Genomic DNA, 72089 nt, shown 5'->3' on the forward strand with positions numbered 1-72089 from the left:
CAGCTTGATTATGTAGTAATATGATGCATTTCTCATGTTGCTTTCATTAAAATAGCATCATATCCACATAACTTTTGAATAGACCATCTCTAGAGAGAGTACTTCAAAATTATCATCTTATTAAAATATAACTCCTGCTTTGGTTGCTTTTAGTTGTTTTCTTTAAAGTTTCAGACTATGGTATATGTGGCTAGAAGAAGAGAGATTATCCCTGAGACCTAACAGAGCAGGGCCTTAGTGTTAGGGGCCCAAGAGTCTACTTAGTATGCTGCTTCATCAAAGTGTATTCCCTTCACCCACCACCTGTCCATTCTATCCCCAGGGCATCAACCTCAGAGCTTGAGTTGAGATGAACACTCCAGCATCTATGTCTAGCCCAACCTCATTCACCTGAAGTCAGGGTGGGTTTGTTTGTTTGTTGGTTGTTTTTTTTTTGTTTGTTTGTTTGTTTCTTTTTCTTTTTAACTCCTTTCTGTCACAGAAACTCAGAGAGTTCTTCACCTGAATGTCATGACCTGTCATGACCTAAGTTTGTGTTCACTGTCAGGAACTTGGGAGAAAATGAGCTGGGAGAAATGGAGGGGACCCGGGGAAAGTCAGAAAAAAAAGCTATGAATTAAAAAAAAAAAAAAAAGGTGGGGGGGAATGTATAAGAAGAGGAGGATATTCAGTTTTTCTCGACCTCTCATTTCCCCATAATTACATCCACTGCCTGACAGCTATTCTTGATCTCCCTTCATTTAACATTCACTGATTGCAAGGATTTCAGGCAGAACTCAGGGGAAAGTTACGGCGGAGAGAGGCCATTCGTCTTCTCCACACGGGAAGAGAAGGAATGCATGGTCGTCCCTTCATTCTCAGTGACCTGTTGTAAATGATGATTTTTATGTCAAACTGAAATTTTCTTCATTCTTTCTTGTATTAACGTATAAGGTCTATTCTACACTGAGATGGGTCACCAGGGTAGCTTATAGATTTTCCTTCCCTCGAGATCTTTGAAGAAGATAAATATCAAACTGTCTTTGAAGGATGACATGGAGTCCTTACCACTGGTTGAAGAATGAATTAAAAAACCTTGGCTGTCCCTGGTGCCTATGAGTAAGGAAAGACAAAATGAAACAAAACATTAGCTATCTTCACAATATAAAGCAATTCCTTTAAACACTCTTTATTTCCAATGTAGTAATTTTTTTTAAGAGAAACTCTCTGCCACCCTGACATTAAATGTCAAAGGAGCACCAACTCTGTCCAGTTGAGCTACAAAATTAATTGACTACTATGAAAAATACCAATGTAGCATAATGAGTCACAGAAGACCCATATCAACACTAAATTAGAAGACATAACTGCCTTTTAGAACTCAGTTATACACAAGTCTGCAGTGTCCAGTAATTAATACAGGGTGACTGGAATGTCTATTAGAAGTATTAGCATACTTGACATCTTCTGAGTAGACATAGAATCTAAGAGAAAGATAAGCTTATCTCTTTAGAACTCCGAGGACTAAGAGCTGATCAGTCTTAAAACAGCAACCTGTTGACTGATGTCTGGCAAATGGTAGCTAAATGTTGACTACATGGACTATATTTATTTCTTTTGTCCTTTGTTCTTTTTGAGATGACTAGTTACTGCCCTTCATAATATGCTCAGACCTCTCTCTCCTTCGGGGATGAAATTTGGATTAATATATCTTTGCTTTCTTTTTCAAAGTATAATTACCTGGACAGCTACCTGTAAAAGAAGGGAACTGGACCACTATCTTAGACCATATACAAAAATAAACTCAAAATAGACTAAAGACTTGAAAGTAAGACTGATACAGGAGAGCTTGGTTCTTGTCTCACGGAGTTGAAGAACGAATTTCGCAGACAGGAGACTAAGTAAAGCGATAGAAGTTTATTAAGTGAGAATACAAACAGAAAGTTCTCAGAAGTGAGGGGGGTTCTGACTGGGTTGCCACTGAGGGCTCCTAGGGTTGGTCTTTTATTGAAAGCCAACCAGGGATCCTAAATCCTTTTAACATTATCTATTGACATGACCATTGAGTAAGGACTAGTGATAACATCTTTAATGGCTTACTTCTTCTTTGGGGTCTGATTATTCTTTGTTGGTCACAGATGACTGTCATAAAAAAGACACCCTCCCTGCCCACACCTAGGGCAGGGCCATCTGGCTGGTTCCCTTATCTCTGGTTTCCCTATACCTCAACATTTTAGGGATTTTTGTGAGCCTGCTTCCGTGGCTCCCTACCTAGCCTGTCTAGCCCCATTTGTCCCTAATTCAAGATCTGAAACCATAAAACTCTTAGAAGAAAACACAGGTAGTAAGCTCTTTGGCATTGGTCTTAGTGATAGTTTTTTAGACCAGTCCCCAGAAGCAAAGGCAACAAATGCTAAAATAAACAATTGGGATGACATTTAACTAAAAAATTTTGCACAGCAAAGGAAACTATCAACAAAACATAAATGCGGCTATTGAATGAGAAGATATTTGCAAAGCATACATCTGATAAGGAGTAATATCCAAAGTATATAAAAACATTCATAAGTTAATATCATAAAACAACTTGATTAAAAAATGGACACAGGGCTCAAACAGACATTTTTTCCAAAAACACACACACACACATGGCCAACATACAAATGTTCAACATCACTAATTATCAGAGAAATGCAAATCAAAACCACAAGTCATCACCTCACACCTGATTAGCTATTAACAAATAATAATAATAATAATAATAAGTGTTAGTGGGGATCCTAGGCACTAACCTAGGCCCAGGTTTAGTGCCTGCCTTTAGCTCAGGGCGTGATCCTGGAGACCCAAGATCGAGTCCCACATCGGGCTCCCTGCATGGAGCCTGCTTCTCCCTCTGCCTGTGTTACTGCCTCTCTCTCTCTCTCTCTCTCATGAATTAATAAATAATATCTTAAAAAAAAAAAACACAAGTGTTGGTGAGGATGTGGAGATAAGCTCGCCTTCAAACTTTGTTGGTGGGAATATAAATTGGTACAGCTACTACAGAAAACAATGTGGAAGTGCCTTTAAAAATTAAAAAGACAACTACTATACAATCCAACAATTCCACTTCTGTGTATTTACATGAAGAAAAAACACCAATGCAAAGACATATGCACCCCTATGTCCATTGCAGCATTATTTACAATAGCCACGATATGGAGGCAACTTAAGTGTCCATCAACAAATAAATGATAAAGATGTGGTATGTATGTAAAATTTAGTATTACTCAGCCATAAAAAAATTAAAATCTTATCATAAGTGACAACAAGGATGGACTTTAGTATAATGCCAAGTGAAATAAATTGGATATAATCCCACTTATGGATGGAATCTAAAAAAACAAAATAAACAAAACAGAAACAGACCCAGAGATACAGGAAACAAACTATTGGGTACCAGAAGTAGTAAGGGATGAGGGGACAAGTGAAGGCGTTTAAGAGATACAACCTTCCAGTTATAAAGTAAATAAGTAATGGGGATGTAATGGAGAGCATAGAGAATATAGTCAAGAACAATTGTAATAATTTTGTATGTAACAGGACTTACCATGGTGATCATCTCATAATATATAAAAATATCAAATCACTATGATGTACACCTGAAACTAACAGGATATTGTATGTCAATTATATTTTGATTTAAATAAGTTTAATTGCGGAGTACCTGAGTGGCTCAGTTGGTTAAGCTTCCGAATCCTGATTTTAGTTCAGGTCATGATCTCAGGGTCATGAGATGGACCCCTGCCTCTCAGGCAGGCTCCAAGCTCAGCAGAGAGTCTGCTTGAGATCCTCTCCTCTTCCGCTCCCTCTACCCTTCATCTCACTAACATGTTCTCTCTCTCTAAAGTAAAATAAATCTTTAAAAAAAAAAAAAAGTATAAGTGTTTATATCTATATTTTTATTGGCTTATTTTATGCAGCTGAGGTTTATGTTGCCTTTGTTAATTGTTAACATTTAGAAAACTATTTTAAATTTCTTTAATCTCTAAATGCCTCTTTGGCTAGTGTATGGAGGATCACTATTTAGTCCTACAGCTGATGCATTTTTCCACTTTCTGTTGCAAACCACCTAAAAGTCTTATCTCCTCTGTTGAACATTGCTTCTTTGACACATGACTAAAGCAGACCCTCTGTGCTGTAACCACACAGATAATAATGTTGGAAAGTAAGAACATCTAAATGATTTATAAAAGGTATTATTTTTTCCCTTCTGTTTTGAAACTATTTCTAACAGTTTCCAAAGACATGGTCACGGCTGCTTGAAGCATGTCTTCCTCACTCATAACATCTCCTGGATCACTGCCTAGAGCTTCTGAACTTGTGGTGGGCCTTTCACATGGATGTGAGAACTGTCCTGGTGGATCCTGCTGCTGCTATTGCTGCTGTTGCTGCTGCTGCTGCTGCTTTTCAAAGTAGGCTTTTCTTCTCTTCCATAGCTCTTCCAAAGTAAGATGTGTACCTGATGTCTGTGGAATATCTTGAGATATCCTTCTGGAACTACCTTGCATACTGAGCTGAATAGCCCTATGGAGATCTGCTTCTTCATCTTCCATGTCCATTTCTTGGCAACTTAGTGCCAGAGCCCTCTGCAAATCTTCCTCATCTTCATCTAACATGCCTGACCCATCGTTTGCTTCTAAGACTCATTCCAGATCTGTTCTCCAGACTCTCTGTTCTTTTAGTTGTGCTAATTCTTCTCCAATAAGTTTTGGTCTCTGCATCTGTTGGACCCTGATCATCTGTAGAAGTTGGTCAGCTTTACAATCTGGCAGGTCACCTTAACAACAAATATAGAATAACTTTGCTGTTGTAATTGAGCTAGGAAAAGCACAAGGTACATGCCTGATGTTAATTCTGGACCCATCAAGAGAGAATTCAAGTTGAACCACTGTTTCCCTAATTTTCTAACTGTAAACCAGTGTTCTTTGTAATTGCAAACAAATGATCTTTCATTTATGGGATCGATCCTGAGTCTCTGATACTCCGGACTGTTGAAGAGAATTAGTTCTAAACCCTAAACTTTCAAGGCATTGCTTATAACTTGAATAGAGAAAAAACCACTGTCATCCATATTTCCAAAAGGCTGCTGTAAAACTGTGTGATATTCTTCACTAGTAACTCTTCCTTCTGCTATTCTCATCCTCTCTTCTTCATCTATCTGGTGTGCAAATGAAGATAATTCCACAGGGCTAAAATATTCTCCTTGCAATAGATTATTCAAGCAATGTTGAGCACAAAGTGAGCCTTCTTGTTTCTCGTGGAAGATGGACTCCATGTTTATTTGTCTCACCTTTGTTAATTCTTGAGATCAGTGTGAATCTCAGATCTTTCAATCATCACTGAAATACATTTTTGAGAGCTCAGCAAGAACATTAATTTTCTTTTCTAAATTGACCACATTCATCCACATTATGCATCTCAACTTGAAACTGCATAACTGGAGTATGAGACAGATTAGCCCCAGTCCTCCCTCTTAATTCCTAACATAAGTCTAGAGTATTCAACAATTGTTATTTTATCAATCCAAGAATTTTTTATGATAATTTACCTTTAATAAAAATTGGCTGAGGTACAAGCAGAGAGATTCTTCTGCTAAATTTCTAGGGCTATAATCTGGATATCTACCTAGACAACCAAGTTCCAAGAATCTGATTCTTACCTACACAGCAACATGAAGAATCATGTTACCAGATCTTCCCTTAATTGGCTCATGTGAAGGAGGGTCACCTAAAAGATACAATGATGGTGATTTTTGGTTCTAAGTGGTTCTAAGATCCTGATGGTGAAAAAATGAGGAATGCTGTGAGGTGTGGGGCTTCTCTTAGTAGATGATATACTACAACCAAAAAATGCTTCCATTCACTTAACATCTATAAAATTCCACTTCAAAAGTTGATTTTATTTTGAAAACGTAACATGAAATTACCAGAGATTATTCTAAGGTAGTTCCTTCAAATTTGTCCTTAATACTGAATGCCCAACCATCATTTATTATATTTCCTCTTACTTAAAACTAATAGGAGAAAGAATTCTCAATTTTCTCTAAGGTTATCACAAAATAGGCAAAAGATATTATATTGGAAAATTTTTTTTGATCTCATCTATTTAACATCATGCAATGAAAATTTATGAAAACAATGCTCTGTAGGAGCATTGGTCCTTTTGTCAATATGCTAATATTTGAAGTTAATTTTAGGTTAGCTATTTTGTTTAAGTTGGTTTCCGTTTTTTTTTTTTTTAAGTGGGGTTTATTTCATAAAAAATTGCAAAGGATGAAATAATCTGTTAAAGTCAGCCTACAGATATGTTCCACAAAATTATATAATCTAAAGTAGAAAATAATTTTAGGGCCCAAATTAACAAATAGAAACTTTGTACTTTGAATTCAGAAGACATTTTATAGCATTTTTGTCTTCCTTTCTCAAATTTTCTCAAAGCCCCTTATTCTAAGAATTAATTTCCTCTCCCCTAAAGTTAAAAGTCCATCTTTTCACATAAGTATAAAACAGGATCTAGATTTCTCTAATATAGTAACTTATGACTTAAAAACCCCTCAATTCAGTTGTTTCAATAGCAACAGCTATAATTACATCCCCTTTTTGACACTGCTTTCCTGATTTGATCCTATTTAAGCTTTCCAAGAACAAAATAGTGACAACTTGTTTATTCAGAAGAAATCAAGAAAAGTAGGATTATAGTCAGATGAGCATACACTCATGTCATGTTCAACGAAATGCTCTGGAAGCTTTGAATGTTTTCTAAAATGTTAAATATTTCATGGCCACAAAGATATACTTCTCTGTGTCATTCTAGGAATTGGGTTTGTTTGTTTCTACAATGCCTGTGCACCCTCTTATGGACATTTTAGGATTTGCTTTGTTGAAAGATTCCATTTATTCAAGGCTATTCAAAGGTTTCATGTTGTAAATTTGAATTTTTATTAGGATAATGACATTTACACACTTCACACCTTTAAATCTGTGATTTCATAATCCCAAATATTAATTGAAGCTCACACCTCTTCACACTGTTGAGAAAACCAAAGTAGATAGAGTCGAGGTTACTAGGATAATAATTAGGAAACACTCCATACTTTCCAATTATGTCTGACATATTAACAAGCTAATAAGAATTTTAGATTCTGCTTCCTAGGCATAAAACAATTCAACAGTAAGGCCATGATTAGGTATCACAGTTCTTATTTCCTGATACTGATATGACAAAAATCAACTTAGAATTTGTTTGGGCCTGTTTATGCAAAGCATGAAAATGACTGAAGACAATAGCCTAAAAAGAACAGCAGAAACGTGGCTGTTTTCCATTAAAAAGTAGCAACAGCAAGATTAAACACACACACACACACACACACACACACACACTTTACAGTTTAATTGTCTCATGTGTTGTCTTGGAAACATTAAATTCCTTTAAACCTAGAGATCTTAAAAAAAAAAACTAACAATCAACTATTACCTTTCTATTATGTTTAATTTGACACCCATAATAAAAGGAAAGACTGCTTATTCTTTTCCTGACTTAAAATCTCCTTTCTATTACTCATGATCTCCTATTTAGAAAACGTTTAGGAAAAATGTGAGAAGTTTTAATGACAACCTTTATTTCTGAGTTCATGCTGCTGTTAGTGATAAGGATATCTGCTTTGTGGTGAAGAGAAGCAACTGTTCAAATTCTACATAAGGCAGGGGAACTACTGTTTAAAATGTTTGTGAGGAGAATTGTTGCATTTCCATATATTTTTTTCTTACTGGGGTGACTGCCTCACATTGTAAGACATTTTTAATTTGAAGTGTAACTTGAGCACCATATGGTCTTTAAACTCTTAACTTCTATTAATTTTGTAGGGTTTTTTTTCCCCTCAGTAAAGTACTTCAGGACCAATAGATACATCTATAAGTCAATAACTTTGGTTTCAAAATACAATTGTTTTTACTAAGGGCACAAAAGTGTACTAACCAAGAGTGCAAGAAATCCCATAACTGAATAACATTTAAGGAGATAGAAAACACAGTTTCATCAAGCTAAAGTCAGGTATTACATAGAATGATGCTCCAAATATATTAAGTTTCTGCTAACTCCCAAGTTACAAATTAAATTTAAAAATATAATTTGGGGTGGTTGAACTGAAAATGCAATTATTTTTCATCATAGATAATAGCACTTACAAAGATCACCAATGCCTGCAATCTATCGATTCACAGGTTTCCAATATGTCGTTATTCTGTGTGTCGGATGTTTTCACAGCAAATACATCTTCGGAACTTCAGGTTATTGCCAGTTCCAGAAATGCTCTTTATAACTATACTTTCAAAGAATCTAAAATCCTACAAGTCATCTCTCTTACAATACAACCCTGTCTATTGTCTAAAATACCTTGCTCATAGTTTCTAAACACTGAAAAATCTGTTAAGAAGTTGCCGAGTGAGCACTAACTAGTACCTTATTGACCACTGGAATCTACTTTACAAATAGTGTATCTTTTTAAAAAAGTGAGTATGTTTTGCTAACGAGCATTGCAAATACAGGCGTTCAAATGTTTTCTGTGCTACAAAAGTCTGATACGTCCTACAAAAGTCTGATAATTGTGCAAAGACAGAAAACAGTTAAAATCTACTGGCCCCAACACTCAGTTAGGAAGCCAGTAATGAGGGTTGTTTGAAAGCCCAGTTCAAGGGTCCTAAACCCACTTAGCATAAAATCCCAGGCCCTTAAAATCAGCTACAGGACACTACTTTTCATTTCTTCAGCACTATACCTTTGCACAACACAATGATTACACATTTAGCTCCCTCTATCAGAAACAATGCCCTCCCTCATTGTAGTACATCATTATATATTGGGACTCCTCACACGGTAATGCAATGATTTGTTGGAATGCCTATCTCTCCCAGTAGACCACCATATATAATTTCTTAAAGGCAGGAACTGAACTTATTTTTATATTTCTTGGTACCTGAATAAGCACTAGTTTGATGAAGCAACATGACAGTATTGGATTCCAAAACATCATTATGAAGACCTATGTTTTAATCCTACATGCACTGAGCTTTCCATTTTCAAAATATGTAAATAATTAGCTATTCTATTCTTTGAAGATTGCTGGGAAACTGAAAGATACCTATAAAGTGACTAACCCAGTACCTGGCACATAGAAGGTACTGTTACACAAGCTCAGTAAATGTTAGTTGAATTGATCTTTCCCTGTAGCTCCTTCCATTTATATATTAACTCAAAAATCTCTCCAGATTTTTCAAAATTTAAACAACTATGTTGTTCCTTCTTACACTTTGCCATATACCATAATTGAAACATAATCATATCTATACAAATAAAGAATTTCACTGTATACTCAGGCAATTTAGGCATTTGAAAACAGTAAGTTCAATTTTTTTCCAGGCATGAAATATCCTAAGAAATGGGAACTAAAGTTCAGGGCATCCAGCTTTATTTTCTCTTCTATTTCTCAACAAAAGAGAAAAAAAATGCTTCAATATTTATAAGACTAAGAATAATGGATGTGCATAATTTCGCTTTAACATACATTTCTGCCTTTTAAACCCAGTTTAAACTCAGTGAAAGGCCAAGAACATGGACTTAATTATGCAGAAAAAAAAAAAAGATGCCTTAACTGCAGTGCACATTCAATAGACAAAATCCAAAGAAAGCAATCCTGCCTGAAACGTTTACAAATCAATTCATTATATTGATTTGGAATGAGTTGTGCTGTAATTTAAAGCATAGATTACTGCAGGCCAAACTTGATAAAGTTCTTTTTTTAAGGTACTTCACTTGGCTATGGACTTGACCTGAGAATTTTCAAGACACAGTGATTTGCCAAACCAAAAGAAAAACAAAAAACAAAAAACCTACTCTATGTGTAAAGGCTACAATTTAAGACCTAACGACTAAGAATTAATCAGAACTGAATTTCAGAAGTACAAAAACCTTTGTCTGAGTTAACTAACAACTTTAATAAACCATTGATACTTTGAGAAAAGGGAATGTGTTTCTATTTCATGATGTATAGATATTTCCACCTCATTCCCTAGTTCTAATGCAGTTCTGGAAGAAAAATTTAAGATTTTATTCTATTTTGTTTCTTCTTCGTGGAAAAAGCTGTTCCTTGGGGAACTGGCGATTACACCTAAGAGTACTTTTGCCCCATTCAAATCTCCTGATGACTCAGTGTTTTATCTAATGCAACTTAAACATTTTGTCACTTTTTTTCACTTATCATTCTTATGAAGTAGAGATGATAATAGCTGTTGCTACATAGGGTATTTCTCAGAAAGCGCTAAAGCTAGGGTTCAGAAAAGCTCATCTAATTTTAATCACACATCAAGCATGAAGTCAACTATTCAGTTAATTAAGTGGCTAACAATGTGCTTCCTGGAGGAAAAAGATATTTGTTAAAATCACCTTCTTCATAATAAAATACAGGACCTAGTGAATGATAAGGCTTCCTCCATTCCCGTGTTCCCTGAGGGGGTGGGGGAGAGACACAGCAGGAGTCCAGGGAATATAAGTGAATAACATAATAAAGCTGAGTCCTTCCTGAGTCCCCAAAAATCAATGTAACAGGATCTTTCCATAACATTAAGCCTCCTTCAATGAGATCTCTCTTGGGCCTCAGTTTCTTTATCTGAGCAAGGACCCTGATTTCCCAATTGTCTTGAGTTTTAAGTGTTGTGAGTTCTTCATAAGCTAAACTGGGCTAATGACAGAAATCAACTACTCTGCTGTGAGCTAATGTCTAGATGACATATGGAAATACAAACATATAATAATGCTTAAATAAGCAACATGTAAGTTATTTAAACACATGTATAGATCTATTAAAACCTAACAAACAAGCTTTTGATATATCACCTTCAAAATCTATCATTTGTGGTAAAATGACACAAAAATTGTGAAAAACCAAGTAGAATATCTCAATGAAACAAATTATTTTATTTTCTAGGTTTCTCTCCTTTAAAATGAAAGCAGGGCAGCCTGGGTGGCTCAGCGGTTTGGTGCCTGCCTTTGGCCCAGGGTGTGAGTCCCGCATCGGGCTCCCTGCATAGAGCCTGCTTCTCCCTCTGCCTGGGTCTCTGTCTTTCTCTCTGTGTGTCTCTCATGAATAAATAAATAAAAATGTCTTAGAAAGAGAAAGAAAGAAAAGAAAAAAAGAAAGAAAGAAAGAAAGAAAGAAAGAAAGAAAGAAAGAAAGAAAGAAAGAAAGAAAGAAAGAAGCAAAATTATGATCTATGCAACAAATTATAACTTACTATAAATTTTAAATTATTTCCACAAATACCTAGAGAAGTTTAAGCTTTCTACAATTTGTTACCCTGTTGAACTAGAGTATCTTAGCTTTATAAAACCTTTCTTGAAGTTTGCCACAAGATTTCAAAATAACCACTTTTTATCAATAGAAGAATAAATGATCCTGCTGTGACATTTTTCCTGCAAATTTTAACAGGATCCAAACTACCTAATCTTTCTAATTGTAAGTATTTAGTGGGAGTTTTCTTCCTTGTTGTAAAATAAGCAAAAAACAAGGAAAAAATAAGCTGGCTTTTCTCAAGTTATTGGTCCCACAATTAAGACAACATTTTTAATACGTTTATCTCATCATATTCAATTGATTGCAAAAATAATTCTTGAAATAAAATTAATTAGTGATAAATGCAGGTCTCTATTTAAAGATTCCTTGCTAAGTATATTACTCGTGTAGATTGAAAAGATACCTTCATTTCCAAGCTGACAACAGAAGTCACAACCTTTACTAGCACTGCCACCTGCTGTTGATTCTAAATCATGTTCCAGTATAAATCAATAAAAAACCAAAATAGAATCATATGGGCAAATTGGTCTAAAAAACAAATATCAACACAGATTTTAGGGATAAAGTTTTTCCTGACAACAGATTAAGTTATATCTATATTGTAATGAGCCTCTTACTATGCAAAAGGAGCAAAATAGGTCATTGTAAAGGCCCTGAGCCTTTTCAGTTATTCTTATTTGCTTGGGGTATAGTTTTAAAAGAGCATTATTCATTTGACAAAAAAGAGAGGGTTGCACTATCCAGAAAAATGAAAGTAATAAAGTTCTTCCAGGAGGAATTACATGATTTCCTTATAATTGAGTAAACCATGTCTGATAAATAAAGGAAGACACAAGCATACATGTAGAGAAATACAAGCAAATGTGGCAAAACTAGTGAATCTACCTGAAAGATACATGGAAAAGCATTTTTTTTATCCTTTCAACTTTGCTTAAGTTCACAAACTCTCTAAATAAAATATTGGAGAAAAATTATAATAAGCTGTTATTTTTAATCTGCTTTACCAGTGCAGCGACTTTAGGGGAACAGTGATACTATAATAGACAAATTTAATATGTATTGTTCAGCCTAAGAAAAATTGAAAGACTTTTTTTTAAGAATATTGAGGCTTTCTTTTTTTCTGTTCTAGAAAAACATGATTTACAGCAGCCGTGAGTCTTATGGGAGATGGCTACTCATGTAGCTGGAGCAGTGACCTAACACTGCCTCTTGGGGAAGGCAGGAACAAAGTGTATAAAAGAACATGAGTATACCCAATACTTTTTCTTTTTACAATTTAACAGCTTCAAAACTGAACTGTTAGCTGCCTTGAAAGCTTTACCAGAGTGCTTCTTTCTCCCTGTTCATCAAACAGTAAAAAACCATAACTGAGAACTTATTTAAGTCATATTCATGAGGATTTTATTCTTATTAAAAAGAAAGAAAATTCATTTTAAACCCATGTATTTATGCCAAACAATGTAACATTTACATAAAAGACAGCTTTTGGGTTATCAGTACAACTCCTTTTTCTGTGGATCTTCCCTCCCCACTCTGCTGTCATAGAAATCTAAATTCCCTGACTCTGGCCAGTCATAACCTACTGACCAGTGCCTCTCTCTTCTGGGAGTTTAGAATTGGGATTCCAAAAGGATAATTCTGTCTCTGATGTTTTTTGAAGTGGTGACAGGTAAAAAGAGCTATGGGATTGTCACCGAGTGCAAAATGCATGGAAAGCAGAGAGAAATGTCCATATGCACAGAGAAAATAAGGAAAGACATGTACAGAAATAAAGAAGAGAAGATGACACAGAGAGGAGTAATGTCTTAAAGCTTTCCAGTCCCACATGACCCCAGCAATACTTTCTGCTTATGGGCTCCGTGACATTCCCATGTATTCATATAATCCACTTCCCACTGCCCCCCCCCCCCAACTCCTTGTACTCACTCCAGTTTACAGTGGGATTTTGTTTCTGAAAGACAAAGCCTTGACTCCAGCAATTTGTTGACACAAGAAATGCAGGGAAATTGGTACAACAGCCAAAACATTAGAACCCCACCCAACAATTACAAAATGAAAGATGAAGATATTGAAATACAATTTTAGATATAAGCACTTTCCACATAAAACTGCAGTATTTATCTTAACAGTGCCCCTACCTAGGAATTACAGTGGTGATGGTGACAGATTATATTATTTCTTCAAAACATCCATTCCTCCTCCTTTAAACTCCCTCTCTAGTAATTCCTCCTATAAAAGAAATATATTTCCCACCACCACAATCTCAGGTTTGGCTACGTGACTTGCTCTGACCAATTCGAAGGAAGCTCAAGTGCCTGTGCCATTGCCAACTCGGAATGTGACTACCATCTTCTAGTTTCAGAGTCTGCTTTCCTTTCTCTCTGACCACATGAGAGAAAACATTGGTGAGCCCATGCTACAATAATGTGTGGATGTGTTACATACCAACCTGCAAGACGTGTGCAACATGAATAAGAAATAAACCTATACTGTTATAAGCCACTGAAATTTTGGAGTTGATTGGTACCATGGTATAACCGGGCAAAAGCAGACTGGCACAGGTCTCAGATACTCATTACAAATAAAGCCAATGGGTAAGAAAGTAAATACTTCACCCTGAAGTTTATTTAAGTATTGCTAATAAGCTTATATTTTGAATAAGCTCTTTTAGTTTTCAAGCTATAATACTTCTGATGATTTAAGGATCTTTATAGATAATGCTTACCAAAGGACAGATTTACTACTTCCTCCGTGTTTCTAAGAATTGTCAATGGACTTATCAAAAAGACATACTTCTTCTTAAAATATACTTTAGAGGCATTCTAATTTTAGCCTCTGTACTTTTCCAAAACCTGTGAGTACAAGAAGGTTTTTCAAAACAATGTATCAATTAAGAAAAAGTTCTTAATAAATTTTATATTTTCCTTCTATCTTCAGAAAACAACCTGAAACCAAGGGTTCTGATTCTTCCAAATAGTACAAACTAAATTTATTATTAATACCATTCTTATTTCCTTGGTCATTTTATAATATCAGTAGCCTTAAATCCTCTATAATCCAGATGTTAATTCTGCTTTTAAGTATCTCTTTCTGGAAACAATGTCATATTTAATACAGTTTTGATAACTGGAAATAGTTATCAAATAAATGTAAGATAAAATATGAGGCTAATTCTATACATTCCACTAGTAAGATTAGCTCTGTGACTTTAGGGAAGTCATTCAACCTCTAAGACTCAGTAGAGAAGCTCAGAAAAAAATGGGGATGCTAATCTATGCATACTACATATTATAGGAACCAAATAATGCTATAATCTCTTCCCTAATCTAAAAAACAAAAGACCATATGGTCACAATATAAGCAGAAGAGATGCACACAGGTTCCATAAACCTTACTACAAAAAACGAGATTGTTGAAGAATCAAATAATGTTGCAAACTGCTTCTACTTCTCCACTCACCCTACTATTCAAACCACAGTTTATCAACTGTATTAATAGAATTTTCACATGCAATTCACTTTTTTATTCTAGGTGGTCATTTGATCAACATTTCCATTTCAAGAACAAAAATATTTTAAAATCCTTAACAAAAGAGATTAATAAATAATCCCAACCTGTCTTTTTTTTTTTAAGATTTTATTTATTTATTCATGGGAGACCCAGAGAGAGAGAGAGGCAGAGACACAGGGAGAGGGAGAAGCAAGCTCCCTGCAGGAAGCCCAATGTGGGACTCGAATCCGGGACTCCAGGATCAAGCCCTGGGCCAAAGGCAGGCGCTAAACCATTGAGCCACCCAGGGATCCCTATCCCGACATGTCTTAAATTGCATATGTTAATAAAATTTTACTTATATTTACTCATTTAATCTTTATAACAATCCTATGAGGAAGTTACCATTGATTAATCCAGTCTTCATATAAGAAAACAGATTTAGTAACTGTCCAAAATTCACAGCTCATAAGTAGCAGAGTCAGGTTTTGAAACCAGGCAGGCAATATTAAAACTCCGTTTCAACCAAAAATAATCACACCAACATAAGTGAAGCGAAAAGAATTTAGGGAAAAATGCAATGTAGTTGTGCCAATAATAAACCTCTATTTCATTAGTACATATCAAGCCTGTCTTTTAAATAATCCCATTCACTTCAATTATTGAAATTTTATATTGATAGCAATCATGTAAATGCATCAACCAATATAAATGTTGTTCATCTTAATCCATTATTTCCTTTGCTACAGTTTCTTTCTTTGATGAATCAACTTCAAAAAGTCCATTTTAGTTTCACCAGTGGGGCCGAGAAATTTTCATGTCTGTGAGCTAGGTTGTGTTCTTGGTAATGAAAAAGAAAGGTTGAAAACGCTAAGATCCCTGGGTGGCTCAGTGGTTTAGCACCTACCTTTGGCCCAAGGCATGGTCCTGGAGTCCCAGGATTGGGTCCCACATCGGGCTCCCTGCATGGAGCCTGCTTCTCCCTCTGCCTGTGTCTCTGCCTCTCAATCTCTCTCTCTCTCTCTCTCTCTCTGTCTCTCATGAATAAATAAATAAAATCTTAAAAAAAATAATAATAAATAATAAATAAAATGCTAAGATCATGCACAAGTAAATGTAAGGTAACTGTAACAAAGTAAGTACCAGCTATAGCATCTAGAACAGCACAATATTCCACAAGAGTACATTCCAAATTGTATATCTAACATGTATCTATCATATCTTTTAAAGAATGGGTACATAAAGATGGCAATGTAAAAAAAAAAAAAGTCCCACAGAATGATGGACTTTTATATGCACGAAATGTGTAACTCTCTGCAAACAGTGAAAGAAACACATCTTCGATTGAGATTTAAATACTAATGACAAGTTTTTGTAACCTATTACTTTTCTAGAGAAGATATACCATTTAAACTGAGAAATTTCAACTCTGAAATTCCAACTGTGATTTGAGGAATCATTAGCCAGCTGAAAAAAATATATATTTTTCCAAGTTGGAATTATATTCAAAACCTTCAAGAAAGACTCGCAAGATTCAGTTTAATTTAAATAACTTAAATTTGACATATTCAAATAACTCAGAGCTTTTAAAATGTAAAGAAATGAAAAGGAAAATATCCAAGTCCCAATATGAGAAAGGTGACAAAAATCCATTACTTTCAGGAGAAAAGAGTCAAACATTTCCAAGGAGACTATTTGACTCCTGAGAAAAACTAATTTGCCTAAAATGAGCCAGGATTTTATTACCAGCCCATTATGAAAAAGCAGATCTTATGCATTTTATTCCAATTTTTCAAATGAGAAAATTCAGAGATTAAACATAAAAGAAGGGTCCCTGTATTTTTACATCTAAATTTGCTCAAAGACGAGTTATCAACAGAATAGAAATTAGGTTATACCAATGTGTCACAGAATAATGATTACTATAGTGAGTCAAATGGATAAATACCAGTTTCTATAAATTCTCAAAACAACTTTCTTTAGTACTGTAAACTGCATAGAATTGAAACAACAATTGGGAAATTACTACATTTTAATTTTTGAGAAACTGGGTGAGGGATCTTTTTTCCCTCCCAGAATATATATATTGCTTTCCTAACAATATCAATAAGCCCAAGAGGGCATCTACACACATTTCCAAGTTCCAATAATAGTCAAGGTATTAAATAACTAATCCAGTATAATGCACTATTCCAAAGTAGAGTGTTTGGCCAATATACCTCTTCAGAGAGATACCATAATTGCTTCACTCCACTTTCAATGAACGATCTATAATGAAAGTTGCTTTTTTAGGCTTAACCTAGAGCTGTACCCTGTGGGAAATGATGGGTCTTTGTAAAATGTGTTACAGTTTACTAATAAGGATGCAAAAGAAGCACAACTGATGAACCAGCAAATCTGCTCTGACTTATTTGGTCTTTGCTGCATGAATTTGAATATCATCAAAATACATTATCCTTATCCATAACCTGCTTCCTATGATTCACTCTATGCTCACACTCATTTCAAAAGGAACTTTAAGTACTTGAATATTTTACATACCTGTGCTGTTCCTACGGCATTACATAAAACAGTATTTTTTTTCTAAAGGATAAAAATGAAACTTTGAATAAAAAATATCCAAGTGAATATTTAGGACCTGGACAAAATCAGACAATATCTACATAGCAATATTTATATATATATATGTTTTTTTTTTTTTGAGAGGATGGGGTAGGGGAAAGAGGGGGAGAGAGAAAATCTTAAGCAGGCTCCCACTCAGCACAGAGCCCAAGGCAGGGCTCAATCTAACAACTCTTGATCAGGACCTGAGCCAAAACCAAGAGTCAAACACTTAACCAACTGAGCCACCCAGGTGCCCCAACAACATTTAAATTTGATAGTGATATGTAATCGGAATTTCTCACCTAAAAATAATGTCAAGTTACCTTCCCTGGATATTTACCAATTGACCATCAGGGAACCACGGAGATGTGGATTAAGATTCTCTATCCACCAGTAACACGTTGTTTCATCTTGCACACATATTTTAATTCTTCCCTCTCTCCCTCTGGCTGCCTTCCTACCTTCATTCTTAATTTATTTGTGAATTCATTTAACTTCTATTGAGGGTATCACATGTGCTGGGCATTATGGTTGCCTCTAAGGATAAAAAGATGAACAAAATAGTTTTTCCCCAGAGGAGACCCTAATCCTTTGAGTGAAAGAAAAAAAAGAAACCTATACTATAAAATGTTATAAGAAACATTCATTCAGAGTTCTCTTGAAACAGACTATGGGGTATATAACTCAGTCTCCTGGGGATGGTGCTACATGAACTGAGCTTTGAAAATCAAGTAGGCATTACTCTAGAAGAGGCTGTGTGGGTGGGGAGGTAGAGTGAGGTAGATATTTCTACCAGTAGAAATAGAATTGACATGTCACATCCTCTGTAATTACTTAGCTATGGGTCTAGGGTAGGTAGCAAATAAAGAAGTAATGGATTCTTCAAAGTTGGGTGCATACACTCAAGGGTGCATAAGACATAACAGTACAGGAATAAAACATTAAAACTTCTCTTACGATTATGCTTACCACCTTTTTTTTCAAAATTCTATTTTTGAACCTATTATGAATGGACATAATATTTTAATATTCTAAGCCTTGTACATGTATATGACTGGTAAAAAAGAAAATAAATATACAGTAGGTATATGTTCTCCTAAAATTTTAATTAGCGGTATAGCAGTAAAAGAAAAAGAATGAACCTCATATCCTGTATCATCCTCAAAGTGATGCACAGTAACACAGGATTTTAAGCAAATGAATAATCAGATTTTTTTTTAAGATTTTATTTATTTGAAAGATAGAGAGTGAGAGAGAGTGCGTGAGCTGGGGGAAGGGCACAGAGTAAGGGAGAAGAAGAGGGAGAGAATCTCAAGCAGACTGCACACTGAGCACTCCATCTCAAGACCCTGAGATCACAACTTGAGAGGAAACCAAGAGTTGGACACCCAACCAACTGAGCCACCCAGGTGGACTTTAAAAAGTCACTCTGATTGTATTCTAGAGGGTAAATTAAATCTTGTAAGATGAGCCCTGAGAGAAGTAAAACAGTTATGAAGCTACTGTAGTAATCCTAGTGAGAATATCTCAAACAATGATGGTGGCATAATAGGAACGCCAAAGAGGAAGCAGGGGTTGCTTGTAAGAAAAAAAAAGAGTATAAACCTATAAATCAGTTAGACTTACACCATTTATTACATTTTGGGCCTTACACAATACCACAAAGATAATTCACATATCTTTTCAAAAACTGGCTTACAAATCACGTTAAAATGTACCATTACCCTATTTGACATCATTAAAACTCAAAGATGAAATTATTTCATAACTAGGACCAATATTTAAAAAGCACTATAATCACTGTCCCAACCATATCATTCTAGTTTTTCTCATGGAAGTTCATTTAAACCTTAATCACATAAGATGGGAGAGAGGGAAAGAGGGAGGGAGAAGGCAAAGGTGACGGTGAAAGATACTGGATGATAGAAAGCTAAGATGCTCAGATCAGAATCTAATTATCCAATGCCATCATAGTAGTGATAAAACAAAGACAGTATTTGCTTCCGTTTTCTTTCTCCATTTTACCAGGAAAGTTCAAGAGGCCAGGGCCTTTTAAATAAATCTGCGCCCAAATATATCACAGATATCCTTTGCTAAGAACTGGAAACCAAACCAAAGAGAACAGATAATGAGATATAACTTAGGTAAGTTATGCTTTATCCATGGGAGTTTAAACAGGTGCATTTAACAAAATTAGATACGGTCTGCACAACAGATCTCCATTAAGTTTAAATTGTGGAAAAGGAAAAGATTTGATAATAGGATTTGATTAAGTTGCACCCTCCAGCAGTACTATTCTCCACCAACATTTTAAGAATGCCTTGCCTATTTCTGAATGAATATGTAAATTACTGTTTAAATTTTACTTCAGATCACAGTGCTTGGCCCCACATAAAAAGTATCACACTGGTGGCCCTGTTGCCAGAAAAGCTCCATGTGATTTAAATCGGAAATGTTTTCACCATAGCAGATAACTTTTTTAACTAGGATGAAATGGAATATTATATGAGATATCCCTAGTGGCATTTTGTAATGCTTCCTTATCCTGGCGTTCTAAAGGGTAAAGCATTTTCTAAGTATTTCACGTGGCCTTCAGTGGCACAGCTCCCCTCCTAAATTACTCTGGCTTTCCCACAGTTTTGCCAATCAGATTTATATTGAAACTGACTAAACTGCATAGTGACAAGAAATGGATTCTCAAGGATCTTTCGCAAGAACCTAAAAATACATCAAGCATTTTTGGGGGGCACCTGGCTGGTTCAGGTGGTAGGAGCATGCGACTCCTGATCTCAAGGTTGGGAGTCCGAGCCTCACAGTCAGCACAGAGATTACTTTAAAAGATAAATAAATTTACAGAGTGTTTTAACATTGTTGTTAAAATTCATCACAGAATATTAAACATGAGGTTTTTTAAAAAATCTCACGCGTGCATAGGTACTTTTGGAATAAAAAGAGGGAGAGAAGGAATATTCCTGTAATTTTTCAGAACTCTCAAAATTCACTGGATACAGACTGACAGCTCAGAGAATAAAAACAAAATGCCATCCCACGGACTCAAAAAGTGTTTATTAATCATTCTAAATTTCATTCCTCTTCTTAATGTATTCTGAGAACATCGTGGCAATCAGCATTATATTATTGTTGTAATGATAGCTTAGGAGGCAACAAAGATCCTCTCCAGGATACTGAACTCATCCGAGTTAGAGACAGCTGACAGAGCACTGTCGGGGCACTTGGTTTAGAAATAACAGGTAAGGTGCCCTCTAGAATAGTCAAGTCATCTCAGTTTTTCATTCCAAAATTCCAGATTTACTTCTGCACTAACCCTATCCGGGGCTCAAAAACAAAACCTATTCGCCGCCAACAATAAATTAACTGATATGTGAGCACATAACATGTGGCTTTAAATATAGCACTAAATTACTCGTCCTCCATAGAGAGAGAATGGACTCTGATTCATAGAGCAGGTAACAAACCTGAGGCTCTCCATCACGGCTGAAGGAATTTACGTGCACTGCAGACATTCACTCTCCGTAGAAGGTCATCGCTTCCCAGCCTGGGAAATAATCCCTGCCAGCGGACTTGCAAAGTGCCTGAGGCATCGCTCCTGAGAGGCATAACTCCTCTTCTTTCAAGGCTAGAGGTCAGAGCCATGATCACAGCTCAGTCAAATTTAAAGGAAAATGTATCTAGGGTCAAAAATATCCTCAGGAAAAATAGAAGACTAAAACTAAAAGACTATACTGCGCTCCTCTGGGCTTTGGGATGGTGATAGAAGAACCTGTTGCAGAATATTAAATGCAGATTTTTTTTTTCATCTGATGGCTTCAAAACAACTAAACTAAAACTGAATACGGAATCTGACGCGTGTCATGCTGCAATCAATTTTGACGACATTTTTAAATGCTACAAATCCATTTAAATCCTCATCAGCCTAGACATTCCGAAAAATAAAAAAAATTTAAAAAATCAAGCTTAAGTGACTTCAACATGAAATGTGAGCATTGGCTCAATGATTAAATTACTGCATCAATTAACTGGAGTACACAGAAAGAATGCTGCTCTTTCAAAGCAATGTTAATTCTGCCTCTGATGAGACAGGCTCCCCCTCATATCACGGTTGTTGCTTCATAAAACACAAACTCATACAGCAAAAGGGGAGAGATGATTTATAAATAAGAATAAAGTGCTGTTTGGGAATTCTTTATAAAATACATAAGCTAAATTGATGTTTATGTGAAAAATACAGTCATTTCCATATACTTCCAAGAGTGAAAAACTCTGAAAATTGTTTTTGAAAATCATAAGACAGATGAAATTACCATTAAACTCGACAAAAGTGGCTTGCTACCCATAAAAATCATAAATGAGTGTATTTAAAGATTAAATGCATTTCTGGATGTACGCATCGCAAAGGGGAAAGTATTTTATTTTGGTCATCTCTGCCAACTGCTATTACATGCTGTCATTTTCAGTAAGGGGAAATGTATTTGCAAAAGCAGAGTGAGCACAACAGGCCTTAAATCAGACAAGTTGGGGACTGCTGACAAAGCGCTGTCTGCACTCTGCCTACCAGGGCCCTTGGATATCAGAATTTTATGGCGCATTTTCCTGACATATCTGATACTTAGTAAACTCTACTATCTCCTTAGAATCTGGAGTACTAACCTACTTTTATTTCTAAATTTGCTCCTACTCTTTTAAGGGACTAGGTTCCATCCCGACAAGAAGGAGAGTCCCTGAGGAAGTGATTTTGTCCTTTCATTTTCCTTGGCCTTTCAAATCTCAGTTCAGAGATTACCCCCATCACTGTGTTCTAACTGTTGTCTATACTGTGTTCTCACTGTTTTCTGTATTGCTTAGAACAGACTATGTTATGGTGAGGTAGTGACTAAACCCTGAAATCTCTTTGGCTCATACCAAAAAGTTTTGTCACTCATACAGTTTGTTGGAGTCTGGCAGCTATCCATAGCAGCTCCCTCCGGAGGGTGAGTCCCGGCGCTATCTCCCTGTGACTTGGTTATCTTAACATGCCAGACCCATACTCCCATGACGAGGTAATAAAGAAAGACCTGGACTGTCTTATAACTACTTTGGCACATAAGAGCACCACTTCCATCCACAGTGTGTTGGCTAAAATTATTCACAAAGCCATGCCTAGCTGTAATAAAAGCTGGGCCATATCCTCTTCCTAGTAGATCTGGAAAGAGAGAAGAGTAGCACATGGGTAAGCACTTTAAGTCTCCACTGTACCTTTTCTAATCCTGTCCAGTAAGTGTCGATTGGGTACCCACGATGTGCTTTCCACGTTGTCTACACTCCATCATAGAACATGTCATCGTTTATTACCCATTTTATTTCATTAGTCAATAGCTCTTTGAAGGAAACAACCAGATGGTTATCTTCCTGACTAAACTCCATAAACACAAAAATAAACATAACCATGGAAAGTCTGAGGCATACCTGCCTAATGTTATGAGAGAAGTTCTAATTACTAAGTTATGATACCAACATCAAAATATACTTAATATGAAAACAACCATTTATTCAACATCAACAAATATTCACTGAAGGCTTCCTATATGCCACTCAAAATTCCAGGTCTGGAGAAAACAGAAGAAAATGAGATAAACGAGGACCCTCCCATGTAGTAGTTTACATTCTAGTGAAGCTAGGAAATAAATAAATATAGAAACAAGAAATATAAAAAAACAAGAATGGTAGAAATAAGAAAATATCAGTAGGAGAGCCACACTGAACTAGCTGATCAGAGAAACCCACTGGAAAGGTAACATTTGAGAGACACATGAAAGACAATAAGGAGTCAGTAATTAGAAAATCCATGGGAGGGGCATTTGGGTGGTTGCAGTAGGTTAAGCATCCACTCTTGGTTTCTGCTCAGGGCATGATCCTAGGGTCCTGAGATAAAGCCCCACGTGGGGCTCCACTATTAGCATGGAGACTGCTTAAGACTCTACTCTCGGGGATCCCTGGGTGGTGCAGCGGTTTGGTGCCTGCCTTTGGCCCAGGGCGCGATCCTGGAGACCGGGGATCGAATCCCACATCGGGCTCCCGGTGCGTGGAGCCTGCTTCTCCCTCTGCCTGTGTCTCTGCCTCTCTCTCTCTCTGTGACTATCATAAATAAATAAAAATTAAAAAAAAAAAAAAAAAAAAAAGAACCTAGTTTAAAAAAAAAAAAAAAAGACTCTACTCTCTCTCCCTCCCTCCCCCTCTGCCCCTTTGCACTCTCTCAAACAAATAAATAAATCATTTAGACGAAGAAGAAGAAGAAGAAGAAGAAGAAGAAGAAGAAGAAGAAGAAAGGAAAATCTAAGGGAAGAGTATTTTAAAAGGAGGGAAAAGCTTGTCCAAAGTCCAAAGCAAACTATGTAAACTAGAAAAGTCCCTAACTATAGCTACACATGAAATTATCTTATATCAATAGCCTATGTAAAGTTAAACATACTCTTACTTTTAAAGAATTCAGCTCTAATTTATCAAGTTAAACCATGGCTCCCAGGATAACTCATCACTATCAACCATCAACTTTACTGAGTGCCTCACATGTGAAAGAAAAGCAACTATTATCATACTTGATTTTTTTAAAAAAATCACTCTTTTCATTTAAAAAGAATACAATCTATTAGAAATTAAGGCAAAAATACATAAAGTGTTAATACAAAAATTTTAAAGCAATGTGTGAATAAGACCTATCTCCAGAGAATATAAGGCTAATTACCAAATAAAATAATCTACATAAACTTGTATTTCTATATTATCTATAAAATCAAGTTTCTATCTGGTTGAGAGAAAAAAAAATGACTGGATGGATTTTCACTAAATTTTCAGGATACAGCTGGCATATAACGGTCTTAAGAAATAGTCTAGGGATGCCTGGGTGGCTCAGAGGTTGAGCATCAGCCTTTGGCTCAGGGTGTGGTCCCAGAGTCCTGGGATCGAGTCCCACATTGGGCTCTCTCCATGGAGCCTGCTTCTCCCTCTGCCTGTGCCTCTGTCTCTGTCTGTCTGTCTCTCTCTGTGTTTCTCATGAATAAATAAAATCTTAAGAAAAAATAATCTATGTGTTACACACACCATTCTTTTGCAGAGCACACAAAAAAAAGTAGAAACTAACTTTCCAGAGCAGCTAAAACTAAAAAGTATAACAAAAGATCCATGAAATATTAAAGGGCTGGTAATAGTGAAGGATAGGCCATTTTGTAAAAAAAAAAAAAAAAAAAAAAAAAAAAACAATGCTATGGATGGACCAGGAGAAATCTGTGGTTTCAAATTTAAACTCCAAATCATTCAACTCAAAGGCAATCAATCCACAAATTTCATGCATTGGTTTGCAATGACATTAATTCTCATAGACACAACAGAATACAATGTGTCCCAGAATAAGTGGTAATAGGGATTTATTTACATAATGATAGTTAATGATTCTCCCAAACTATGGGGAGGAGGCTAACTACTATATAATAGAGGTTCTGAACTGAAAAGAGGAAAAAATGTTTGTCTCAGTTTAGGTTTGCCCCAGAAGCAAGTCCTGAGACAAAGATTCACATGCAATGCTTAAAGAAGAGAAAACAACAGTGGGGGAAGAAGATAGCCTAGGAAAGAAAAGCAAGTTATTAATCAAGTATTCAAGGTGGATTTAAAAACCAAACCAAAACAAAACCAACAAACAAAAACAACAAAAAACTAATTCTACTGGGGATATCTGGCAACCAGACTATAGCAGTCTAGCCAGGGTGTGAAAGATACATTTATTTTATATATTTTATATGATTCATGTCAATCATTAGCTAGGGCTACTCCCAGGCAGTATTAATTACATAGCATTGCTGATCTACTGAGCAGGAAGGCAAAGTATACTCTGGTGACAGAGCCCTCAGGCAAAGAAATACAGGTGCTGGCAATTGGGATAAGAGCCATATACACTGAAGTAGCAAGAACAAGAGGATACTGGTGATAAACTAACAATTGTGTGGACAAAAATAATCTAGAAGACCCAATACAAGAGGGGCTTGAGCTGGACTTTGAGAAATGGGTTGGATTTGGTTAAGGGTAAGTATATAAGTTAGGAAAAGTGGCCTGAGAGCAAGTACTGATGTAAGAAATCATAAGTCAGTTATAAACGAGTTTGGATGGATCGTGGAAATAGTTTAAATAAGAGATTCTTGGGAACACATGGCAAAAAAATATATGTTGGGTCCATATCAAGGAAGGTAGAAACGCTAGGTTATAGAGTTTTAACTTTTTCTCCTAGGTATTAAGGAGAAACCTTTAAGTTTCCAAGCAGATTAATAAAATGGAAACATTACTTTATGGCATTAATATCCATATTAATGACCATTCTTGTCCTTGGAATGTAAACTCCTATTGGATAGGATCTGTATCTATTTAATTTCCCTTGGGGAGGATTACATGTAGAGAAATATTCAGTAACCTATTAGCAATAAGCACCGTAAGTACCAAAAGAACTGTGGTATCTAAATACCTTTTTTTTTTTCCCTTTTTTTCCTAAAAGGAATCAGTGTTCCTTAAAGAGAGGGCTGATTCCAGATCTGTGCAGAATATTTACAAGATGAGTTTTACACATTTTGTTATGCCAGAAAGGAAGTAAGCTGTCACTCATTACAGAAGCCAGGTTAAAAGAACCCAGGAGTCCACTTAGGGTTCCCACTGGCCAAAGAAACAATTTGCACATGAAAATAACAAATACTATAGAAATATGTTTTAGATGATATCTTCAATGACTTGATGTATATCAAAAATTTTAACATCCATAGGTTCATAAAAATATTTAAAAACCTGAAGGATACTAGGGAACTCATTTCTCTTAAAACTAGGAAATGAGAGAAAATTGCACATTCATCCAATTTTCCTGTATAAATTGTACTTACTGAGGTAAAGTTCTTTACTATAAAGAATAATTTCTGTTAATAAACGTAGCACGATCAAATTAGAACATGACCATTTTGCAACTTCTAAAGAAATAATGGACCTATGCAATAATCATTAATGGCTGCTAAAACTATTAGCTTGAAATGTTAATGAGAAAATTCATTTTATCATAAATTTTATCAGGTTAATATTTACACTGAATGAGCAATTGTAACACGACATAGACAACCATACAGTGTAAGCCCCTTAATGTAAAATAATAGGAAGCAAATAATACCTATGAACTCTTTCTGCCCAATGAAAAAAAATTTTGTTTTACTCTAAATAACCTGGAGACTTAACTTCCAGTTTGTAAAAAATACATGCTAAAAGACATTGTAGGGAAACAATTTACAAAATTCAGAATATGGGAAACTCTACAGGGCAGGTAATCGTAATTCTTAAATAAATCACAAGAAAAAAATTATAGGGGAATCTATAGATCAAAGACCATCAAATGAAATGGGGAGACTTTGTTTAGGTCCTACTTTAAGCAACTCAATTATAAAATACATGAAACAATATTTGAGACAATCATATTTGATATTGAATGAGTCTTCTATGATATTACAGAATTATTATTAAAATTTTAGTTGTGCTACTGATATCATGGTTATGTTCTTCTTAAGAGCCACTTTACATTTCAGATATATGTTCATAATTCCAAAAAGCTAAACCTTAAATATTTATCAATAAAACAATATGGTGCCTGGTATTTATGTCACAAGAATCCAAAGGACTGGGATAACTATACACTTGTAATTGTTTATTCTAGATGATTAATAAGGAAGCGCTCCTTATATTAATCTAATACGTGTTTGAATATAAAGATTGGGTATTTCAAGTGAGTCTAGAAAAGCAGTAATGATGGGGTGCCCGGATGACTCCAAGAGCATGCAACTCTTGACCTTGGGGTAGCGAGTTCAAGACCCACACTGGGTGTAGAGATCACTAAAAAATAAACTTAAAAAAATAAAAAATAAAAGCAAAAAAGCAGTAATGAAATGCTGACCAGCATACATAACTTCACCATGAGAAGAAAACGCTTCCGAGGTCTCCAATTCAGTCAGGAGCAAGGGTCCACCTTGGCAGGTTCAACTCGCTGATGGCCAAGGTGACAGTTTAGGAAAGAAAAACAGCCCTGGCCTAGCCGACTACCAACACCCAGCTTTGCCATCTTGGAATCACCTAACTTCTTTAGGGTGTTGGAACTTGAGGGTACAGGAAGTGAAATAATAAGCAAAAAGCACACACACACAAAAGTAAGCAAAAAGCATGGGGCAGCCCAGGGGGCTCAGCGGTTGTGCACCTGCCTTAAGCCCAGGGCGTGACCCCGGGGACCCGGGATCGAGTCCCGCATGGGCTCCCTGCAGGCAGCCTGCATCTCCCTCTGCCTGTGTCTCTGCCTCTCTCTGTGTGTCTCTATGAATAAATAAGTAAAATATTCAAAAAAGAATAAGCAACAGCACGAATAGTAATGGTGTTGTGGGCACTAAATGCTGACCTTCCTAAGAGATCTGGACGCATGACCGTAGCCCCAGTAGCCCCAGGAGCTGCTGTGGGCACTTGCCATCCACTTTTTAAAGAACGATTAAACCAAGGAGGCATCCCTACAAGGTACCATTCTGCACACGACGAGTTTAGGTTCAGAGGCGCAGCGCCTGTTCCAGGCCACGCCCCGCAGGGCGGCGTGCAGCCAATCCTGCGGGAAAGAGCGCGGGGCAGCAGACCACACCTGGGGGGAGGTGAGGGCCCTGGGTGTGAAACGCTGAGCAACTTACAACCGCTTCCACACACCTACAGTTCCCCGTCGTCTGCACCACGCCTCCCGCGCCTCGGTACGACCGACCGCCGAGATGCGGGACCTCAGCGCCCGCACCTGCCTCCCCGGCCCCTCACGCGTGCTTCCCCCGCCCCGAGGCCCCGCCCCGAGGCCCCGCCCCCTCAGGAGGGCGCACGGTTAGCGACCGCCGAACTACATTTCCCAGAAAACCGTTGGAAAGACGGCGGCCCTCCGCCGGAAGTCGGGAGGCTGCATCCGGCGCCGGGAAGAGCGAGAGCGGGGGTTTTCCGGGTCTTGCGGCTATTTCCTGCTCTGCTCCGGTCTGGTGACCTCTGGGTTAGTAGCGGCGGCGGCGAGTGCGTCGGCGCCCGAGCCCGCCTTGCGGTGGGTGACGGGCTCCCAGCGCCTGTGGGTGTCGCGCCGCCGGCCTCGGGGTGGGGCGCAGCCTGGGGGGGCGGGGCGGGGCGCGGGCGGGAGCTGGGGGCGCGCAGCGCTGGGCTCCCCTCCCCCCACCCTGCCTCCACTTCCGTCCCCCAACACGCCTCCTTCCTCCCCGCCCTCCCCCTCCCTCACTTCACCCCCTCCCCCGCCTCCATCTCCCCCACCCCTTCCCCACCTCCACCCCTTCCCCATCCCCTCCCCCGCCTCCATCTCCTCCACCCTCCCCCATCTTCACCTCCACCCCTCGCCCCCTCCCCCTCCTCCCACCCCTCCCCCACCTCCACCACCCTTCCACTTTCACCCCCGCCCCCATCTGCACCCCCGCTCCCACCCCCACCTCTCCACATCTCCATTCCCCATCTCCACCTCTCCCCCTACCTCCACCACCCTTCCACTTCCACCCCCATCTCGCCGTCCCCCCATCTCTACCTCCACCCCGCTCCCACCCCCACTCCCCCCATCTCCACCTCCCCCCATCTCCACCTCCCACTTCTCCACCCCCGCTCCCACCCCCACTCCCCCCTATCTCCACCTCCCCACCCCCGCTCCCACCCCCACTCCACCTCCCCACCCCCACTCCCCCATCTCCACCTCCCCCCATCTCCACCTCCCACTTCTCCACCCCCACTCCCACCCCCACTCCCCCCTATCTCCACCTCCCACCCCCGCTCCCACCCCCACTCCCCCCTATCTCCACCTCCCCACCTCCACCTCCCCTTCTCCATCCCCACCCCCCCCCCATCTCTACCTCCACCCCCGGGAGGGGGCAGGGGCGCGGCCCGGCCCTGGAGGTGGGGGAGGCCGAGGGCCGCCGCACCTGCAGGTTCACGTTTGAAGGACGGAATCCCCCAGCAGCGACCAGAGAGTAAAGGACGCGAGGAGGAGGGAGAGCCCGGCGTGGCCGCCAAGGACGCGGAGCGCACTGAGCAGGGCCCGTGACCTCCGGGGCCCCGGGCTCCCCAGCGGGGGGAAAGGACGTTTCGGGGCGGCGGGTGTTGCCTTGGGAAAGCCCCTGGCTCCCCCGGGCCACCCCGTCCCACCTTCAGGGCCTTGACCCCGCGGGGACCTGCCCGTGAGAAACGAGGTCAATCCAGGGCGGCGCTGGAGTTCGGGGAGGTGTGACTGCAGAGGACGCCTGTTTCTATCTAGACGGCTTCGCGGCCAAAACAAGGGGGGAAAAAAAGCTACCGGGGACCAGTATTCATTTCCCCCGCCTCCCTCCTGAGAGCCCCGCATGCCTCAGGACCGCCCTGCGGGGCGTGAATCGTCCTCTGGGGGGGACCCTTGCGGCCCGAGGCCTGGGGGAGGGCGAGGAAACCGCTGCGAACCCGGAGCACCCGAGGCCGCAAGACCCTGCCCGAGGCCCGCCTCCCCGAGGAACCGGGGACGTGTGTGGGCAGCTCGGAAGGGAAGGGAGGCCGCCCCCGTGGGCCCGCCGACAGCAGGGGGCCAGGTGCGGTCCCGGGCATCGTGTTTGTACACGAGTCCTCTAGACACCTCGCTGGAAGGCAGTAGGTGCATTGTAGATCGGTAGATCGAAGAACATAAAGTGGTTTTCTAATAGAGAAGTCGCTCCCCTCCCCCAGCTGAAGTTGTGAACGTATTTTCACCATTCCTAGGAGGTTTTGTTTTGGGTTTTTTTTTTTTAAGCCTTTATTTTAATTGCAGTAATGATGGCATACACGTGGTATTAGTTCCAGGTGTACAGAACTGCGGTTCAACAGTCGTATACACTCGAGGGCTCATCCCACCCCCTCCCCTTTGGTGAGTGGTCACATATGACCCTTTTTAGAAGCACTGGAAAGATACAAACTGGAAAGGTGTACACTTCCATCTTTTCAGCCCGTTTTTTTTCCCCTAAATTTTGTTCATACTCCCTCTTCTGTACACTTGATCAGCCAAATTGCAGCGTGAGAACACTCACCTGCTTCTCCCTCTGCCTGTGTCTCTGCCTCTCTCTCTGTCTCTATGAATAAATAAAATCTTTAAAAAAAAAAAAAAAACGTCAAGAAAACGGGAAACTGATTTTATAAAATTCAATATTTCCTTTGAATGTAAACCTGCCAAGGACTGTGAAGGTCTGAGATTTCCCCCTACTTGAAAGCTAGCAAACCAGCCTGCTACAGTTACATGGAGGGTGGCAAAAGATATGAGACTCCTGGGTCAGAGACAAAAAACTTTGTTGTCCATGGTGTAGCAAGCAGCATGAGCTTCATGGTCACGTCAGTTCCCTTACTCCCTAAATCCCACGGGGGAAGCAGAGCAGCCTCTAAAGGGGCCACTAAAGGTGTGGTACATCAATTCTGTTTTTTTTTTATTATTATTATTAGTGAAGTAAAACATCCTATTAGAAAACGTTCATTAGAAATCTGTTACCAAAGATTTAGTGAATTTCCTTCTAGTCATTTTCATATAGACAAAAAAAAAAAGAAAAAAAAAAAAAGACAAGAGACAACAGCAGTCACAGCGTATGGATTACGACCTTTCCTTTTTTTTTTTTTTTTTCTTTTTTTTTTTAAAGATTTCATTTACTCATGAGAGACACAGAGAGAGAGGCAGGCTCCATGTAGGGAGCCCAAAGTGGGACTCTGCCCCAGGATCACGCCCTGAGCCAAAGGCAGCACTAAACTGCTGAGCCAGCCAGGCTGCCCTGGATCTTTCCTTTTTAGCCTCAATATTGCGTAGAATGATGATAGCCTACTTAGAATCCCAAATCAATTTTTTTAATTTTTTTTAATTTTGTTTATTTATTCATGAGACACAGAGAGAGAGAAGCAGAGACACAGGCAGAGGGAGAAGCAGGCTCTGTGCAGGGAGGCCATGCAGGACTTGACCCCGGGTCTCCAGGATCACGCTCTGGACTGAAGGAGGCGCTAAACTATTGAGCCACTCGGGCTGCCCCCCAAATCAATTCTTTTTTTTTTTTTTTAAGATTCTATTTATTCATGAAAGAGAGAGAGAGACACCAGCAGAGAGAGAGAAGCAGGCCTCATGCAGGGAGCCTGATGTGGGACTGGATCCCTGGTCTCCACTGGTCTCCAGGATCACGCCCAGGGCCGAAGGCAGGCGCTGAATCACTGAGCCACTCAGGGATCCCCAAATCAATTCTTAATAGCATTTCACTAAACAAAAATCCATACCTTAAAAAAAAAAAAACAACACTTTGTTCTCCTAGAGAACTTAAGCATGAACCATTTCCGCAAAGAATGGCTCAGTTTGTGCTCTACTACTTTCAATCCATCTTGAGACAACATTCATTAAGAGGTATGAGATTTTCTATATATCTTTTTCCTTACTGAAACAAGCGAGTAATAAAGCAGACAAAGTTAATGGTTTAAAAAGTTTCTTGGATTCAAATTTTGACAAAGTGACCAAATGAACGATGTTCAATAACAGATCCAAAATAAATGGTCGTCTGATTTATGGCCAGGACAGTAACCGCAGTGGAGTGGGACGAACGTTAAGTTCAAGAATGGCGCCAAGTCATCTGGATTATCCACTGGCATAAAAATGTATCTTGCCCCCACTTCACGCTGTGAACAAAAATCAATCCCAGATGGATTGTAGAATTAGTTGTGCAGGGAAACCAATAAATCGCTTTCATGTGAAACTCTGAAGGATCAGCTGTAGGATCATAATTTTCCTAAGGGCAGGCACCTGTTTCTGGTATCGTCGACTCTAAGAGAATACTGGTTGTCATCTGCTAAAAAAAAAAAAAACAACAACAACAACCTGTGACTTGACTTCTGTCTGCTTTAACTCCCCTCATTCCCCTGCTCTATAATGAAATCCCTCTGGTCTAGTTCAGATACCCCCTCCTCTTTATAATGCTTGTTACATGACACTCCTTCTCAAGAGTATGCCCCTCCTTATCTTTATTACCAAAACTCTTTATACATTATATTATACACCCCCCCATGGCGAATTATATTTGAAATGTATATTTAAAACGACTTTGAAATACATGCTGTGATGACAGTTGAGCACTAATTACCTTTTGAAGAGTATATGGCTTTAGAAACCATAACTATCCTAATTACGTGCGCATTCAGGTAATGTTCCATCATTGAATAAACAGCAATTGAAAATGAGAGGGTTTTTTTTTTCTATTTCCCTCTTTTCAAGGAAGAAATGTCTTCTATAAAAAGCCCAAAGCAAGAAATAATTTCCCAGTTTCACTATTCAGCTGCTGAAGGAGACATTGCCAGGTTAACTGTAATCCTCAGTCATTCTCCATCTCTTCTCAATGAAACTTCTGAAAATGGCTGGACTGCTTTAATGTATGCTGCAAGGAATGGGCACCCAGATGTTGTCCAATTTCTACTTGACAAAGGGTAAACATTTTAGGCACTACTACTTGAAGGGCTCTGTGGTTTAACTTCTTATATTTTTCTTGTAGCCATATACCATTGGGCTTGTAATTATTATATAAAAACATAGCATAATATCTAACTAATAGCCTTTAACTTCTTTTTTTGAGGGATAAATATCCTTCATACTTATGGCAAGGAAAGTTTGAGTTAGTCTAATCTTTTTCTCCCAAATAGAAAACATAGATCTACCCACTATGACTGTCAAGAACCCCTTGTAAAAATTTTAATTTCTTCTTGAAACACATAAGATTTACTGCTTTTTTATTTTACAGTTCTCAAAAATGTTAACTATCTACTATCTCTAACTTTTCATCATTTACGATGATTTCTTTTAACTTTCCCACTAGCAAATCTTGTACTAAGAGAAAAAAAATATGCATAATCATTAAAGGAGCAATTGTGCAAAAAAAAAAAAAAAAAAAAAAGGAGCAATTGTGCATCTGGAAATATTTTATTGTGATAAATATGAAAGAAAGTGCTTATTTCCTATTTTATTTTTCTTTTCATCTGTAGGTGTGACAGATCCATTGTCAATAAATCAAGGCAGACTGCACTGGATATTGCTAAATTTTGGGGTTATAAGCATATAGCTAACTTACTAGCTAATGCTAAAAGTGGGATGAAGCCTTGGTTCCTAAGTAATGAAGTGGAAGAATGTGAAAATTATTTTAGCAGGACACTCTTAGACCGAAAAAGTGAAAAAAGAAATAATTCTGACTGGCTACTAGCTAAAGAAAGCCATCCAGCCACAGTTTATATCCTCTTCTCAGATTTAAATCCCTTGGTTACTCTAGGTGGCAATAAAGAAACTTTCCAACAGCCAGAAGTCAGGCTTTGTCAGCTGAACTACACAGATGTAAAAGATTATTTGTCTCAGCCTGAAAAGATCACCTTGATTTTCCTTGGAGTAGAACTTGAAATGAAAAAAGAGTCATTTAATTATGCTGGAGAAGTCCCAAGAGAAGAAGATGGGTTGGTTGCCTGGTTTGCTCTAGGTATAGATTCTGTTGCTGCCGAAGAATTTAAGCAAAGACATGAAAATTGTTATTTTCTTCATCCTCCAATGCCGGCTCTTCTGCAATTGAAAGAAAAAGAAGCTGGTAAGAAAAGAACATGGCTTACTTGTGTTGGAAAGAATACTGTTTTGGGAACCGGTTTGAAGTCACACATACCTTCATTTTATAGAAGGCAAACTTTTTTCAGTAAGCAATATTAGGCTATCTTCATTAGAACTTTGCTAAAGTTCTCACTCTAGGGGACTAGTTGCCAGAGCAGTTAAAACAGTTTTAATCAGCCAAGATTAGTTTCCCCAGAATTAATCCTAATGCAGGCTGGTTTTACTTGATTCTTCAGTTGAATCATTACTGAGCACCTGCTATACACTGAGCATAATGGCAAAGACCTTGACTATTTTGTTTTCTGTGGTTGGGTATGCTAGTTCACACAGGGCCTTATATGCCATGGTTTTTATTTTAAATTCCATTTAAATGTGACCAGACCCATAGTTTAAAAAGAAACAAAAACCCTCACTCTGCCTGCTTTGTAGATCATGAATTGTAGGTAATTGAGTGTGAAGTCAGAGGTCTTGTTAAGAGCGGATTAGAGAGTACAGTATCTCTCAGTTAAGATCTTGCAGTGGATTGGGTTAATGGAGAGAAAGGAAGAATTTGAGATGCTGTAGAGGTAAAACTAATAGGGCTTGATCAGTAGGTTGAGACTATTATAACAGAGAGTGATAGTAACCTGGACTACAGCCTGAATTAAGGTGACCATGGTAGAGATGGAGAAAAGGAAAACATTCAGGGTATATTTTAGAAAAATCATCAGCACCTGCTAATGAATTGGGTATGGGGTATATAATGATGAAGGAAAAGATCAAGTATGGTTGCTAAGTGTGAGACTTTAGTAATTTGGTAGATAGTGATACTGTTTCTTGATAAAACGGGGTGACAAGCAAGGGAAGCAGGACAGAGTTAAATATATCGAGATTTGAATCTTGGTCATGTTGAGTTTTAGAGAAAGATATTAGAATCTGGAACACAGAGGAGAGGTGTGATCTGGAATTACCCCTATGGGAGTCATCAACATGAAGGTGTTATTTAAATCTCAGAAAACTACTGAGATAGAGAGTTGAGAGCAAGCAAGAAGGAAAGCCTCAGAATCATACCCAAATCTTCCTAAATTTTGAGATCAAGTAGAAACAGAGATGCTATCAAAGTTATTGTCCACAGTGTGGCCTGACCACAGGTAAGGGGAAAGGTGCTCATGGAAACCAAGAGAGCAGAGTATTTCAAGGAGGAAGTGGTTAAATACATTGAATGCTGGTGAGAATTTGAGTAAGATAGACAAAGACTTTTTTTTTTTTTAAAGATCTTTCATTTTGGTAATATGAGGCTATTGATGAATTTGATAAGGGGTATCAACGAAGTGGAAGGAATGTAAGGTAAATTATGCTAAATTAAAGTTATTGGAAGGTTAGGAAGGAGTCACTTCTCAATATCCACCTTCCCGTAGGCGATGTGTGGTGGGCCCCTCCAGAGACTGCGTAGATATCTCCTCCCAAAATCTGGATTGGTATGTTTTATTTTCCACATCTATGGAGAAAACCCTGCACTTTTTAAAGAAAACATCTTTTCTTTGTAGCTATATAATTTTAAGATGAAAAGGATCGCTCTCTTTTTTTTTTTTAATTAGAAAACTGAGGTCCTTTTATTTTCTTGTTATATAAACTTACATGGTTAACCTGTTGGTGCCTCAGTTTCCTCCTCCAGAAAAAAAAGGATAATAGTAGTTAAAACCTACATCAAAGGTAGCAAACCTACATCATAGGATTGCCCTAAACATTAAATAAGGTGAGGTGACTCATTGAGCTATGTAAGTATTTTCATTTCACATAAAATAAATTTGTATTCTCTGTCATACATACTGTCCATTTCACACTATCCTCTGTATCAGGTAGTCTAATAGAAATATATTGTTTTTGGATACCTGGGTGGCTGAGTGGTTGAGCATCTGCCCTTGGCTCAGGTCCTGATCCAGGGTCCTGGGACTGAGTCCCACAGTGGGCTTCCCACAGGGAGCCTGCTTCTCCCTCAGCCTATGTCTCTGCCTCTCTCTCTGTGTCTCTCATGAATACATAATATCTTTAAAAATATATATATATATATACACACACACACCTGTTTTGTTCTTCACAAATAAAGATTGAAGGGATCCCTGGGTGGCGCAGCGGTTTGGCGCCTGCCTTTGGCCCAGGGCACGATCCTGGAGACCCGGGATCGAATCCCACATCAGGCTCCCGGTGCATGGAGCCTGCTTCTCCCTCTGCCTGTGTCTCTGCCTCTCTCTCTCTCTCTCTCTCTGTGACTATCATAAATAAATAAAAATTAAAAAAAAAAAAAAGATTGAAGATGATATATATTAAAGATCTTTGCATGATGCTTTGCACATTGTTGGTACTCAATAAATATTAGCTTCTTATTGAAGCAGTTTTGAAAAAGTGTAGATACTTTGCATAAGTTTCATATTGTAAGGTAACGTAGTAGGCAGATATTTAATGTTGCCTATGGTTTGTTGAATTTCGGTATTAAAATGTTTTTGTGTGTGGTTTATTGGTTTTGTTTTTGCAGTTTAAAACATTGTTACTGCTATTTATGGTTATTCTGATTTTTTTTCAAAAATCCTTAAACCAAATAATGTATTTTAGTGACAGCAAATTTGTCAGGCAAATGCCTATTCAGCATTTCTACTTCTCTTGCTTCAATTATAACACTTCTGGTCAGGCCATATTCCTTTTTGATGTAGCAGGCTAAAGGCCAAAGTATATATATTCTAAGATTTATTCTAGTAGGCATTTTTTATGAATAGGGCTAACCATGAATTATAACTTTAGTGTTTTTTTTTTTTTTTTTTTAATATTCTGTGCAGTTTCCAATTGTAAACAGGATGTGTTTCACATATCCTGGTGATACGGACTAGTTGTGGTTTAGTCACCTATGACAGGAGAAAGAAGTTCCTACAGTTTGCTCTGAATATTTTCTTAGGATCCAAGTCTAAATTAGGAAGTGGCTGCATAGTGTATTTTTGTAAAAGTCACTATTGTAAAGTCAGTATTTGTAAAATCACCATACGTTACAATCTTGTATATCCAAAATATAAAAATCATTCTGTAGTAAAAGGCTGAGCTAATATAGTGCATAAGATAGATGTACGAACATCTATCTGAAAGTTTTATTAGTTAAAATTAAAAGTTAAATTTTCATCTGTCATCTGTTGGATTAGATATTTTACTTCAAAAGAAACATTCCTCATAAAAATAAGAATACTAAAATACTTGATCACACAGCTATTCAGAGAATATAGTGTATGCCTTGACTTACAAACATTTTACTTGGATATTACTTATCACAGAACTAAAACTTTTTATACTTCTCTTAAAGGGGTTGTAGCTCAAGCAAGATCAGTTCTTGCCTGGCACAGTCGATATAAGTTCTGCCCAACCTGTGGAAGTGCAACTAAAATTGAAGAAGGTGGCTACAAAAGAGTATGCTTAAAAGAAGACTGCCCTAGCCTCCATGGTGTTCACAATACATCATATCCAAGAGTTGGTAAGCCTTTTCCTTGACAGTAAAATCTCAGCCATCTGGAACCTCGGGAGTAAGACATTCTGGGAAGACAAGATTTTGAGTTGTTGAGAGGTTCACCTTTTCACTAAATAAATAAGAATTAAATAAAATAAGAATTAAATGTAACTGTTCATTAAATAAAATAAGAATTAATGTAACTGTTAAGACTATAAATAGTAAAGTATCATATAGTTCCAGGACTTTTAAGTAAGGGACATTGTGTGTAATTGACCATTTATTAACTCTTGAGTCAATCGATATGAATTTGAATGTGTTAAAATACATGATTTCAAAAGTCTACCCCATTGGGATCTACTTAGTGCAGAGATTAAAAAAAAAACACACAAAAGCCCCCAAAATTCAGTTCCTTTTTGAGGCATCACCAAGGCAGTACAGCCTACAGCTAGCTTTTCATCCTTGCTGCTGTCTTCCTATACCTTCTGTCCTCCTAATTGCTGCTTTGGAGTCTTCTGTAGGTTGGAAATCTGAAAACCTAGTCCTTTAAAACTTGTGGAAAAAATAAGAGGTAAACAGCAATACCTGAGGAAGTCTCCTGAGAGTAAAATGCATGACTTTGTGACACCTGGTTTCACTGCTCAGGAGCCTTTTACATTTGACTCCAGTTCTCAATCATGACCTAGTAAGGAGAATTCACTGCCTTTAATGACTTCTGGGAAATAAACTGTTATTTAATTTAAATTTCATCTTTTTAATGGCTTAAACTTAATCATAGAGCCACATTAGCTTTTAAAAACATTTGTTCAGGATTGGAGTGGAAGGGAGAGGCAAATTCACGTTGGCTACAGTAAAATTTGTATTTTCTTCATGCTGTATAATACCTACTCTAACTTTTTTATAATTAAAAAAATATATGTGCCTAGCATACCATAACTATATAATAAATGTTTCTATTAAGAAGACGACAAAATTAGTCTTCCTTTAGGATACAATATTCTATGCAAGTTCCCTGAAATAAACAGAAACAGAAAGAAACAATCTTAGACCAGAGTCTTGTTCTTATGGGAGATACACCTTTTTATTATGTTATTTGACAGTGAGTCTAAATTATTTTTTCCTATCATTCATTCATCTGATTTTTTTAAAAACAGATCCAGTAGTAATCATGCAAGTTATTCATCCAGATGGGACCAAGTGTCTTTTAGGCAGGCAGAAAAGATTTCCCCCAGGCATGTTTACTTGCCTTGCTGGATTTATTGAACCTGGTAAGCCTTTTCTTAATAACTTTCATAATAACTTTCCTGTAACTTAAAATTTCCAAAAAAAAAAATTTAGATGGCATTTGACAAATTATCATGCTATGACATTTTTAATGGGATATTTTAAAATATTTTCTGTGTATTTTAAGTGATGTGATATTTGTTTTTACTAGTGGGATAATCTTGCCTGTTTTAAAAATTCAGCATTTCTTCTTTCATATATTGCTATTACCCAAAGTATCTGCATGACTTACACCTCACTTCCTTCATTAGACCCAACTATGTTGACTTTTCAAAGAGGCCTTCCCAGACAGCCCCAAATACATTAGTTAGCCTTGTACCCTGCATTCCCAATTCTGTCATCCTGCCTGGCTTTTCACTATAGCGTTCCTTACCGTTTTACATGGTATGTATGTATGTGTGAATGTATCTCGGTATTTATTATCTGATATATGTGTGTATCTGTTTGTCCACTCATTTATTATCTGCTCATATCAGAAAGCAAGTTGCATAAGGGCTAGGACTTTATTTCATTCATCCTTGTAGCCTGCACCCTTACAGCAGTCCCTTGTATGTAGTAGGAGTTAATAAATACCTGTGGAATAAATGATAATTAATACACATGTTTAATTTTAACTTCCAATGTTAATCTGCACTTATAGTAATAGCAGTAAACATACTTTGCACAACACTCTGTTTTGAAGGCTTTCCATATATTGAATCATAGGACCCTCGTACAGCCTCACAAAGTAGGTACTACTTTACAGCAGTTTTACCGATAGGGCATTGAGGTACAAGAGCTGAATAATTTGCCCAAGATCAAGCAGCTAGTCAGTGATAGGGCAGGGGTACAAACCTGGGCATGCTGACTCCATGCTCTTAATCACTATGCTGTTTCTAGGACTCTAGGCTATGTTTTTAACTGCTATAAAACATTTTATTTAAAAATACTCTTCAGAAAAAAAAATACTCCATTCTGCTGTTGAACAATTAGTTTATATCAGTTTTTGCTATTGCAAACAATACTGCAAAGAATACTCTCATACTACTCCTTGTGCACATTTGCAAGAGTTTTTAAGGATATATACCTGAGAGTAGAATCGCTAACTCATGGGATATGAGCATCCTGACCTATTGTAGACATTGCCAAGTTGCTTTCGAAGTGTCCCTACCAGTTTACGCTCTTAACAGCACATGACATGTTCTGTTTTTCCACATCTTTACCAAGTTACAATTTTCATACTTCATAATTTGCCATCCTGATAGGTATGAAAAATAGTGTCATTGTAGTTTTCCATTTTCATTTCTCTCCTAATGGAGCATCTTTTTCAAATGTGTTTTAGGCATCCAATTTTCATTTTCTCTGAATTTTTCATGTTTATATTCTTTGCCTAATTTTGTTTTGGTTCTTCCTTTTTTTTCTCATTATAGGAGTTTTGTGGTATGTATTGTATACTAATCTTTAGCTATGGTCTTGCAGATATCTTAACACTAGTCTAATGACTTAACTTTCCACTCTTTTTTTTTTGGATGAACATAAGTTGTTAATTTTAATATAGGAAATACATCAACCTATTTGAAATAAAAAGCTATATTTAAATAGCAAAATATTCCTAAACTTTCAGATGTACTTAAAAACCATTCCTTGTATTCTAATTCTCAATTCCAACAAATCAGAAATAAAAAGTACACTTCTAGGCATTACTTTATTTTATCATACCTGAGTCAGTAGTCTTCTAGAAGAAAAAAATCATTTAGAAATAAAAAGTACTGTTTCATCTTATGTTAAACTTTTAGTGTTAATGTGGTTTTTAATTCTTTTAAGAAAAGTTATCTGCAATAATTGTTTGACAACATAAAAAATTTTAAGATTTTAGTAAGGAAAAGGCCAACCACTTATAAAAATCTTGGAATGATAATTTATAACTATTTGATGATAATACATAAATGAGATGATATATAAAATAATTGCATAGTGTTTATCTACTAGGTTCTGGATAGTTGTGGGTATTACCATTTTTACACTGTAGCTGAAAAATTTGGACCTTCAAGAAAAGTTTTCTGGCATTTTGATTATGTACTTGGTCATATACTTTAAGAAATGTTTTTTTGGATTCCAGTCTAGTTTTAGGCTTGTGCTTTCTGATTCTTTGAATTGGGTTTCTGTCCAAAGTGATTTCCAAATGTTTGAACTATTCGGAGCACAAAATGTCCAAGGCATGTTCATCAGCTACTTGTTCTTTTGCCCCATTTGATTAGGGGAGACAATAGAAGATGCTGTTCGGAGAGAAGTAGAAGAGGAAAGTGGAGTCAAAGTTGGCCATGTTCAGTATGTCTCTTGTCAGCCATGGCCAATGCCCTCCTCCTTAATGATTGGTTGCTTAGCTGTGGCAGTGTCTACAGAAATTAAAGTTGACAAGAATGAAATAGAGGATGCCCGCTGGTTCACTAGAGAACAGGTAAAGTTCAATTTAATTTCCTTCTTCTATTGATTGTTCTCTGACTGTATCAGTTTGGGCATGCAGCAAGGATACATGTTTTCACCAAGTTGAATGAATGGCTGTGGCCCACCCATCATGCATGGATTGCAGTGTAATTGATGCGTCCTATGTTAACTCATTCTGTGAGATTGTTCGAGTTGATGATTCTGTGCCATTTTCTAATTTCAGATGTCATTCCTTCAGCTTTTCAATGGGCTTAAAATAGGTAAACATGAAATCAAAGATGAGAAACAGGAAGCTTAGTCTTAGACATTTGTATTTTAGTTTATAGCATTAAAAACAAGTAGTTCTCAGAAAATATCAGTGAAAATGCTTAAATTTTTTGAAAAGTTCTTGTTCATTTTAAAATGTACTTAACTAAGGGCAAGAATAACAAAACTATATAACAAAGATACATGCACAAGAACTTTTTTAAAACATCATCCTTCAGTAGTATAATGATAGATAAATTACTTGTCTGTTTTGCTTAACCCAAAGTATTTGTATAGAAAACAAATGGATACACTATTAGTAGTGAAGACCTGAAATCCTTTGTGACTTTGCCTAAACAGAATTTTTATTTTATTTTATGCTCAACTTCAAAAAATAGAAATTAGATGTTTTTTAGAACTTTATAAAAGGGAACCTATTCCAAAAGTTGACTTCACTTTGAAAGTAAGTGTGGAGCGTGTACTTTTCTTGTTCATGTCTTTTTTTTTTCCTTTTGTCATAAGGGAATATGCTTTCTGGAATATTTATTAAAATTGATTCACTAGCTCATTGAATCAACTAAAAATGCACTAAATTTTGCATTTGAACGTGGATGTTGTCACTTGCTATGTTGTTATTCACTGTAAGAGTCGTCACATTTTAATTAAGTTGCATAAGCATAGAAATAGTGTTTCAGTGTTGAAATCCTAATACATTTTATTATGGTGTATTTTAGGTTGTGGATGTTCTGACCAAAGGGAAGCAGCAGGCATTCTTTGTGCCACCGAGCCGAGCTATTGCCCATCAGTTACTCAAACACTGGATTGGAATGAACCCCAATCTCTAAATCAAATAACTAGACTCTGAGTATTACTTGGTTCCTAATAACTTATTCCTCAAGTGAGATTAAAAATATTTAGTGCTTTGGAATGTCACAACACAAAATATCATTTTAGGTTCAGAAATATTTTCGACAGGTACTTTCCATCTTAACCATAGAATTTGTGTTTTTATAAATTATAGCACTGCCTCAGATTTTGTTAAATCCAAGTCTGCCTTCTCCAAACTTTTTCTTTGGTTGTGCTCTGCAATTCTATATCACAAAACCATATTTCTAATAAGAAAAATCATACTGTAAAACATATGTTCTGAAAATGTAAACAAAAATATGTAAACCTGAATTCCCCTCTTGTAAGCATTAGACGAATCACTAAAGTTCTCATTTTAAAAGTTCAGACAAAATTATTTCAACGAATTTAAGCTTTATGTCCAGTCTTTTCCCTACCCTAAAGGTTCTTTCAGGGGTCAGTAGCTGATTTTTGCTCATTTCCCATCGTATTCCACTGGCTTCCTTGTTCCAGCAGTGGTGCTGTTACAGTGTTGCCACATCTATTTTGATCAGTGTTAAGAATTTTCTATGTTAATAACTCTGCCAGTGGTCAGAATACCATGCCTTCACGAAAGAGAGTTTAAGTGAGAGCATACCACTGTGTAGGGAACCTCTTCCTTAAACCTAAAATCAATTAATATGTATAATTATCTGTTATGCTCGAGATTGCTGTTGAGACAAATCAAAATTCTCTTCTTCACTGAAATTAAATATATTTGAAAGGAATTCTCCTCAATGGTCAGATGTTAAATATTTCCCAGATTTACATATTCAGTAAAAACACTGGCTTTATGTCATTTTGTGATAAGGGCTATATCTATCTTAGCAAAAAGTTATGTAATCATTTACTAACAATGTTTATTAAACCCCAATGCAACATTTTGGTTTTTGGCCTTAGCTCAACACATTCTAGGAAGCTTTATAAAAATAAGTGTATCTTAGAACTGAATCAGCAAGATTCAGAGAAAAGTGAAGTGTAGTAATTCACAATTTTACAACATAGAACTGTCATATTTTATAAGGCTAGTTTGAAATTGTTTTAAAAGGTAGTCTATAAATGTATAAATTTATATAATTTGGCTCTTAGTCATTTTATGTGAGAACTGGAAGGGACCTTAAGGATAATATATGTCGTTCAGTGACCTTCTTTTATAGATAAGGAAAACGAAATCCTAAAAGGTAAATTTATTTAATTTAATCCATTAAAGTTAAATCAATTAATTAATCAAAGTCATACAATTACAACTTACCATTCTTCACACAATTGATTGTAGTAACAGTCAAATAACTTAATGTTAACAGTCTGTACTATATAGCCTAGTGCAGGAGTCTCCCTCTAATAGGAAGTAGAAATTAATACTAAAAAAAATAGTAGAATAAATTAAAATAGGGGATAATAACAAATTTACCAAATATTGTTAATTAAAATTTTAGATACTAAAATCATTCAACTTAAATGTGATCATTTTCTTAAATAAAACTTTATTTTACTAATGAACAATGATTCTCATCGTAATTGATGAAAGCTTATTGGTATTATTAGGACTTTAGACAAAATTGACTTGCACTGGACATTTAGATACATAATAAAATTTGAACTACATAAGTATCTAGAAAATTAGGTGCCTTGATTATTATGAAGTGTGATGAGGTTCAGTTTTATTCCAAATTTACTTAAAGAGTCTAAGATTGTATCAAAGTTCTAGGTTTCCATGTTCAGATAATACAGTAAAATGTAAAATATCAACAAAATGTAGTTATAAATTTAGTCTTGGATATTTAATCCTATACTCAGGGAAAATCAGTAAGTAAATTATTGTTATTAATAATCATTCTTAACATTCCTAACCTCTGAGAGGTGAATAAGCTACATATAAATAAAAGGAATCGTAAAGCAATTTTAATGGATCGAGTACCATGAATGTATTCTAATGGAAATGAAGGTAACAATACATTAAAATATGTATCTATTTTCTGTTTTCTGTGTTCTGTATTTTTTTAATGTTTTGATAAATGTCTTCTGAAAAATAAAAAAAGCCAAATTTTAGTCATCCTCCTGTTTATTTTTTTTTTATTTTTTTTTTCATCCTCCTGTTTAATGATGTATAAATAAAAAACATAAAAGCCCTTTTAAATGTAGTCATATCTGGAAGACTTAAATTTCTATTTTCATTCATGTGTGTGTGTATATATATGTATATATGAACAAAAATAAGAGATTTAAGTATATATACATATATATGCATGTATATATTCTTATATATACACATGTTCACATATATACATATATACAGTCAATACTTTTTCATCATCAGATTTGAAGTTACATGTCTAATGTCTCTTTTTTTTATTACTAGTCTCAAATTACCAGTCTTTGCATTTTGAACTTTTCACTGTTCAAAATGAACTTTTCTGTTCATGGAAGGGCTAGAATTAGAAGTGCACATATTTCATTTAGTTGGAAGAAATGATGAAATAACTTTTTCAAAGATCAGATCAGAGATTTGGTTGAAGACAGAAAAGAATGAAACTGCAAAGGGTGAGACCATGAGGTGGAAGGAGAGAATATGTTTGTTAATAAGTCAAATAAACTTAATTAAATCTCACATCATAATAGACAGCTGGTTCTAGAACTGTGTTGCTAATGTGTATACAGCAAAATAGTAAGTGAAAATCTTCTGTAAAACAAATCCATTAATCATTTAGAATAAGATTTCCACAACACAAATTTTATTAAAGATGAGAGCCAACTGTTAGGTTCTGAGTGTGTAATTGTGTGTGTGTGTGTGTGTGTGTATTCACATATTGCTGGATATCCACATCCATATCATGAATGTTGAAATTTATGTATGTGCTATGCTTTAAAAGGCCCAGCAAAATAGGAATATCTGTCTACAAATGTAAAAGAGCTAGGTGTTGAGGCAAACCAGAAGTCCTTGCAAATGGGTTGGAAAAAGAGGGCAAGAGAGTTTGACTTGGTGCAGGTAGAGGGTGTTCAGTAAAGGGGTTCAGACACTAGGGAGCTTCCATACGGGTAGGGCCAGGTGAGAGACCCAGAGGGTGTATCTCGCGGAGTCAGGGATAATGTTGCCAGAGCTTGCATCTTCGAAAAATCTTACCCAACAGGAGAAAAATGGAAAGGAGTTTTTTTGTGTGAAAATAAACTCAATGCTGCAAATTATTTATTTCCCCCTGTGCTACACCTTGTCCTTTTTCTTCCGAGGACACTCAGAATTCAAACAGCTCCTGTGAGAGCGAAGTGCAGTTTATTATCATCTACAGATTTTCAGATGGCTCATTTTATTTGCCCAAAGTAGAATGGTAAAAAGGAAAGTTATTCAAGTAATAAAAATGGCATAGGAAAAATGGGTAATCAGAAAAGCCTGAGTTCTTTTATCATTTGGGGATTTTTTTTTTCCCAGACATGAACATTTGAGCATGTTAATTGGGCTAACAGGCAAATTCCTCATTCTATTTTCACTGAAGGGTATCTATATGTAATTGTACTTATTGATGGAAATAGCACTTTCAACTTTTCTTTATTCCTTCAAGAGTACTGTGTTTCTCTTTTATTGCTAAGCACACAGTGCCTAGTATTGGACAATGTATATTTCTCCTTTTCACAATTCCCATTGTAATGATGCTGTACAGAATAGTGGGGGCAGCTGTGAAATTTTAAAACCGATTTTAAGTTAAAAAAGAAGCCTTTCTGCAAATGGAAACTTTTTTCTAACTAGAAATTCTGATAATAGACAAAATATAAGGAACAAAAAAGTGCCCTGGCTTTCCAGTCCTAGGCTCATGGAAACTATACCAGACTCTGTCTCACCCCTGATGGATTAAGAACATTCAAACCACTTAACTTGTGAGGTGGTTTCATTTTAAGTGATGTGAAAGTACCACCCAGAAGCAGAAATTGAAAAAACAGTACTCGTATCCATTTTAGAACAGCATAAATGGACAAATGATGTTGTCTGAAGGTTGGGTTTTTGTTTTTTGTTTTTTGTTTTACTTTCTATCCTGTCCATTTTACTCTACCCTGAAATTGTAGTCTATTGGAACAGTGTGATGTTTTGAACACCTCAGTAGAGTACCTTATAAATATTTATACTGCTTTCAGATAGCAGTGAGCTGAAGTCATCTCTATCAGTGGCGCTAAAAACAATTTAAAATGCCATTTATCCAACGGCTTTGCTGCTAAGAGTTATTTTTGCTCTTTTTGCTGGATTTATTTGTGTTTATGAAACAAGCTTGAGTATTCTAATGCCAGTTTGGAGAATTTGGAACTCCAAATGAGATGCCCCAATGACATGCACAAATTCAAACCTCAGAGGCTGCCTTGGTACTGACCATCATCTGCTCTGCATTGTAGTGAGGTCTTCACTGGTAATGTAGCCATGAGTGGTAAGCCAGAGGAACCCTTGTGTGTTCTGGGAGGCACTGTCAAGGATGAAACGAAAATACGTATCAGTGTGGGCCTCAAAGTTTTCATGGCTATATAGGTGTCGAATAATGATTATTTCAGAAAAATACTCTTATTTTACACTTATTACTGGGTTTGTCATACTGATCTTTTTCTTTGGTTCCCAGCCATCTCAAACATCCTCATGAATAATAAACATTTTTCATTTTATTATGATGATAAATCATAATATTCTATATGATAAATCCTATTTTTAATGATTTATCATTGTTCTGTTAAGATAATCACATAAAATGCATGGTTTTATTTTACACCATGAGGAGGGTATGTATATTCCCTTTGTTCAATATATCTAAATTAACACTAATAAGCTGTAAGTTTAATTCAAATCCAGATTTCTGACCTTTGTAAAAATTATTTGTTACCTTTCTCTTCTCTCCCAGCATATTGCTCAGAACTACATATGGATCCCTATTTATAACAAACTCCTAAGGAGCTGGAACTCTTTGGTTAGCTTATTCTCATAACATTAATATTTATATAGGACTTTATATATAAAATGTTGACAGTTATTTCATGTTATCCTTAAACCCCTATGAAATGAATGTCAATATCAGTATCCCCATTTTACAGTTGGCTAAGAGGAGTTAACTTTCTTAAAATCACATTATGAATAAAGAGGAGAGCCAAAATTTGAACACAAGTATTTCACTCCAAATCTTTTCATCTTTCCACTTACCAGAGCTATCTTGTAGAATTTTCTTAATAATGATGCATTATTATATTCTTGTTACTCTAGACACTTCTGTAAGACCTTCACTACTTAATTATCAGATTTCTATCTCCAACTATCTATTAGACATAACCTCCTTGGACATCTCATTGCCTCCCAAACACCACATGTGTACAATTAAATTGTCTTTTATCCCAAGTACATTTCTGCTTCTATTTCCCTATTTTAATTATCCTGCAATTTCCAGTATGAAACTTTGGGTTTTATTATTTTTATTTCTACTTTATTCCTTACCCTACCCCACCCTGTAGCCAAACAATCTCCAAATCCTATCACTTTTAGTTCTTAATACTTCTTGAGTCTCAATATCTTCTCTTTCCTTCTCTTTCCTACTTAATACTAATTGAATCTTAATCTGTATTTCTGTCCATTGCCACCATCCAAACTCAAGCTACTCATCTGGTATCTACATCAGGTTCTTAAACTGGTCTCCTTACTTCAAGTTTCACTCCCAATTCATTCTTCACAGTGCAACCAAAGAGCTCTTGCTGAATTCTTGAAAAAGACTCCCATTTGGACAAAAGATCAAGTCCAATTTCCTTAGCATAGCAATCTGCAGTTTCAACTCTGATCACTTCCCTTTTGTCCAGCCTCTTACACATATAGCATAATATATGTGTTTGCAAAAAGCCACAGAAAATCTTTAAATTTTTATTAGGCATTAATAAGAATCACCTAAATAATTATGAGCAATATCATTTGCTGCTACTTTAATAGAAATGTCTCATTTATTTAAAGATTCTAAACTGTACTTCTAAATTTTTTCATTTACGTATTTCATAGGATTTCAAAAATTCTTAATCAGGGCCAATATTATTTATCCCAGTTTTACAAACGAGCACTTCTAAGAGAAGTCTGATGACCCTCAAAGTCAACATATGATATGGAAATGTGACTCAAATTTAAATCTTCCCAACCAAAAATCTACAGCCTCTGCCACACTAAACACCCCATACCGTACACCACAGTTTCTGCCCCTGTATCTCACAAAGATAAATGAATTACCTTATAGTTAGCCCCACCAGTGTCAAGAGCCAAACTAGATCATTTAAATTTTCCTTTATTGGAGGGGTTTCTTCCACTCCATGTACACCGCATGAACATCATACCCCTATCCAAACTCCTAAGCCACAAAAACACACAGTACATCATTGTTCACTAACAGTATATTTGAAAACAAACAGACTTAGGAATGGTTAAGACAGATAATAATAGACTGATTACAGGATGGTAGATCATTCCTGACACTGCATAAGATTAAGTATGCTAATCAGATTTTGGATTTAGACAACCCAGATAAATCCCAAGAAGAACAAGAGGAAGTACTCAAATCCTTACTTCCTTTTCTTGCTTTTCAAAATACATCTTTGTGTTTTATATATGTCTCCTTCAGAGTTGAGGAATTATGAAGGCTTTACCCAGGTGAGTTGATTATATGTTCTTTTAACTTTCTCCTTTTTTTCCTTTTATTTTTTTCTTTTGCTATTTTGAATGAAATATCCTCTATTTTAATCCTTGCTGTCCCAGATTCGTTGCTTAGCAGAGGATGATAGCAAAGGGAAAATTATTTGATTATTATATATGAAGACAATTTAACAACACATTTGTTTCCAGTCACAAAAAATCCAACAGCTGTCTGTAACTTGTTGTGTTACCAAATAGGATGGACACAGAAAAAGGAGGGATGGGGAAAAAAAAATTCTAAATAGTCAGTGTATTTAGGCCCCTTGTATTTATGCTAAGAAAGACATCATATGCACATTTGAATAGCTACCATCCATATCCTAATTTGGTTATTTGAAACAAATTGTGCATTTGGAAAGCAAGGAAAATGCAACTGACAAGCTAGGCTTCTAAGCATAATTGAAATTCATTCTGAATTCATGGAAGGTCAGTTTCATTTCAAAGCAATAGCCCTTGTTTTGAATTTCTATAATTCTGCTTTGTTTCCATTGCAACATTAAATTTACTAATCACCAAAATGATTTTCTCATCTGATTTAGTAGAATTTTTCTTCCTTAACTTTATACTTAATTTTACCTACATAGAAGTTTACATTTAATTTTTTTAAATATATTGATCACCCAAAACATTGTGATCTGAAGACATTAAGGAATAATATTTTTTTCTATAAACAGCTGGAGTTAATCTGAGATTTAGACCACCTTCATAGGCAAAATATTCTGGTTAATATCTTTTGTATAAATAATCCCAAATCAAAGTTTGCTAAATAATGTATTTGCAGTTTCACCATTGGCTGATCTTTAAATGATATGTTCTAAGATTTTAATGGAATATAAATTTACAAAAATTTATCTTCCTCAGTCTCACTTAGAACTTAAATACTAAATGGTTTTTAACCTCCTTTTCTTATCCCAGCATTTAGACATTATTTTATTCTAGTGTCATATTACCACAGTGTTGAATAAGTATACTAAAGCCCTTCATTTGGAAAGTAAACTGAAAAATAAATCTCCATTTTCTACTTTTTGTCTTCCCAGATATATTCTCAGTTGCTAGCAATTCACTTTTTAAAAAAATTATATATGTAGTCATTTAACTTCTCAAAGGTATCTGTAGTCACCATGTGATGAAATTACAATCACGATGCTTAGAAAATAGCCTTGGAGTCTTTGGGGGAAAAAATATTCCATAACCAGGTTTTCAAAAAGGTCTTTAAATTGACACACCAGGAATTTAACTGCGATAGTCAAATTCTCAGCTCTCTCAGTTATGGCTCTTTCATAGACTGGTTCTTGATTATTTTTGCAAAAAGCAGAATGAAAATTCTGAATGTGCTGACTTGTGAAGATACACGCTCATTACACAAAATGTACCAATATCCTATTCTTATCTCATGAGACTGCCCAGAGCTCAGTGAAGTTGAGGGATGGGGTGGAAAGTTAGCACTGATTATCTGCCCAATATAAACCTAATCATAAAGTGATTAAATTAACCTGGCAGATTAATTCTAATCATAATTTCTCATTCCCTCATCATTGGCTAGACTGCAATTTCCACACCTCTTTATGACAGTGGACAAACTACACAGCATAGTCGGTAGCTCAAGCTATGTAAAGGAAACGTCAGCAGAAAACATTAAGCCATAAGACATTTAAAATAAATGCCTTTTTGTTGCTTTCAAAAACATGCATTAGACTGGATTCAACTATGAAAATTTATTTACTTTAGTGAATTAGTAAAATGAGCATAGAAAATTTTTTAAAATGGTGATTCTGAAATTATTGACGATGTCTCTAAATGTTTTGATTGAAGCCTCTTCATAATCCTTATATCTTGTTGACATTAATATTCTCACCAAATTATTTTTTTCAGAAGTAACACAAGTAATTTTAAGGTAATTCAAGTGATCTTGAATTACGAGATCTAAACCAGTGATGAGGCTTAAAAATGCCCAATAAAATACAAATAAAAATGCCCAAAGTACCAGAATAAAAATAAAAAGTTGGCTTGTAATAAATAGCAGCTGATGATAACATTTCCACTGAAACATTTGAAAGAATACGTTCATTACTTCCTTCTGAATGGCTAGAAGAAGCAAAAATTAACCTATGGCCATTTTTTAGGCTATTATGAGCAAAGCACAGGTTTGCTTGGAGGTAGGAAGAAATATTTTGAGTGTTTAAATATTGACTTCAGCTTTTTCTCACTCTTTAGAGTTTAGCACTGTGGTTATATATTGGTTTTTCTTGGTTCTTTGCTGAAAAGGAATGAAGATGTTACACATTTTCTGTTTTGAGCTATCAAAAACTCCGTTGTCAGCAGAACTGATAAAATCTGCCCCTGAGGGATAAGACATCTCATTGAAAGAATCACAGGGATTTCATGTTTGGGGGAAATTACACATAGAGGTTTCTGCGTGAAGATCAAGACACGGTATAGTCAAACACCACCTCAAACTGAGGTTTAAGGCTGAAAGCTTCAAAATTAAGAGGATGTTATTTAAACCCATCAAGAGTTGGTATTTCAGCAATTATTAAGTCTTCAGAGAAGCATAGCTCTTCTGTAACCTAGTGAAGTAGTGTGGCTCCACTTCAATAAGTGAAAAAGGAGACAGCATTCCTCTTTAGAAAACTCAAAGGCATTCTTCATTTAATTAATAGGTAGGGAAAGTCTTGAGCAGGAAAAAAGTAGTCCCTGAGATCTATTCAATTATCCTTTTGTATTCTTGGCCAATTTTTTCAAGGTATCTCATGACATATTTCAGTGTATGTATGTGCTTTATTTTTCCTCTTTCTTCGTCTAACAGAATTACACCTGTTTAGTAAACTTTCTATTATTTGAAATATATAAATGTTGCCATAATGTTGTCATCTCTCACCTAGTTGCAGACAGCATAATTAGTGGAAGAGGAGTAAAGTGAATTCTCACTTAGGACTGAGAGAACAGAAATGGGATTCTCAAGATAGATTCTCAAAGTCCCTGTGCTGGTCAAGGTCAAAGTAGGGGAAAACCGTAATTACAGACTTCTTAGAGCTGGCAATTGAAAAACATTTAGAGCAGCTAGGGTTCTAATTGTATTTGAATAGGGTGATTCCTCTTCATATGGTGATAATTTAATTCATGTATCATTCTGCACACGGGATTAGCAAAACTTGTACTCTAATAATCATTCCAAAGCCAAAAAGGAAGTGAAGCAAAGCAAAACACAAAATAGATTTCTAGTCTAAAAATGTCATGATAATAGCACACAGAGTATGACTGTATATTCTCAAGTAAGAGACACATACCCCACTGCTGGTATACAAAGCGATTTGGGGCAGTACAATATAAAGACACTTTCTTTTTATTAGTTATTGTTTTTGTTTTAATGTGCATTAGCTACAATCCAGAATTTCACAAACCTCAAACAACATGAAGCTAAAGTGCAATTTTAATGAATCAAGAAACTATTAAGCAAATAGCAGCACGGATATTTGATGGGAACAGTAGGAATCATGAAGGCAGTATACAAATTATTGAAGTCAGGGAACGATAGAGCAGGTTTTACTCATTCATTCAAACTAAAATGCTTCCTAACTACTGTGTTTTTCTGCATATTTGGAGTAGGAACACATCAAAGTATAAGACAGACAAGTTCTTTGCCCTACACTTCAGCCCACATCTCTAATGATTTCTCAGGAGACCAGATAATCTACGGCTCTATACACTACGATGTTCTATCTACCTTTGTTGGGCCCCAAAATTTAATTTCCATTAAAGCTCTGTTGGCTCAAGCCAGATTGACTGTGGAGCAGCTGGAAGTCTGGTTCAGAGGAGGGTAACAGTCTCACCAGAAGCGCTTCATGAAGAGCCATGGCCAACAAATAACTGGAGTTCTAACAAAATGCGCTGATGGATGCACCATCATAAAAAGGAAGATCAAAGGCTGGGTACCTCATTTACCCTATCAAGTACCCTCCTTCTGAAGACTTCCACTACACTGTAATGCCCCCCAGGTACCTGCCAACCATTTTGGCTTTTATGGACAAAGTCAGACCCAAAATATGGGAGCCCTTTAACTCTGCAAAGTGAAAAGTGAACATGAGAAATACAATGTGACATCTTAATTCTAGTGGCCCTGGCCTGCCTTTCTGACTTGCTGAATTTTTATCACAAATTCTGGTTAGCACAAGAAGAAAGGAGGATATCGGAGAGTTAACACCTAAGATTGATTTAGGACACGCGTTTAGAAGCACTCCTTTACATGGCGCTGAGTAAAAAATAACAAGTGATCTCTCAAGGAATTTTCTCCCTAGAAGCTTGCTGATACAGAAAGAAAAACCATCTGTGCTTAAACCAAAACAATAAACATTTTAAACTTTAGTGTGTACAAATTAGGAAAGGAGGAAAATGAAGTGGAATGAAGTGAAACTGAATTCAATTCAAGTTTTCCCAGGACTGCCCTACTCTGAAATCTTAAGGCTATTATTAAAGATTTTCTGAATGAGGTTCCATTCCACTTATGCAGTTGTATCTGCTTCAATGGGGTTTCTGAATCAGAATCTCATGGTCCCAAGGGGGTAGGAGAGTGAGTGCTTACTAAAAATGTGCGTTCCCATGCTCTGCCTCAGAATCCCAACCTCTAAAGTGAAGCCCCAAATCTACATTTTTAGCAAGTTGCTCTCAAGTTTGAGAATCCCTGTGCTACACTGTTTGCTCCTTGAGGTTTACATTATATGTACATTTTCACATTAAGTCCAGCTCAGGACCTTGAAGCCATAGCACACAGTACCAAATCATTAAACCTCCCTCTGTGGGTCTTCCCAATTAAAATTGAACTCTCTTCATTTTATAATAAAGTGACAGAGGATAGTTCCTGAAGCATGGCAGGAAAAGCGTCTATGTTTAACACAATAAAGCAATAAACATCTTTCAAAAATCTTGAGTAAAAAAATTCTTCATATTCAGAGTCTTGCCATGGTGGGAAAGGAAGTGAGACAGCATCTCAGCACTACATTTCCTTGGGCAATTTACTGCCTCTCTGTTTCCTCTGATGAGGTACGAGGGAGTTGGGTAGGTGATCTCACACCTATCTATCCTCGAACAAAGGGCAGACACTTTCAGAAGTATACAGGATCTCCATTTTCAGTTCATCCTTCCCTTCCTTTACTGGTGTTAATTTATCAAACTTTATTAAAGACTGAGCTCAATTTCCTTTTGGTTCACTAATAGAAATTTTTCCTTATCCAGTTTTTAAAATATTAATAATAGTGATATTGACAATAATAAATTCCACACTGTGCAATGCTCTTTTCTATCTGCATTTCATTTCTGCAGAGATTCTAAATTGACTTATACAGGGTGTGCCTCTTGCTCTCCAAGCATAACCCTCATCCTCTAAGTTATGTTTGATCGAATATGGGTCAAATAAGGTGATGGCCTTCCGCAAACCTTATGTTTAAAGATAATAATTTTAGTACTGAATTTCTTTTATATCTAGTGGACTCAAAATTTACAGATTACCAAGAACGCGAACACTACCTGTGAGCATCAACAACTGACTTATTGTGTGCTTGGGGAAAGGAAAAGCCAGTTTCACTGAATGTGAGATTTGTATGTTTCTATTTAAAAATTTTAACCTAATGGAGTCCAATATTTTACCCATATGAATGTATAGAAATGTATATAGACATGGATTTGCTTTTCAATGTTTACAGCACAGAGAAAGGAAATGTAAAGAACAACTTGCAACAGTACTGAGACTGCATTAAATGGTCTTAACTAAAGCTGTTTAGTTTCAAAACACCAGCAAACTATCCATTAAGAATTACTACCCAGCAACCAAGTTTGTAAACTTTCAATTTTGCAGCCCCATAGAAGTTGAGTGCGAATTTACAGAGATATATATGGGCATTACTGAAACAACCGTTTTCCATTATTATTCTTCCTATGCCTTATATACTCTTTAAAAATAAAGGCCAAAATAATATAGTTTAAAATCGATGCCATTCAAAATCAGGAATTCCAGTAGAAGACACGTTGGTACACTCTCAAAAGCAAATGGAAATTTTAGAATTTTCTTTTCCTTGAATATTTTTCCCCTTGAACTTTCCATAGTATGTTTTATATAATGTGTTTTACATTTCCTTTCAACACTTAGGACAGAGAACATAGGCTTTGTGTTAAAATCAAGGACACGAAGCCATAAGAAATACACTAAGATTTCTTTCAAATTCTACAGAAAACTGGAGACAATGGATATTAAAGTCATTAAAGAGAAACAGTATGCTACCTTGGAAGTTAAGCATTTAACCTTCTGAATTCCTTTCTCTCTTTCTTTCGTTTTTTTGAAGTATCCTTGACATCACATTCAATCTCCTTCTAGAATTTTAATAGTGATCATTATCTACCCTTTTACAACTCTTTCTCTTCTTATTGGTAATAGGTCATTGCTTTTGAATGTTCCAAAGAAAACACTTCAGCTTAGCAATACAATAGAGAATTTTTAAATAATTTGTCGGAAAAGTAGTACCAGTAAAATTTTCTAATACTTTTAAAAAGAAATCCTTACCATCTGACTGTTGTCTCAGAATAATGGTGTCACTATATAATTCTGCAATAGAAAGATATTGTTGATATTTCTTATTTATATTTTTCCTCATTCTTCTGTAAATTATAGTAATGAGTCAAAACCCAGTTAGAGAAAAGATCTATAAAATCCAATATAAAGGTCTCAGTTGGGATAGGATTTAGCTGATATATAACAGCAATCATGGTAACTTTTCTAAGCTTTATTACCAATTTTGCACAGAACAAAATAAACATTTATGAAAAATATAAATCCAGGAAACCTGTAGTGGAATGGATACTTTAATGTACATCCCAAGGTCTAGTGATGATATATTTTACTTGTGAATAAAATTGTATTTTATGCCTATGTGTAAAGAAAAAAACTTAGACTTTTTTTTGAAGTGGAATGAGAGGCATTAGAGAATTTTAAGCAGGAGGATGGCATGATTTAATTTATATATTTTAAAACTGCTGGCTATATGACTAATCAAAGGATGTAAATATAGAAAAAATCCATTAGAAAGCTATTATAGTCTAGATTTTTAAATCATATATATAAAACTTCTTCTATAACATCTAAACTACATAGACATACATGTGTACACACATAGATATACACATATATAGGGAGAGAAGGAGGGAGGTTTAGATTGGGGTGGTAACAAGGAGAAGAAAATAAATGGATATGTTAGGATAAGATATTTAGAAATAGTGTAGGGCAAACTGGCTGATGGTTTTGAGCAGGAAAGTAAGTTAAAGAGAAGAGTCAAAGGTGGTGAGATATCAGTGCCTGATTTGAGCTAAACAGAGGGTGGGAAGATTCAGGATTTGCTGGACTTGGGAAGAAGTCAGGTGTGTAATTATGAACTTTAGAATTACTCCTATAGGTGATTTTAAAGCCATGAAAATGATTGAGATTTCCTAGGGAGAGAGGTGATGAAGAAGCAAAGAGAATCCTAAATATGCCTAAGATTAGATCCAGACTGAGGGAATATCCCTCAAAAGCATCTAAAAGAGAATGGCCAGCGGAGCAAGACAAGGACTGGGGGACATGGCACCGTGGAGTCTAAACAAAGGAATAGAGTCAAGAAGAATAGAATGATCAATTACATCAAATTCTGCTAAAAGAGCAAAAAAGAGAAGGAACTATTAGCTTTGGATATAGATGTCACTGGGGACTAAGGCAAGAGTGCTCTTCACAGGTTAGGCAGGTAACAGACTGCTTGGAGTAGGTTTGGGAAATGATGTGAGGACATACAGTGGAGTCAGACTATAGAGACAACTCCTTCAAGACATGTTGCTGTAAAGGTGAACAGCAGCGTGTGACAGTAGACGGAGGGGTCAGGGAATGTTTGTACTCTGACGTGAGAATGGTGCAACGAAAGACAAAAGTTGACGCTACATGAGAAGAGGAATAATTGCAGGAAAACATCCTAGGGACCATTTTATCTTCCAAATAAGAGAAATCTGATAGTATATGATATAAATGAAACAAAGATGTTGGCAGTCTTGGTATTGGGGAACAATTTCAGTCAACTTTTTCTTCCTCTGATCATGTGTCCAGATCATCATGGAGAGTGCAAAGAGGGGCAGGGATAGGGGCAGGTTGGAAAAAAGACAAAGTGTTTTAGAGATAGGAAATATGCAATTTTTTTTTTTTTGAGAGAGAGAAGTAGCATGCACCTGTGCAGCAGAGAAAGGGGCACAGGGAGAGGGAGAGAATCTTAAGCAGGGCTTGATCTCGTGACCTTGAAATTATGACCTGAGTGGAAATCAAGAGTCAGGTGCTTACTCAACTGAGCCACTCTGGTGCCCCAATAAGCAAATATTATTAAATCATTGTAGGGAAGTTTTTGAAATGATGGTGACGTCTATGCAAAATTAAAAATTCTAAACCAACAATAAATAAATAAATAAATAAATAAATAAATAAATAAATAAATAATAAAAATGAATTCTAAACCATGTATAAGGAAATCAAACAATATTCTGATTTTTCCAGTGGTGACTGCCCTGAAATTTTTTGGAGTACCAAATACCAAATTCTTTAATCTTTTAGAACTCTGACGCCCCTGTTTTCTGGTGTCCCAAGCAAACACTGTCTCTCTGTAAATTCCTTAGGCTCTTTCTAAAAGGAGGAGAGGCCAAGGAGTGAATACAGCGATTTGACTAGGAAGCCTCCAACTCCTCATTTTGCTCGGGGTCAGTTTAGGCCATGTCAACTGCAGCTATGCCCTTTTTAACAGCCAAATGGGGGAAATGTTTGCTGCCATTTAAGTAAACTAGAATTTGTAGCACCTGCTCCAGACTGCTCATGGGACTTATACCAATTATTCCAGGCACTAACATTGACTTCAGTACCTCTTATGGAAATAGAGAGCAAGAGAGATAATTAGTGGGGGGAAAAATCAGCAGTGTATTTGTTTAAAACCAGACTTTTATTAACAATCAACAAATTAGTACAAAGTAATAGGAATGAATACATTTAGCAAAACAATCGGGTACATTATTAAAAACATAATTAGATGCAGATTGAGTTGTCCATTTAATTCATTTAGTCATACATATTTATTAGGTGCCCATTCCGTGTCAGGCCCTGTGCTGGATAGCAGGTATATATTGAACATTCAACAGTACATTCAGTTTCCTAACTCAAAGTTGTCACACTCATTCTGAGCTTAAGAGCAGAAAGATTATACAGTTTGCTCTGCATGATCAGAAGTAATCTCAGGGCATCTATATCTTATATATCGGCCCAAAGAGAGAGTTAGCCTAATTCCTAACAGCCTGGGTTCTAGTCCTCAATTTGCCACTATTAAGGTGATAAAGGAAGCAAGGACTCTCTGGGCATCAGTTTTTCCTCTGCACAATGAGAATTTCAAATGGGATGATCTTGAACACTTCATTTAGACAGTCTAGCTCACTAAGAGTTGATGGTTTGATCAGCTTTGAGCATTCACCTACAGCTCTGGTGTGATGGATATTCTCCCAATGTCAGGCACTGTTCAGTTTTAATGTGTGTCTAGGAGATAGGTATATACACTCCAATGTAAGGTTAAGAATGACAGATGTCAGTTGACTGGAACTATTTATCACACATTTTCAGTTGTTTCTTCAAGACAACTCTGTAAGGTGAAAATTGTTACCGTTTCTGTCTCAGAGTCCAAGGAAACTCAGCCTCACAAATTGCATGAACCTCCCTGAATAAGCAGCAAAGCCAGACCACAACCCAGAACTTCTGAGTCAAAGCCCACAGTACTCTCTACTAAACACAGAAGAACTGCCTATAATTTGCTGTTCAAACTATATGGGACCAGAGAGAAATAATCAATAACTTAGTCAAGTGCTTTTGAAGCATTTTTTAAATTAGAAAACCTAATGTGTGTAAGACAGGGATTAAAAAAAAAAGAAAGATATTAATTATGCGTTTGTAATCCTCTCCCCAACCCAACCCCCACGTTGGCCTTCTAAGAAGAAAGGATTATTGCTTGCTTAGTCAGCCATAGGAACTTAATTGTGCCTATTGGGGGAAAGAATAGAAAGGATAATTGGAAGACACCAGAAGAGTGTCAATTGCTCTATATAAAAAAGGTTGCCTAAGGACAAAGGAATTTTCAGAAAGTTATGAGATTTTGAGTTTATGGAGGAAAAACGATTTGAAATCACCACATACTATGATACAGGGGATTTTGAGGACAGAGATGAGTTAAGAAGAATTTAAATTTTTGCCAAAACTGGCCACAAAATAGCCCCATTTCTTTTAAGTTATGTGTAAAACAGATCAAAGTTGAGCTGCTCTGCTGAGGTATCCAGGGCATAGTCTACCTAAATACACTCAAAACAATTGCTTCAGGGTGAAGCTATTTCTCTTTGCATCTTTGGAGACAGTTTAATCCTCTAAAAGGAAAGCAATTGAATCAGACATAGCTGTAAGCACAGGCAGGTGCCTATTGAGGTGATACTGTGGAAGTTAGGAGGCTGCATCTCCCCCAAATATCTTCTGCAATACTTCTTAGTAGTTAAGACAACATCAACAGGGAAAATAACCCTTTGTTTCACAATAAAGGTACAGAATTAATTTTATCCTCTACAAAGACTATTTAGTGTGCATCCAATCTTATATTTAAGTATAATGTGCATGGTGATAATGTAATGGAAGCAGATCATCTCTCCATCTCCCTACCCCACTCAATTTAGCAGGCCTAGAAGTCTGATGATGACAAATTTACATTAACTTCACAAGAAGTCATATATTTCTATTAGGCTAAGGAAAGTTAGAATATATAAGAAAAATCAATTAAATAGAATATGATTTTATAACTTGCATCCTAAGTGCCTACACATGTAACAAAATGCATGTTCAAATGTTCACGTGGTATATAATAATGCACTAAATAGTTAGGGTAGAATTAAACAGGAAAGGAAAATATAATTATGATAAGAAAATGTATTCAAAGCACACTATCGGATACTAGAGAAAGATACTATGCTATCAAGTTGGCAGATGAGTTGTCAGTAATTTTACTAAACCTGAATTCTGATCACAAAATAATTTCAAATTTTATGCTTTCAAAGGACAGTGAAAGCTGAAGATGCTCAGGTCCCCAAAATAAGAAGGAAAAGAAGAAAAGCCTATAAAAAATGGAAAATCTTGAATACCACAGTATGTAAGTCTAATTCATTGGTTTTATAAGTGCGTATAAAATGAACTACCCAGCTCTGTACTTTGTTTTTTACCACATAAAGTCTATTAAAGTAGGAAGATAAATGCATATAAATGTTATAAAACAATTTAGAAGTTTGGTATGTATATATATATTGTGAATAATAAAAATTAAAAAATTACATATTTACTTTTTCAAAGCCTATTGAGACCCCTATTCTTAGAATCTATTATCAATGGATGATTATTATAACTATCTCAGTTCTATGTTGCTACTCAAAGAAATTGAAATGTAGTCAGTTGAAAGAGGCTGTAAACTATAAAATTATGAAACTGAAAAGGGCTATAAACTGAACTGTTCTTGGCATGAGGGTGTTATTTTAAGAATAAGTTGTAATCTATAGTTTTGGAAGGCCACCATATAAAAACTCCTAGAGTATACATGCTCCATTGTTAAAAGGGCTTTAGAAAGAGATGTTCCCATGTCTTTTCTCCCACGATTTCTACGTTATAGCTCTCAGGCTGTAAGCAGGCTTGCTGGGAACTCTTTTAGTACTGGCCATGGGAAAAGCCATTCCCTCAGACTAGACGAAAGATAAGTGGGAACTCCAGTGTGCTTGAGAACCTAAAGTTGGAGAGTAGTAATTCCCAAACCTATGATTCTTTTGTTTTATTCTGAAACAGTAATTATATTTCTGCACTCCTTCCTTGTATGCCACCTCTAGCCAAACTTTGGTAGGATATTTTTCTTTCTCTGGTTAAAGAGAATTTAATGATTTACTCTTTACACAAATACTTCTATAAAATATGATTTTATATATGGGTACATACAAAATTGTATTTAAATTAAGAACATTTAAAATAATCATAAATAACATTTTTTAACTTTTAGTTTAATGAGCTTATTAAAATTATTTCCATAAAGACCTGATTCATAGATTTCTGTGACTTCTCTATCTGTTGTCCATTCTTTCTTTTCCTTTCCAAATACTCTCAGATGTAGTTTAAAACATATGAGATCTTTGTATTTTGTCCACTGTTTTTTTTTTTACACAAGATCTGCTACCTCATACTTAGATTCACAGTTTTCAAGCAAAATATTCTAAAATTATAAAGTAGAAGATAAGTAAAGGTTCCAAGCTGGCAGTTCTTGGGCCAACGCTGGTCCCTAAATTTATTGGCCTCCATCTATAGAGGGTTTTAAAAATGTGACGCAATCTTTAGAAATTAGGAGATTTCACAATATGATAAATCCAGACTCTAGTTCTCTCCTGAAGTATGATAGCATATGGCAATACTAGGACACCTTTTCTGTGCTATATAAAGGCCCTACACCAGGGCAAAGGAAAATATCAGATCTATTTAAAAGGTTCTCTATAACCCATGCTTGGGCCTCTTTATTTGTTATACCTTCTCAAATTAAATCAAGCTGGATTTAGCTTATATTACAGTAGTATTATATGTAGTATTATAACACCATGTTCAAATACTTGATCATGGCAAATTATTCCTTATCAAGAAGTCTCTTAAAATTTATTTGCATAAATTTGTTCGCAAATGTTCACTGCACCCAATTCAGAAGTCTCTGTTTTAGAGTAAAGCTTAATTACATTCTTATTTCCTAGAACTACCAAGCAACATTCCCCCATTTTAAGATAACTGATTTAAACTATTTATTGAAATGAATATTTATGGAAAGTACCTTTACATACTAGAAATGAATAAAAATGTTACCCAGGAGACAAAGAATGCACACTGAATTGTACCCTAGAATTTACATCCCATCTGCTCTCTAAATGGACACAGAAAACTTTTTTCTTTTTTTTTCTTTTTCTTTCTTTCTTCTTTCTTTCTTTCTTTCTTTCTTTCTTTCTTTCTTTCTTTCTTTCTTTCTTTCTTCTTTTTTGGCTTTTTCTTTACCAGGTGAACTTCAACCTGCCACTAAAGCATACCACAAAAATATAAAAGAATTTGAAAAGGAAGTCAAAAGAGATGCCCCAAAAGCTGTATTTCATCAGACTAGGACATTAGGGAAATCTAAGGAAAATGAAAATGAGCATACATCTGCTTCTATGAATGGAAAACAGAATTCCCCTTTTCTTCCTAAAGATAACGAACAACTTTCATCTGACAGCAAAACAAGTAGGGAAAAGGAAAACGATGTTCGTTCTTCATCCATTTCTCATCAGCAAGACAAAGTCTTATATGGGACCATGTTTAATGCCTGTGAAGAACCATCCTCAGGAAAAAAAACACTGCAGAATTTCCGAAACACCCCAGAAGACTTTAAACCAGCAAAAGGCACAATTATTACAGAAGTGAAATGTGGGGCTTTCAGCGTGCAAGTAGAAATCAAGAACAGATTTTTCTGTAAGAAGGAAATGCAGTTCCCAACAAAAAGATGTCGAAAATGTCACCAGCATTACTCTTCTAGACACGCTCAGAGATGTTACACTTCTAGAAGCTGCTCTTCTAGATACAGGAATATACTGGTAGAAGAACTAAAGCCTGAGATGCCACATAAATCAGAAGAAGTTGCCAGAACAGAGAGACCCTCACTAAAAGTAAGCGTTGTAGACAAAGGAATTAAAGTTAAATATATGAGTAAGAAACAAAATATATCCATTAATATAACCCATCCTAAAAGAAGGGGGGAAATGGCCAAATACAGAAACACTTCCTCCAATTACACTACTAAAGAATGTTCCAGGTCTTCTGCACAAGCTGATATTAGACACCCTGAAAAATGGCAGCTTGAGAAGAAGCATCAGAGTTCAGATGGTTTAAATATCTCTCCTCCTATTGTGTTTGCTCTCCAGAAGGAGAAAAATGTTGATACAGTTGTGGATTTTCTGTGCTCAACCCCGGAGGGGGAGAAGATTAAGCCTGATACACTATCTTCAGTTTCAGATGACGGTGAGATAGAATTGGCCATCACTCAGCAGGAGGACTTGAAAATTAGTCAGAACAACCTCAGAAAGAAACCCTTCTTCTCCAAGACTGACACTGTTCTCGAAAACGTTCTTCCTACCTCACAAGATACCCTAAAGACCACAAGTTTAAGTGATACAAACTTAAGGGAAATGCCTTTTGAGGATCTCAAGGATGTGGACAGAGAGAGAAAAGCCATCTCTGAGATGTCAGAAAATCTCATATCAGACCTACGTAGGAGGCAAAGCACAGAAGGAAGGCATTTCACGCCGAGTGCCATTACTGACATCTTCTCCATTCAAGATGGCCAAGACTTTGACTTTTGTTCTTCATCTTCGGTGAGCATGCAGCTTGTAGGGGAGAAGGCAGCCAGCATCTATTGCAAAGGCAGCAAAATTCCACCTGCAGATTGTTGTGAGGCATCAAATTCTTCATCTCTGCCTTCCAGTCCAAGTGCTCTGAAGTCCTGCACCTCATTCAGCCCATCCCACAGAGCCACCAGACCTCCAGAACCTAAGGAAATCCCTGGGGAGACATTTTCCTTTGATCACTGGGCTGACTTTTTGAAAAACTGTGAGGCTGACAGAGACTTTCACAAAGCCACTTTACATAGTGACTCTCCTACAAAAGCAGAGCAAGTGGGGGAACTGAAGAGGACGCAGGGCCCGACGCTCAGCCCTGCATCCTCCAGTAGCCTCTCTGCTGGCAGCCCGCTCAACGCCAGCAGCCACAGCACAGGGAACTGGGGTCCAACGAAATCCCAGGCCAGTCATCCAGAGATAGCAGCTGCCAGCAAAACAACAGAGCTAGTCCTGACCTTAATAACTGATGAGTTAGAGCAAAGATTAATTATTCAAAACGATAAAGGAGGCACAGTTTATTCCAATTGTCCCATGGGAACGAAAATTCCTAAAGACTCACCCAGCTCTCTGGGAGAGGGTGAAAAAGACAAATGCCCAGAAATGCTAGGAGTAAAGAATGCATGCTGTAGAGATTTTGGAGACCTAGCAAATGAGAATCATGACCAAGTCTGTTTTCAAATGGATTTCCCGAACACCACTGAGTTCAACTGCGCAGCATGTGCTACAGATAATCAGTTTGTCATCGAGGAAACACTGACCAGTGATGCAGAGCAATATGGTAACCAAGATGAAAAGGGCCTTGGACTAACCAGCTTCAAACAGGAGCCAGCAGGGTGCCAAAGGATTACATCAACAGAGCCAAATTCCGAAGAGGACAGAAATGATCCAAAGGAAACTTTCTATCACCAAATAGACATATTGCTGTCGCCTCAGAAGCAGAAAGCCTTGACAGGTACAGTGGCCGTCCAGAATCTTGAACTTTCATTGTTCTTATACATGTTTGAGCTTTGGAAAGTCTTAACGTGAGGGCTTTTTTATTGCTTGGGATTTTTTTTTTTTTCTCTTTATGGCTGGAGATAGATGGAGTATTTTAGAGTCAGATGAATGTGGGCAAGCATATATCAGCCTGCTTCTTTACATTATCACCTACCCCACCCATAAATAGCACATAACACAATCACCAAGGCTGCAGTTTAATATAAAGTTTTTTAAAAAATCAATTTATCCTTAAAAGGTTGATGTATTGCCAAATCAATTTGGTAGGAAATGTTAGACTTTTGCCACTCTTAAATAATCTGCCATTTCTCTCCTTCTTGCAAGCTAAGCATATTTATAATAGGAAGAATATGTTTGCGATAAAATGTGTTCTTAAGCTTGCTGTGGTGTTGCAGAAGGACAATATACATGTTTCAGGAGGCCACGTGCAATAGTAATCAAAGCAGAGGACGAAAACCAGAGACGGCCGTGGCTAATCCTGGTTGAGCCGTCCATGGGGCGCCTGACCTCAGGTGGGCCTCTGGCCTCCCCCGTGCCTTGGCTGGCTCTGCTCAGAACATTGACAGAACCCAGCAGCTCCCCAGAGCCCGGGAGGGCTGCGATGGAAGCTTGTCTCTAAGTACATGGGATTGCCCTGTCTGCTTTCAGTCTTGGGTCAGCATTATATCACTTTGGCCGCTTCAAGATGAGCCTTGTCATTCTTCTGCAATAAGCCAAAAATAGTTTACATGTCCTGTTAGCATTATTCCACATTATATATGAAAATACATCCCCAAAGAGTAAAAACTTCCCCACCAAACAGCCCATAACATTCCTGACATATCCAGCAGGGAGAGTGGGGACCGATGAAACTCTCTTTTCTTTGTGGTTCCATCCTTAAGTTTTAAAACAGAATTAGTACAATTTAGAAGTAGAGCTAAAACACAGAAAGCACAGTTATGTAAGTGTTGGCAAGAAACATGAAACATACTGTACAGAAGATGGATATCCTAAAACAACACAAATGCTGTACGGTCACTGCTTAGGATGAACACCCTAACGCCAAGATCCATAGTCACAGTGACTGCTTCCCGGGGCTGACCTACCTCCAGAAAACCGGGTCAATGGTACTAACCCTACCATTTGCCTCAGTCCATAATTATTGGAGTCAGCAAGGGGCAGACCTGCAATCAGGGCCCTTGTGTCTCCAGGAAGAGATGTATTGCTCGCCTAGATGAACCTCCCTTCCAGGCTGGCTCTCCTTACCCCAAAGCTATTCCCCTCCCTGGACCACCTCTCCCAGCAAAACTTATTTCCTTAAGTAAATCAATAATTCAAGTCAGAATCCTCCCCCAGCTGATGCAGCACTTTCAGTAGACTTTGAATGATTCCAGCTACCAGTTCCCTGTGTTACTGTGGTTCACCAAAAGGCGGTTCCTACAACTCTCCCTCTGGCACCTTTGCTCCTCTTCCCCTGGATCGTTCTGTTCCAGCCACATTGACTTCCTTGAGTTGCTAGAACCTGCCAGGCAAGACCCTATATCACGTCCTTTGCTGGGGCTGCTCCTACTCCCTAGACCACTCTTCCCCCATATGCCCACATGCTTCATTTATTTCATCCCTTCAAATTTTTGCTCACATGGTGCCTTCTCAGTACCCAGAGAGGCCTTCTCAGATTATTCAATTTAAAATTTCAATCTGAGCCTTTTCTACTCCAGCCCAGGTATAATCTATCCCTTTTCTGTGTTTTACTTTTATGCACAGAAGTTGCCACCTTCTAATATGCTATATAGTTTACTAGTTTATTTTCTGGGTCTTCTCCCACAAGAATGTAGTCATGAGGGCATGGATTTTTTTTTCTTCTCTATTTCAATCATTGCTTTATCCACAACACCAGAGCTATCCTAGAGAGTGGGCGCTCCATGAATATTTGTTGAATGCAAGATTTCAGGGAAGTCACATTGGGTTTCTTTGTGCAAAACTCTATGTTCGTATATGAAAACAAAACAAATCAAAAAAAAGAAAAACAGGGAAATGCTTCGGAAATGTAAATGTTTGTATTAAAAGATATTTAAATTTTTAAATATTTGTATGGATTTGACTCTCTTAGAGCTATGAATATTTTTATACTTTATTTGGTATTATTATTATTATTATTATTATTATTATTATTATTATATTGACACCTTGGGCGAGGATTTTGTAATCTTTTCAGAGTATATATTGCTTTGAGGAACTGGGACATCTTTATACTGCTTCATCAGAAAATTATAAATTTGATATATATAAAGTTGGCATAAATTGACTTATGCCTAAATATGCAGAAGTGTCCTCCAATTCCTCAGATTCTGTCTATGTATCTCATATTAAGAATCCCTGGCATGAGTGCTAACTGTAATACAGACAGTCCATGATTTGCAACGGTTCAATTTAAAATTTTCAACTTAAGGATGGTACAAAAGTGATACATATTTAGTAGAAACTGTACTTTGAATTTTGAATTTTATCTTTTCCCAACTAGTGATACGTGAAGTTATACTCTCTCGTGAGGCTGAACAAGCAGCCACAGCTCCCAGTCAGCCACATGATCATAAGGATAAACAATTCACATACTTATAATCCTTTTGAACCCACACAGCCATTCTATTTTTTTTAATTTCAGTACAGTACTCAATAAATTATGTGAGATATTCAATGCTTTATATTAAAATAGGCTTTGTGTGTGATGATTTTGCCTAACTGTAGGCTAATGTGAGTGTTCTGCGCACACCTAACGCAAGCTAGGTTAAGTTGTGATGTTCAGGAGGTTAAGCGCAGTAAATGCACTTTCAACTTATGCTATTTTCTGTTTACAATGAATTGATCAGGACAGAACACTATCATAAGTTGAAGAAGACCTGCAGTGTGTAGTTCCCTCCACCCTTCTGAGTGTGTGCTTGCAAATTAGCTAGATTAGAGGTCACAGTCTTTGCTGCTTACAGGAGCCAGGGAGATAAGGTGAATGAGTAAAACAGACTGCAGTGAAAAATAATGGAATTTTGGTGACCTAGACGGAGCTCTGTCTCGAGGGAATGAAAATACAGGTCTAGTACAGCCAGGTCTTCTGAATTTTCAGAAGATAGCTGGAGATGTGGATTATAAATAAATAAATAAATAAGAATGAATGAATGAATGAATGAATGAATCTCTAGACTATAAGACTTTCAAGACAATATACAGATTAAACAATTTATGACCTCTGAACTAGATTTAAAAAAAAGCAGGTGGGGATGGGCAAGTGGCAGGAGGTCAAAGAACCAGTAATATAAAGGAAAGGGTGCAAAAAATAAATAAATAAATAAAAATAAAGGAAAGGGTATAAGTCTGAAACTCTTAAAACTAAATCCTAGGTTCTTCCCCTGCCAAGTGAGGTCTCTATATGCCTGAGTAAAGAGCTTTCTCAGGGCCTCATTTCTTCAGCTTTAAATAGACTGAAATATATCTTTAAGATCTCTGCCAAAGAACCAGACATATTATATCATAAAATATTTTAATGAAGAAACCAAGACTAGGCTAAACAGCAAGAATGACAAGGAGAGAATGAGAAGGATTAAATGGCATTTTACGTGGCTTAGAAATATCCATAATTAAGCAGCCATTTACCTGTAATATGACATAATAGTTGCATGCATACGTAAGATACTTTATTTTGCTGTGTTGCAAGGAAGGACTGATTCTGGAAGCCAACACCAAGGCAAATGGTATAGAGTACTGCAGCTCTGAGAACATTTGGGGTTGCGAGGTCTGCAACAAGTTCTAGGCATAAAAAGATGAAGAAAGAAAATAGTCCTTTTCTTTTAGCAGAATATAGCTGTTGGGATAATTTCCAATAAGCTAACTTTTGGAACTTTCCACAGTGGTGCCCATTTCAACGTTTCACATTGGATGAGCATTCCCAGGGTCCAGCTTCAATGCCTAGCCTTCTTCAGGCAGGGCTCCTTCCAGCTAAGTATCTTCCTCTTTTTGGTCTCCAGCTCACTTTGCAGACCTCCCTTTGGCTTTCAAAGTGATAGCTTTCTTTATTTCTTTTTTTCTTTTTTAACAAAGTGATAGCTTTCTATTTTTACACTCATGCTTGATAAAACATTGGTGATGTTCTTTAATGGGTTAACATATTATTCCTACAAAGTGACAGTTTTTATTTTAATAGAGTACTTCAGGATGCTTGAGTGTCTTCATTCCAGCCCCAGGCACATTGCCTGATTCCTAGAAAAGCTCAGTAGACAACTACTGGATATTCATGGGACCAGGAAGAAGCTTATAGGCAAATGAAAGTTACTGAGGTATAGATTCAATTCAGCAAGTAAAAACTTTCTATCAGTTCAAAATATTCAAGGATTATGCTCATCTAGGTAGTAAACAGGTAATATATTTGAGTATGGAAAGCGTTCAAGCTTAGATTGAATGACTACTTGGTAGAAACCTTGTTAAGGTGTTTTAAGCATATAAAGGATAATTAGACCAAATTACCTTATATATTTTTGCAAACCTGAGATTCTACCAATGCCAACCAGGACAATGGGAACGACACTTTGAACTCAGTGGGCCTTACAGTAGTTCTCAAATCACACTTCAAAACATACTATAGGGCACACAATTTCTTTTCATTTATGTAGATAAGAAAAGGCTAGAAGAAAATTTTTCCTACCATATCACAGGGCCATATTGCCATCACACAGTTTGCTAGGTTCATAGAACTTTTTTTCTTCAGCAAGTTCAGGAAAAAAGTACTTTTAAATGTAAAATAGCTGACATTAGAAAATTTTCCTTCTTATCTCCTGGAATGCCTTCAGAGTCAACCTGGACTCTTAATGTCAACAAATGTAACTAGCGCAAGCACTGGACAATATTGCCAGAGAATATTTAAAAGTTTTACCACTGTAAAAAATCCCAAAGGGCAAAAAAAAGTAATCTTGTTCATAACTATAGCCCCAGTAACAGTGAAAATTAATATATAGAAAGTGAACATGAGACATCTCGGTGGCTCAGTTGATTAAGCATCAGACTCTTGATTTCACCTTGGGTCATGATCTCAGGGTTGTGAGGTCAGGCCCCACATGAAGCTCTGCACTGAGCATGGAGCCTACTTAGGATTCTCTCTCTCCCATGGCATGCATATGTGCTCGCTCTCTCGCTCTCTCTCTCTCTCAAAAAAAAAAAAAAACTATACATATATAAAGTGAAGAGTAAATAAAGAATGAATGTCAAAAAAGGAAAAAAAAGAATGAATGTCATTTTTCTGTCCTGCTCTTACTTCCTCAGGAAGAGGTAGGGGTCAACAGCAGACTCACTGAAAATTAGAGGAATTGGGTAATGACTCTTCCCATTTCCTAGGTCTTTGTCCCTGACAAGTGAAATTTAAATTGTTATAGAAATGGATCATTAATAATTGTATATAAAAAGAAGATACTTTTTTAAAGATTTTATTTCTCTGACAGAGAGCACAAGTTGGGGGAGCAGCAGACAGAGGGAGAGGGAGAAGCAGGCTCCCCACTGAACATGAAGCCCGATGTGGGGCTCATTTCAGGGTCCTAGAATCATGAGCTGAGCTGAAGGCAGATGCTAAACCAACTGAGCCACCCAGGTGCCCCAAGAAGATAATTTATTCATGGATATATCCCACTTATTATTTAAATAGTTGTAAGAGCAAACTTTGATACTCATAAATTAGATTTTAATTACAAAGACCAAATTTTAAAACTCCTTTGCTCCTTAGAATAGAATAAAAATAAAAGTTAAGATTTGGTCTCACTTTATATTGATGTAGCTTGCCTTTCATACAGTGTCAAAAAGTAAAAGCAAGTAAAATCTTAACCAGTTCCAACCTATAAAATTACCTAGTAGGTATTATGTACTTTGCTATTTTTTTCTTTTCTTTTACTTTGTTATTTTCTTAAAATCTGAAATTACTGCAATTAGTTTATTTGTAATTTTCTTTCTTCTAATTAATACACAGTCTCATGGCTTATGTCACAGAAGGTAGCAGTTTGGAAGCATATCAAATATTTCAAGTTGTTATTTAATCAAATATAAAATTATCAAAGCCTCGTTCATTTTGGTTTTTTCCCCTTTTCCTTATTTTGAATCTAAACATTCAGCAAGAAAAGTATCATGATATTAGTATTTTTGTGATTAATGGAAGTTAAACCATAAAGGATTTGAATGGAATAATAAGCTTATTATCATAGATTGCAACTTAACTAATTCAGGTAATATCTTGTCTTCTTTTTGAGAATTCAGGGGGCATAATTATCAACTTACGTGCACTTTGCTCTTCTAAAATAACTAATATAATATCAGGCATATTCCGGTATCCAAAAATTATCATTTGAATTGAGCCCAACTGAGGTAGTGCATAGTGATCCCCCAACTTCAGTCTATATGGATTTTTTTCAAGTAATACAAGTTTAAAAAGTGAATCATGAAAGAGTTGGATTATTCTAGCTCTAGTCTACAGTGATACTGTTTCAAAGACTGGAAGAGTTGAAACTCTATCTTGAAATGTTGTCTCACTTTCCTACTTTAATGTGGTTTAATCTAGATTGGAATTTGGAAATAAATAACCTCCGCAAGTTATCCCAGGAATTGGCTCCGAGAGGTACAAGGGCCAGTGATGGTTCTCAGGAAGAAGCAATAGACCAGTGGGCCAGAAGGAGGCAGCAGTTCAAAGATGGCAAAAGATGCAGCTCAGCAGGAGGGAGTTCATTTGCCAGCAACATCACTGAAGGATCCAGTGAGTAGACAATCACCTTATTTTCTAAAACCAGAGCAAAGCAACAGGTAAAGCTACCCAGGCTCCCTCCCTCTTACCTACAGAATATAAACCCTACTGCTTGAACATGGCAATGTGGAGATTATAGGCTTTTATATAAAAGTTATTTTTGGAATAATCAATGCTTCATTATGCACTAAAGAATCCCAACTTGGTAAATTACCTCCTTCAAAACACACAACTGCATATGAAGGCTACTTTTCTCTTTAGAAAATGAAATAACTAACTATAGGATTCTTTACACAATTAAATTTGTCCCTTACTTCAAAGAATTTGAGTTGGCTTACACAAATATGTATAATGTAAAAAGCTAAGATTAGTATGTTTGATGAAAAGAGACAATTTTCTTCTTGTTTTAACATTTCTAAAATGAGGAATTGTCTTTAAGTGGATGTGTATTTTAATGAGATGGTGTTTCTCTTGGTATTGAAAGAGTATTATTAAACAGCATTATACCCCAGTCCCACAAGCAATTGCAACTGAGAATGGAAGGTAGGTCATGAGTGAGGAAATCCAACTGAAGGGAAAATAATGTGCTAAAGAAAATAGAGGGCAACATTAGTACATTTAACACATACCACTGCTAATCTGGCTCCAAAATTCTAGCAGCTAGTTGTTAGAAGATACTTATCCAAGTAGTAGATATTCATCATTTCTGTGTTATTTATAAAACATCAGTTATTCATGATAAAC

General features: G+C 36.7%; 1 protein-coding gene and 1 pseudogene across 5 annotated transcripts; one reads left to right on the top strand and one right to left on the bottom strand.

Moving 5' to 3' along the window:
• Nucleotides 1-4217: 4217 nt before the first annotated feature.
• Nucleotides 4218-5296, bottom strand: LOC121489723 (annotated as a pseudogene).
• A 23129-nt stretch (nucleotides 5297-28425) lies between these two features.
• NUDT12 (nudix hydrolase 12) lies at nucleotides 28426-44472 on the top strand. 5 transcript variants are annotated; one of them, XM_041753118.1, is made up of 7 exons: nucleotides 28426-28526; nucleotides 32761-32965; nucleotides 33518-34104; nucleotides 37444-37611; nucleotides 38739-38852; nucleotides 41106-41305; nucleotides 42273-44472. In XM_041753118.1, exons 2-7 carry the CDS (start codon nucleotides 32763-32765, stop codon nucleotides 42381-42383), a joined length of 1383 nt encoding a protein of 460 aa, XP_041609052.1. In that variant the 5' UTR covers nucleotides 28426-28526; nucleotides 32761-32762; the 3' UTR covers nucleotides 42384-44472. The 5 variants fall into 5 exon arrangements, with proteins under 5 accessions (XP_041609052.1, XP_041609048.1, XP_041609051.1 ...); XM_041753114.1 differs by having other exon boundaries at nucleotides 28455-28526; nucleotides 32757-32965; XM_041753117.1 differs by having other exon boundaries at nucleotides 28478-28574; nucleotides 32757-32965.
• The last annotated feature ends 27617 nt before the right edge of the window (nucleotides 44473-72089 follow it).

Source organism: Vulpes lagopus, chromosome 4, assembly GCF_018345385.1.
Source record: "Vulpes lagopus strain Blue_001 chromosome 4, ASM1834538v1, whole genome shotgun sequence".
Lineage (NCBI taxonomy): Eukaryota > Metazoa > Chordata > Mammalia > Carnivora > Canidae > Vulpes > Vulpes lagopus.

Bases quoted from the DNA above. Each gene is read 5' to 3' on its own strand.
- NUDT12 (XM_041753118.1), top strand. From the start codon at position 32,763: ATGTCTTCTATAAAAAGCCCAAAGCAAGAAATAATTTCCCAGTTTCAC. The intron at 34,105-37,443 runs GTAAGAAAAGAA...CTTCTCTTAAAG, and splicing joins ATTGAAAGAAAAAGAAGCTG to GGGTTGTAGCTCAAGCAAGA. The intron at 37,612-38,738 runs GTAAGCCTTTTC...TTTTAAAAACAG, and splicing joins TACATCATATCCAAGAGTTG to ATCCAGTAGTAATCATGCAA.